General features: G+C 37.3%; 4 protein-coding genes and 1 pseudogene across 6 annotated transcripts; all 5 read right to left on the bottom strand.

Moving 5' to 3' along the window:
* Nucleotides 1-28,381: 28,381 nt before the first annotated feature.
* LOC112500175 (arginine decarboxylase-like) lies at nt 28,382-33,334 on the bottom strand. The gene is made up of 5 exons (XM_025103516.1): nt 31,869-33,334; nt 31,638-31,765; nt 31,152-31,563; nt 30,197-30,742; nt 28,382-29,549 (listed from the first exon to the last, which is right to left on the bottom strand). The coding sequence occupies exons 3-5, from the start codon at nt 31,161-31,163 to the stop codon at nt 28,530-28,532; spliced, it is 1,578 nt and encodes a 525-aa protein (XP_024959284.1). The 5' UTR covers nt 31,164-31,563; nt 31,638-31,765; nt 31,869-33,334; the 3' UTR covers nt 28,382-28,529.
* On the bottom strand, nt 32,061-33,233 carry LOC112499996 (pentatricopeptide repeat-containing protein At3g18020-like). The gene is made up of 3 exons (XM_025103253.1): nt 32,898-33,233; nt 32,713-32,796; nt 32,061-32,405 (listed from the first exon to the last, which is right to left on the bottom strand). The coding sequence occupies exons 1-3, from the start codon at nt 33,231-33,233 to the stop codon at nt 32,061-32,063; spliced, it is 765 nt and encodes a 254-aa protein (XP_024959021.1).
* A 442-nt stretch (nt 33,335-33,776) lies between the features above and the next one.
* Nucleotides 33,777-37,495, bottom strand: LOC112500177 (growth-regulating factor 2-like). Of its 3 annotated transcripts, XR_003067338.1 has the most exons (5): nt 37,210-37,495; nt 35,826-35,894; nt 34,671-34,827; nt 34,308-34,562; nt 33,777-34,175 (listed from the first exon to the last, which is right to left on the bottom strand). XR_003067338.1 is itself a non-coding variant. In XM_025103517.1 (4 exons), the coding sequence occupies exons 1-4, from the start codon at nt 37,242-37,244 to the stop codon at nt 34,446-34,448; spliced, it is 378 nt and encodes a 125-aa protein (XP_024959285.1). In that variant the 5' UTR covers nt 37,245-37,495; the 3' UTR covers nt 33,777-34,445. The 3 variants fall into 3 exon arrangements, 2 of the variants coding, with proteins under 2 accessions (XP_024959285.1, XP_024959286.1); XM_025103517.1 differs by having other exon boundaries at nt 33,777-34,562; XM_025103518.1 differs by lacking the exon at nt 35,826-35,894 and having other exon boundaries at nt 33,777-34,562.
* A 2,463-nt stretch (nt 37,496-39,958) lies between these two features.
* On the bottom strand, nt 39,959-51,008 carry LOC112500178 (annotated as a pseudogene).
* Nucleotides 51,009-53,537: 2,529 nt separating this feature from the next.
* LOC112500174 (arginine decarboxylase-like) lies at nt 53,538-60,658 on the bottom strand. The gene is made up of 4 exons (XM_025103515.1): nt 60,564-60,658; nt 60,434-60,475; nt 56,043-56,594; nt 53,538-55,136 (listed from the first exon to the last, which is right to left on the bottom strand). The coding sequence occupies exons 1-4, from the start codon at nt 60,585-60,587 to the stop codon at nt 54,117-54,119; spliced, it is 1,638 nt and encodes a 545-aa protein (XP_024959283.1). The 5' UTR covers nt 60,588-60,658; the 3' UTR covers nt 53,538-54,116.
* Nucleotides 60,659-72,089: the final 11,431 nt, after the last annotated feature.

The following is a 72,089-nucleotide window of genomic DNA, read 5'->3' as shown; positions in this document are numbered from 1 at the left end:
AAAACAGTGTAGCGGAAAGGAAGAATGGTACATTGCAAGATATGATTAATGCAATGTTAGTTAACGCTAAGTTGCCTAACAATTTATGGGGTGAAGCGTCGCTTACCACATGTCATGTAAGTAATAGAATTATTTGTAAGAAGGTAAAAGTATCGCCTTATGAACTTTGGAGAGGTAGGAAGCCAAATATCTCCTACTTTTAGAGTTTGGGGATGTTTAGCATATTACAAGATACCAAAATATCAAAGTTAGGACCAAAGGCTTTAAGAAGTATATTTGTGGTTATGCAGAAAACTGAAAGTCCAACCACAAGGGTGGTGTCTGATTGGTTTAAGCTTGACTCCAAAGGTCAAAAGTATCAAGAGGTTCCAGGTTCAAATCCAAGGAGGAATAAAAATCCCCTTGTGGCCACAGAGGTTCAAATGTGGTGATTCTGGGCTATCTGCAAAGCAGGTGGTCGCCCTGGGATTAGTCGGCTCGCATAGCGGGTTGGATATCCAGGTTAATCAAAAAAAAAAAATCAAAGTCCTATCGTCTTTAAATTTGGATTCTAATATAATAGTTGAATCAAGAGACATTGAGTTCTTTGAGAACAAATTTCGCCATGATTCAACAAGTAGCATTGACCCTCAAATTTCACAAAGTATTTCTAGCCCTATTGTAAACTCTAATAATAAAAGAAATATTCCGGAATCTTCTAGTATACCTAGAAGAGGCGAAAGGGTTAGGAAAGAAAAAACATTGGATCCCGATTTTATAGATTCTCAAGCTATTACTTTTCTTGTTGAAGGTGATAGAGAGAATAATATATTAAATAAAATACCGATTATACTTAATGTATAAGATACACCCAAAACATACCAAGAAACAATTACTTCTAGAAATTTGACGTTTTGGAAAGAGGCAATTGATGACGAGATGGATTCTTTGATTTCCAATACTACTTGGGAAATCTCAGATTTACCTCTGGGCTCCAAAGCAATTGGGTGTAGATGGTATTTCGAATAAGATGCAATATTGATAGATCCATACAAACTTTTAAAGCTAGGTTGGTCATTCGAGGTTTTAAACAAAGGCAAGGTGTAGATTACTTTGATACTTATGCACCGGTAGCCAGGATTACATCGATAAGAGTACTTTTTGTCTTAGATTCTATTTACAATTGGCCTATACATCAAATGGATGTAAAAACGATCTTCTTGAATGGTGACATAAATGAAGAGATATACATGAAACAACCTAAAGGGTTTGTGTTGCCCGAAAATGAAAGCAAAGTTTGTAAACTAAAAAAGTCATTATATGGGTTAAAACAAGCATGAAAACAGCGGCATGAGAAATTTGATTCGACGATTCTATCAAATGGTTTTACCCTTTGCCGATACATGTATCTATTCTAAGTTTACTAAGGATTACGGTGTCATACTATGCTTATATGTAGTTGATATTCTTATTGTTGGAACTAATAAGAAAGGTATTTATGGAACTAAATAATTCTTGGCTTCTTGTTTTAAAATGAAAGATTTAAATGAAGTTGATACTATACTAGGCACTAAAGTTAAAAGACATAGTGGGGCTTATTCTTTAAATCAATGTCATTACATTGATAAAGTTATGAATAAATTTGAGCATCTAAATATTAAAGAAGCTAATACCTCGTATGATTCTTCATGTAAACTTGTTGACTATAGCAGTAGAGCTATTGCTCAAATAGAATATGCTAGTGCAATAAGGTGTTTGATGTATGCTACACATTGCACTAGACCGCATGTAGCATATGCGCTATGTAAGTTATCAAGATACACAAGTAATCCAAATAATGAACATTGGAAAGAGATTGGAAGGGTTCTTGGATATCTCAAAAGAACTAGAAAACTAGCTTTGCATTATGATCGTTTTTAGGCGGTACTTGAATGTTACTCGGATGCTAGTTAGATTACCAATGGTAATGATAATAAATCCACAACGAGTTGGATTGTTACACTTGGTGTAGGGGTTGTTTCTTGGGCTTCAAAGAAACAAACACGTATTACTCATTCCACCATGGAAGCCGAGTTCTTATCCTCGGCAGCGACAGGTAAGGAGGTTGAATGATTAAGAAATATGTTGTTAGGCATAGAGTAGTGGCCACAAACGATGCCAACCATCCCCTTGCATTGTGATATTGAGACTACATTGTCTAGAGCTTATAACAATATATAAAATGAAAAATCTAGACATATTGGCCTAATACATGCTTATGGACAACAATTAATTACGGATAGGTGACAAGTGTCGAGTCCGACAAATAATAAAGTTTATAAAATAAGCCTATTACCTCTAAAGCAAAACAACTTGTGATAATGATAAGTAGGGTCGTCTCCTCAGGGACTTGGTGTTAATCGTGAGTCCAAGACCTAATTACGTGCAAAATCATTAAAAACATTATAAAAATAAGGGGGGCTGGAAGTTATCAACCAATCTAAGCATAAAAATTAAATTAATACTTTAAACAATAGAAGATGAAATCTAGTAATGAGCAACAATCAATTAATCATTGGATTGCATATCATCAACTCATTCAAATAAATATTTTTTTCTAAATAGAATTCAATTGGCTTGAACTGCAACATGCGCCCATGCCTCGTTTGTTACAAAAACACAATTAGTATGAAATGCTTTAACAAATAATCTCTAATTAGATAATTTAGTCCAGTCAAGGACTTGGAATTCAAGTAACTACATTAAGATCAAGCAAACACCAAACCTAACCAACAGTCAAAGCCGATTGTTTGAGTTAGATTGTCCAACCTTACGACACTTGCAACTAACACACTCGTCAACTGAGTGTCGCTTGCTACTTGAAGAAATCTAAGAACAATTATATATTCAAAAATCCCTCTAGCATAACGAGTTCAAATCAGAAATGCAAGGGATCCAACTCACAAAATTCCAACTTAAAACGAATAAGATTGAAGCATAACGAGTTCAAATCAGAACATTTGATCTATAAATGGAAAGGGAAAGTGATCTTTTATAGATGATGAATTAAGCTTACGATAGTCCATACATACCCTCCACCCATTTTGAGCACGGGTGGGCACTAACTCACCTCTGGCATTCTCTATCATAGTAATGCCAGTTTTCTTAAGGACTACCTAGATCGGGCTTACCCAATTGATGTCGGAGATTGGGTAGATCATGTTGACATCCAAAAGCCTTAATATCTTCTTCTTGACAACTTCTATCATTGGTGGGTTCAACCGCCGTTGCGCCTCCCAAAAGGGCTTGTACTCCTCCTTGAGTAGAATCTTATGCTGGCATAATGAGAGGCTAAGACCCTTGATGTCGGCGATAGTCCATCCAATTTCCCTTTTGTGCTCCTTCAAAACGTTGATGAAATCTTCATCTTTTTTGGGTGACAAAGTAGCGGAAAGGGTCTCCTTATCTTCTAAATAGGCATATTTTAGGTGATCTAGCAATGGCTTCAACTATAGCTCTGGTGCCTGTTCAATATAAGGTAGAAGTCTAGTGTGAGATAAAGGCAAATAAATTATAAAAACTTCATACCTTGGCTTTGGTGCTCCCCCTTTTTCCATCCAAGACACCAATTCTGCAAAATGATCATCACGCTTATACTCTTGGGCAAGCTTTTTCAAGCTTCCATTCATCAAATCCATGTCTAAAATCACTTCTAACACATCATCATTAGATAGATCAAACATAGTGTCAGATAATGACTCAATAATATCAATAAAATATAAAGAGGAAACAGCACTTGGATATCGCATGGCATCATATATATTGAGCTTAATTATCTTGCCATGGAACTCCATGGTTAAATTACCATCATGAACATTTATCTTGTTCTTAGAGGTCTTTGAAATGGTCTTCCTAGGAAAATCATACCGGCCTTGGAGGTATGATTCTCCTCCATATGTATAACATAAAAATCTGTCAGAAAGACCAACTCATTCACTTGAACAAGTACATCCCCTAGTACCTCTTTAGGATATACTGTCGACCTATCCGATAGTTAGATTACCACACCGGTTGGCTTTAGGGGCCCTACATCCAAGCATGAGTATATGGCATAGAGCATTACATTGTTTGAATCCCCCAAGTCCAACATGGCTTGATTAACCAAGACATTTCCTACCTTACATGGTACGGTGAACATGTTTGGGTCATTACACTTTGTTGGTAACCACTTTTCTAAAACAACAGACATGTTTTGACTCATGCTTATCTTTTCATTTCCTTTTAGTTTTCTGTTATTAGTGCAAAGCTCTTTAAGAAATTTAGCATATCTAGGCACCTGTTTTATAACATCTAATAAAGGGATGTATACATGAACTATCCGAAATGTGTCAAGGATCTCCTTCTCTTTGCACTCTCGCCTAGCCTTCTCGAATTGGCTCAAGAATGGTGGTGCTTAAACTATCATTTCAGATGTCTTCTTCTTTGTCTCTTCTTCTTTGACATATTTTATCCCGAAGTAGATGCCTTGACCTCTAACTCATCCTCTTCATCATGAATCTTGAATTTCTTCTTCTTTCCACTATCTTGAAGTTCCTTTCCACTCCTCAAAGTGATGGCATTTACATTGGCCTTCAGGCTGGTCGCTATTTGAGAAGGCAACTTGCCTTTGTTCACTAATTGGCCAACAATAGCCTGAAGGTCTTGAATACTCGCCTGAGTATCCTATTGAAATTTAGGCATGTTAGCAGCCATAGACTTAACTACATCTTCTAATGACATACCTAAGATACTAGAAGCTTGAGGTGGAACTTGATGTTGTTGCTGGGCACTCGGCTGAAATGGTACCCTTGGTTGGAATAGTAGTTGATATTGTAGCTAAAATTCGGGTGGTACTTGGAATTGTTGGGGCTGGTAGAATGGAGATTTTTGTAGAAACTATTGGCTTTGACTTTATCCTTGCCTTGGGGCATAGCTCAGGTTTGGATGTTGCCTCCACCCGGGGTTGTATGTGCTCGAAAAGGGATCATGAACCCGATTGTATGAATTATGAAAGTTGCCACCCCCTATGCTATCCACTTTCTCCTCTTCCTCATGTAGTGTCGGACATGCGTCGCTAGGGTGTGCCACTGAAGACCAAGATCCACATGCCTTGACTTGAGACACATTCCCCATGGCAAGTTGTTTCATCAAATTAGTTAAGTCAATAATTTTTATTTCTAAAGATTTAACATGTACCTTACTAGCACCTCAACCGATGTCACTCCAAGCTCCGAATTGTTTGGACTTTTTCGCCATGGTGTCTATCAAAGCCTTCGCTCGAGTCTGTGTCTTGTTCACTGTTGCCCTCCACTAGCGACATCCATCATTTTCCTCTCTATTGGTAGCAATCCTTCATAAAAAATAGTGAATTAGTAATTGATCAGAAATACCGTGTTAAGGAAAACTTACACAAAGGCACTTGAAGCGCTCCAAGTACTCATATAACGACTTCATGTTCTTGATCCCACATATTTATATCCTAAGCCCGACGACTTTTGATGCAAGAAAGAACTTGTTTAGGAATGCTCTCGCCATTTGTGCTCAAGTGGTGATGGAACCCGATGGTAGATAGAAAAGCCACTCCCTAGATGCATCAACTAGGCAGGATGGGAATGCTTTCAACTTGAGATTCTCCACCGTCGTGCCTTGTGTATTCATCCCCAAGCATACCATGTGGACCACGGTCATATGCTTGTATGGGTCTTCACTAGCTAAACCATGAAAACGAGGTAATAAGTGTATTAAACCAGTCTTAAGTTCAGCAATTACCTTTTCTGCCAGATATGTGATGCACAGAGGTTGCTCGTCGACATTGGGTTTTGTCCATTGCCTCAAAGTGCGCTCGGGAGGTGGTTATGCCATATCCTCTTCCTCGTTGGTCCCGGTGACTGGTTCTTCTTTTTTAGAATAAGGCTTCTCTTCATCAGAATTTCTCTCACTCTCCGAATCGGTAGACAACTCTGTCTTTTCAAATATTTAGCGACCGTGAAGAAATCGACTTGCCTTGCTTCTTTCTAAGCCTAACTTGCTTTATTAACTTCTTTGCAGTCTTCTCAATCATCGGATTAATAGGTATGGGTGAACATGCACGAAACGATCTTGGCATAAAATAGTTAAATCCTCCCCTTCCCCCGACAGTAGCGCCAAAATTTTGACGGGTGTCGTGTCCAACAAATAATTAAATTTTATAAAATAAGCCTATTACCTCTAAAACACAACAACTTGTGATGGTGATTAGTAGAGTCGTCTTCTCAGGGACTCGGTATTAACCGTGAGTCCAAGACATAATTACATGCAAATTATTTAAAAACAATATATAAAAAACATGGGGGGGGGGGGGAGGTTGGAAGGTTGTCACTTAATCTAAGCATAAAAATTAGATTAAAAGTTTAAACAATAGAAGATGAAATATAGTATTGAGCAACAATCAATTAATTTTTTGGATTGCATATCATCGACTCATTCAAATAAATATTTTCTCAATAGAATTCAATTGGCTTGAACATTAACATGCATCCATGCCTTGTTTTTATTACAAAAGCATGATTAGTATGAAACACTTTAACAACTAATCTCTAATTAGCTAATCTAGTCCAGTCAAGGACTTGGAATTCAATTGCTAACTGCATTAAGATCAAGCAAACACCAAACCTAACCAACAGTTGGTGACGATTTTTTGAGTTAGATTGTCCAACCTTACAACACTTGCAACTAACACACTCATCAACTAAGTGTTGCTTGCTACTTGAAGAAATCTAAGAACAATTATATATTCAAAAATTCTTCTAGCATAATGAGTTCAAAGAAGAAAAAGCAAGGGATCCAACTCACAAAATTCCAACTTAAAACGAATAAGATTGAAGCATAAAGAATGTACAAATGAAATCAATCGATTCTGGAACAAAATTGAGTCTCAACTCATCCAAATTTCAAGTTAATCATCTACCCATTGCTAGAAATTAAAAGATTAGGTACTCATGTCTAAAATAGATAAACTTATGTACTGATTGAAATGGAGAAATTGATGAAGAACCTTAGAAATCGTCTCCAAAAAATGCTCCTCAAATATGGAAATTAGTCCTTGTGTTCTCCTCCAAAAAAATCGATCGAAACCCAAAAATTGCCTCCCAAAAATATGAGAATTGGAACTTGGATGTTTTATTTAAAAATCTCGATCCTTCCTCTAATCGTTCTCTTTCTTCTCTTTGATTTATGTCTTGATCGATCTCCCCCATGAGCGACAGTTAGCAAGCTCTTTTATACCCCAATCAAAATAAAACCGCATGAAGGAGAAGGTGGTTGTCCGGTTTTGGAAGCTCGCGACTTAGGTGCAGCTAAAACCTGCTAGAAAACTAGCCCGAATAGAATTTGAGCAACAAAAACCACGACTAACATGATTTGTGGGACGAGTTTTGACGCAGGAAAGTCGCCCGATGCTGGAATCGGACACGGGTCCAGAACTGTGTAGGGATTCTAATCATTTTCTTTTTCCTTTCTGGGCTTCGACTGCTCTCAACAATCTCCCTGTGATGTGGGCTTCAAACCAAAGACCCACAAAAATAAAATTGTTCTCCTTTTTTTTCTTTCTTTTCTTGATTAATAAAACAAAATGGAAACACAAACCACATTTAAAGGGTAATATTTAATCTAGAAACTCGTAAATCTAAAGATAATTTGATGTTAAAATAAAATAAATAAAGCATTTATCAAATACCCACACACTTAGATCATTGTCCATCCCGACAATGACTTAAGTTAGCATGTAGTCATAAGAACGAATCAAACGAGAACGTCAACACGTATAGAATGTCATGAACTTAAGATTTGCAAATTTACATTAGTTATAGAGCGTACTCAATCAAAAAAGGCACAATTTAATCTCGAGAACTCTCATAAATGGGATTAACAAAGCAACACTCAATTCACTCCTTGGGCTAAAATGTGTCGCTCAAACCGTTACTACACTAGCATGTACCTACCATAAGCTTGCAACATTTCTTACCCTCCACTACTTGGATAAAATATATGCGAAAAAAATCAAAAGGTCTTTTATAGTTGTAACGTAAAATAAGGCTTGGGTAAGGTAGGGATTAGTGGTGAACACGGGTTAGGTTGGGCGGTTTATGACATTTTTACAACCCAACTCAATTATGGCAGTTTGAGAAATCTCAACTCAACCCAACTCATTCAAAAGTATAACCCAACCCAACCCTTGTGGGTTAGGGTGGGTTGTGTTGGGTTGGGTTACTAAAATTCATAAAATTGGCAAATGAAATATGATAAATAATACTAAAAATATACCCAACAAAGTCATTAGTTATTACTATCATCCAAAAATATATCTAAATCCTCAAGTCTTGAAATCAAATTTCAAAAGTTTGATACGGCAACAGACTTCCCATTTCCATATGTCAAAGTATGTGTCCTTGGGAAGATGGTCATAGTTCTTCTTGAACATTGAGAGCTGCAGAAAGCAGAAACATAACTTTTAGTTTCTGCAACATGCCATCCTTTCAACCCCCTATAAGTAACACAAAAACAGGTCCTAAATCTTGATTACAAATATCACATTATGACTATTAGCTTTCTAATCTTATTAAATTTATGGACAATTTAATAATTCATGGTATTTCAAAACCATAAGGGGCTAACTGGCTAAGGTCGTAAGGGATGGACCGATGGAGGGTTTGTCGTGGAATGAAAGAATCTTTGAAAATTGAAATTGTGAATTTTGAATTTGTGATGGAGAAGAAACTTAGAAAGACGTAACTTGAAGCAGGGACGTAGGGACTAGGGTTAGTGTTTCTAATTTCTATTTCTGTTAGGTTAACACTTAAGAGGTTAAGGGCTTAAAAGGCTAAGGCCTTAAGGGTTATTGGGCTAAGGGCTTAAGACCTTAATAAAGGTTATAAGCAATCCATATTCCCAAACACCTCCTTAAATTTTGTATATATATATATATATATATATACATACACATAATTTTATAATAAAAAATATACATTAGCGGCGGGTTGGCAGTTTGGGTTGGGTTAAGTTATGCCAACCCAATTTCAACCCTCCTAATTAGCGATTTGGCGGTTTAGCAGTTTGACGGGTTGAGTTTAATTGGGTTGTTAGCGAGTTGGGTTGGGCGGGTTTCGCGGTTCGACAATTTTTTGTTCACCCCTAGTAGGGATGTATTTTGGGGAAAAGTGACAAAGGACCTTACACCAAATGGACAACCCGGTTACTCAACCATGAAAATTTATTTCCACAAGGGACTTTATGTATCTGTTTGAAGTACATTTCCCTTTGGTTGATAGGAAATAGAGATGAAACATGTATATTCAACCTTATCATCATTTCTGTCGCCTACTTTATTTCTTTCTTGATGACACTTTTTTCTCATAGATTTTTTTCTTTTAGAATTTTACTCTTTAGTTTTTCTTTCCTTTAATTTCCCAACATATAAATACTACCTTTTGAGCATATACGAAGACCGGAACAGCTCCATTGGTGATTGGTCGCGTGAGTCGTGTGTGGATTGGTTCAAGATATGGTTGACAAAAGAAATAGACTAAGGCTTAAAGAGGTGTGCAAAAGAGGTATTCACAACATAAAGGGTAGGCTTAAGGCTAATGGGTAACATAGAAATGAGCAAACGGTGACCTTTATCATATTTATTAGCATGTACATATTATGTAATCTTAAGGAGAGATAAGTCAAGGTCTAGAGATGCATACCTAGGCATGAGGTAATCACACAAGAAATAAATATTAGACTAATAACAAGTGTATAGTCTAGTAAGCTCAAAGTCTCATGGTGTTCAAGGCTAGTTAAAGAGATTAGCAAAAGTCTAATTTTGACCGAAATACTACCACTAATTGACTCTTAAGTGCTATCAATCAAGATCAATCACGTTGTACATGCATCCAAAATCATCATCATCAACAATATAAGCCTATATAAGCATGCTAACACATTGTCAAAACGGACAAAGACCCACATTTAAGCACAAAATTTGCAAAAAGCAAAAATTTTACCCCTAAAACCATTTATATACCAAAATCATGCAAATAACCCCCACCCCCACACTTAATCCATACATGGTCCTCAACGTATTCAATATATAGAGGACACTCTATGCATAAAAGAAAGAGGGAACATAAAACTCCCTTGATTTGGTGAGTGACCTCCCAATGTAAGAATCTGTGAATATGGGTGCGTCTCTTTTGAGCTTCTAATATTTGGGGTGGAACCTGAGAACACAGATAAAGAAGTAGGAGTGAATTAGAGAATCTAACAAAAGCAAACTAAATAACATAAAGCAAAAAAAACAAGAATTTGAAATCTCGTGGGTTCCCCCCCCCCCACGCAATACCTTTCTTTTAGGTCTTTGGCTAGACCATACTCGGCTCAATATGGGTAGCTTGGCGTGTCCAAGGCTACCCTATCTAAGTACCCTCTATTAAATACCTCATAGAACGAATTCAGTCTATCGCCATTAACTTTAAAAAATTTCCCAGTAGAAAAACTTTAGATCTCGACTGCACCATGCTCAAAAACATTAATAACCATAAAAGGTCCTATCTATCTGGACCTTAACTTACTAGGTAATAACTTTAATCTAGAGTGATAGAGAAGAACTTTCTGATCTTTAGTAAAAGACTTACGTGATATGCACGAGTCATGGAACGCCTTTGCATTTTCCTTGTAAATATGAGCATTTTTTAAGGCATCGTTCCTTATCTCCTACAACTCTTGAATTTGAAGCTTCTTATGTGATAATGCTTCATCCAAATCTATATTGTACGTCTTCATCGCTGTAATATTTGGTTTCCAGTTATAGTTGATGAGGTATTAAAGTAGTTTGGTAATGGAAAGTTCGGGGTTAGTTTTTGACATTCAAGGGTTGGAGAGGAATCGTTCTATGGTTCTTTTCTTTAATTATGTTTGAGTAATAAAGTTATATATATATATATGGATATATATATATATGTGTGTGTGTGTGTGTGTGTGTGTGTGTATGTGTGTATGAATTAATATGGTATTGGAGGATGCATGGTAGGTAGGGGTGCTCAAAAACCCGATGAATCCGATGAACCCGACCAACCCAACCCGAATTTTTAAAAAAAAACCCAACCCGAGGTAACCCGATGCATGATCGATAAAAAAATTAGCCAACCCGACCTTATTGGGTTGGAATCGGGTCAGGCCCAAAAAAAACCCGACCAACCCGACAACCCGATGAACCCGAACTTAACTTTAGCTTTGAATTGTAGATGACAATCATGACATGACCAACCTCAACGTCAAGAAAGCGAATGCATCGAGGTTGGAAACGTCTAAAACTATTGTTGTTGATTGATGTATTATCATTTGGTTTAAACATTTTTATTGTAATATCTAAATATTTGATGAACTTGCATATTATCTTGAATGGTCGGTCGTATTTCAAAGGAAAGTTTCCTTTATTTTTATGTGATTTTACATTGTTTAAACACAACCCGATCAACCCGAACGGGTTGGGTTGGGTTGAACTTTTGTTTGGGTTGGGTTGGGTTGAAAATTTTCAAACCGCCAACATTGGGTTGGGTTGTTAAAATGGCTCCAAACCGATCAACTCAGGCCGTGAGCACCCCTAATGGTAGGCACCCCTTGTGTCGGTTGTGTACTTGCTATTTATAACAAGTACATGTGAAGGGGGAAAGGTTTACACATCTGAGAATTTTCTCTAAATATTTCTCTAGAAAAACTTGGGAGATCATAGAGTAGAAAGAAGCAGATTTCAATGTTGATTCTTAAGGCAAAAGTGAGTTCCCTATTGCTTTGGATATATCTGGATGTTATAACTTCACTGTATATTTTGATAAGATTTTACCATATGTTGTTTGGTTGGAATGTAATTTGTATTACTTCTACTGTATGCTTCATCGGCCATTAAACCTCCCAAGAACAACTCTCATCAGACAACCGATGAGGTATCTCATTGGTTTACGTAGTGACCGATAAGGCCACTTCAACGTACATCAGATCAATCGGTTAGGACCCTCACCATTCAAAGCTTGTCCATATACCAAGTGTTGCCCGATAACCCTTCACCGGACATTGTGTTGTCCGGACAGGATATAGTGTTGTTCGAACAGGACATAGTATTGTCCGATGACCCTTCAACGGACAGAGTGTTGTCCAGATAAGATTGTAGTGTTGTTCGGTAACCTCCTCTCCAGACATAGCATTGTTCGGACACGACAAAGTGGTACCATAATATCTTCAATAATTAAGTATTATCTAGTTGATTAGCGATAGATGAAATGGCGGTGTAATAGCGATAGATGAAATAGCTGTGTAACCACGATAAATGGATTGGCAGTGTAACCGCGATAGATGGATTGGCAGGATAACCAAGATATAAATTTTACATTGAGGTTCAGGTCGGATCTATCTTGGGATTTGCAGTAAATTATGTTTATAGGAAGGCATTATGCTTACTAGACCTTTTGGTCTAACCCTCAATTATTGTACTAAATTGTTTTGTAGGCCATCCATCATTTCAGGATAAAGGCAAGGGAAAGATGTAAAGAAGAAATATCTGGAAGGTGTTATTATGACAAAATTTTGTTAACCCATATTGTTAAATTTTCATATGTAAATATACCTGGAATGTTTGTATAACATTCCAGGTACTTGATATGTGGAGATGTATGATATTGTTGATTATTAGTATTGTTTAGTGCATGGTGGGTTGTTTCAACCGCCCAGTAAGCCTTATGCTCCAATTCTACCGGAAGGTGGCAAGGCTTACCGTATACTAATCAAAAGGGTGACATTCCTATGGGTGTCTTGTAGGCCGAGCGGTAAGCCCACAAGGACGTTATTGAGCTGTAGACTCCAATCATTCCGATTAGGATTCACAGTCTTCTCTAAAATGAACTTGATCTCTCTATTTGACACATATGCTTGTCCGTTAGACTGTGGATGGTAGGCGGTAGAGATGTGGTGGATAACCCCATACTTCTTGAAAAGAACGCCAATGACGTTGTTGCATAAATGGGTGCCTTGATCATTGATGATGGCATTAGGCGTCCCGAACCTAGAAAATATATGAGATTTGACAACTACACGAGAATCATCAGTTCGTGTGGCCTTTGCCTCAACCATTCTGAGACATAGTCAACGACCAATATGATATAAAGATTACCACAAGATGCGGGAAAGGTCCCATGAAATCCATGCCCCATATATCAAAAATCTCATAAACTAACATGGAAATCGAGGTATTTGATTCTAGGAATTTGTGTTTTCCATCATTTGCATCTAGTACAACTCTTACAAAAGCGGTAACTATCTCGCATAATGGTTGGCAAATACAACCCACATTCAAGGACCTTTCTATATGTTCGCTTATGGCCGAGGTGGCCCCCATAAGCATGGGAGTAGTGATGGTAAAAAATCAGTCCTGAGCCGGTCCCAATCGGGCCTAATCTACCTTGCAACCGGTGGTGACCGGTCCCGATCCTGGTCGAGAATGTGATGACCGGTCAAGGTTAAGTGTAACTGGTTATGGGCGTACCGGTCCAGGTCCCAGTCCCATCCATAAAAAAATTATTTTTTTAATTTTTTTTAAATGATATATATTTTAATATGTTCTTAAATTTGTCATACGGGTCACTCAAATACACTTTAAAAATACGTTTTATAATTAAAATTACATTGTTTTACAAAACTTTATTATAAAATTATATGAAAAGACATTTATTCATCAATCTTCATCGGTATCTCATGTTGAATTGATTTGAAGAGTTCTGGTCTCTTGAACTCTTCTAATAGTCTCTTGATCATCAAGGTCATCAATGTCAAGTTCCTCATCATCGTCATATTGTGAGTATGTGACGTCGGTATCGGTAGTTGGCGGCGTGCTTAGACCCATTGAGATTTCATTTTCTTCCACCGCTTCAATCTCCTTCTCTAACGATGTCGTGTGTTGAATCCTATCAACGCTATCCAAATAATCCTTCAAGAAGATGCAACACTCCATGGACTCCGGGCTTAGTCTTGTCTGTCGTATGGAAATGATCTTGCCACTAAGAGAAAAGGCGGACTCCGAAGTTACGGTACTAGCTTGGATTGTTAGTATATCACATGCAATGCACGCCAAAATCGGGAATTAAGGTTGTTTTTGTTTCCAAAAACCTAATAAATCAATTTTTCAAAATCTTCTACATCATTTGCAGGGCATGCGGCTGTAAAGTTAGTATGCACATACATATTTATTTCACCCAAATCGTTATCATATCGACTTTTTTTACTTGATTCATTTAAAACCTCGTTCATTAAATTAGTCATCAACTCTTTACGACTTTGTCGATGACCACTAGAAGAAGAACTAGGACCCGCAAACCCACGAATTGAAGAGCTTTGTTGTTGGTTTCCTCCTCCGTAAAAATGTTTGTGATGATCAAATAAATCTTGGAAATTACGATTAAACAAACGTTTTTGTTCCATTGAAAAAGAAATATTTGTGGCGGTATCTAAACCAAAAGTCACATATATTTGTGTAGATAAATCTTCAACACTGAACCACAAGGGTTGTTCCTGATTGGTTTGAGCTTGGCTCCAAAGGTCAAAAGTACCAGGAGGTCCTAGGTTCAAATCCAAGGAGGAACAAAAATCCCCTTGTGGCCATGGAGGTTTAAATGCGGTGACTCCGGGTTATCTGCAAAGTAGGTGGTCGTCTTGGGATTAGTCGGCTATCCTCTTACCTAACAGGCAAAGTTTCATGCTTTTCCCCGAGGTTTGGAGAAAGCTGAAATCAATAGGATCCTCACGGACATGCAGTCAGTTTGATAAGGATCGAGTTCTTCGCCACCTGGGGCTGTAGTATGTTCCAAGGGTTGGGCGCTCATAGCGTGTTGGATATCCAGGTTAATCAAAAAAAAACTTCAACACCAATAATATTTAAATACGGGTTTAACGCCGCAACATAAAGAAAAGCAAATGAGATGCTCATAAAATATTTTAACAATTTTTTTTTCATTGAAGACAACAACTTTCCCCAATCGTGATGGTCTTCGTATTGGGCAATCTTCCTTGCCAAAATATAGATTTGGTTTAAAACTAAAGGGCTTGTTGGATAATAAATACTAGATATAAGTGTTGTCGCATTTTTAAAATTGCCTAATATATCTTACAATCCTTCAAGCACGGCCCAATCAAGATTTCCAATAGAATTTTGCGGGTAATGGTGTTTATAAAAAGCAAAAAAAAAATTGTTTTGTCAAATTTTCAATCATAAAATAAGTCGAATTCCAACAAACGGGCATATCGAACCTCGGGAAAGGGTCTCGTGAAATCCATGCCTCATACATCAAAAATCTCATAAACTAACATGGGAAATCGGGGCATTTGATTCCGGGAATTTATAATTTCCATCATCTGGCATCTAGTACAACTCTTACAAAATCGGTAACTATCTCGCATAATGGTTGGCAAATACAACCCACACTCAAGGACCTTTCTATATGTTCGCTTATGGCCGAAGTGGCCCCCATAAGCATGGGAGTGACAAAACTATAAAACAGATAGAAACTCCCCTTGGGGCACGCATCGCCTGATAACTTAGTCTAGACAGTATTTCCAAAGGTATGACTAGTCTTACAAGTAAAAACGAGCCTCTCTCTTAACCTATTCTCTATCGGATCTAGATAACTTACCTGGGAAGGTCTTTGATACCAAGTAATTAACAATGTCGGCATACCAGGGGGTTTCTCCTAAAATGGAGAAAAGGTGCTCATCTTGAAACTCATTAGTGAGTGGGGTTGGCTCTCCATCCAATACTAGCCGGCTAAGGTGGTCGATAACAAGATGCTTGGCTCCTTTTTTGTCTCGTATCTCCAAATCAAACTCTTGGAGCAAGAAAATCCACCGGATAAGTCGTGACTTTGCACTTTCTTCTTGAGCAGGTACTTCAATGCAGCATGATCTGAAAAGACAATCACTTTAGTGCCAAGCAGATAAGATCTAAACTTTTTAAGGCAAAAACAATTGCTAGAAACTCTTTCTCGATGGTCAAGTAGTTGCATTATGCACTATCAAGTGATCGTGATGCATAGTAAATAACATGAAAGCTCTTACCATCTTTCTGTCCTAATACCGCTCCAACCGTGTGATTGCTAGCATCACATATGATCTCAAATGTCCATTGCCAATTCGGAGGTTGGATGATAGGGGCAGAAGTAAGCATATCATTTAATAAGTTAAAAGAACTCTTACATACCTAATTGAAGTCAAAATCTACCTCTTTTTGTAGAAGCTCACATAGGGGTCGAGTGATCTTGGAAAAGTCTCTAATGAAACGCCTGTAAAAACCTACATGACCAAGAAAGAACATACCTCTCTAATACTCGAGGGGTAAGGCAAGGATTTTATAACATTGATTTTCTCCTTGTCAACCTCTATACCCCTTTCCGTGATAACATGATCAAGTATCATACCTTGGTTGACCATAAAGTAGCATTTCTCATAATTTAAAACCAAATTAGTTTCAATGCACCTTTTTAAAATCTTAGTCAAGTTATCTAAGCATGAAGTAAACGAATCACCATGAACTGTAAAGTCGTCCATAAAAACTTCGAGGATATTCTCAACATAATTGGAAATATGCTTACCATACATCTTTGGAAGGTTGTAGGTGCGTTATATACACCGAAAGGCATCCTCCGATATGCAAAGGTGCTTGAAGGGGCAGGTGAACGTGATCTTCTCTTGGTCTTCTCTCACCACCGGTATTTGATGAAAACCTAAATAACCATAAATAAATAAAAACAACGATGAGTGCGACCGGTTAATCTTTCTAACATTTGATCTATAAATGGAAAGGGAGAGTGATCTCTTATAGATGATGAATTAAGATTACGATAGTCACCTTCCACCCGTTTTGAACACGGGTGGGCACTAACTCACTTCTGGCATTATCTACCACAGTAATGATAGTTTTCTTAGGGACTACCTAGATCGGGCTTACCCACTTGATGTTGAAGATTGGGTATATCATGTTGACATCCAAAAGATTTAATATCCACTTCTTGACAACTTCTATCATCGGTGGGTTCAACCATCGTTATGCCTCTGAAAAGGGCTTGTACTCCTCCTCGAGTAGAATCTTGTGCTGGCATAATGAGGGGCTAAGACCCTTGATGTCAGCGATGGTTCATCCAATTTCCCTTTTGTGCTCTTTCAAAATGTCGACGAAATCTTCTTCCATTTTGGGTGACAAAATAACGGATATGATAACGGGAAGGGTCTCCTTATCTCCTAAATAGGCATATTTTAGGTGATCCGGCAATGGCTTCAACTATAGCTCGGGTGCCTATTCAATAGAAGGTAGAAGTCTAGTGTGAGATAAAGGCAAATAAATTTTAGAAAGTTCATACCTTGGCTTTGGTGCTCACCCTTTTTCCATCTAAGACACCAATTTTGCAAAATCATCATCAAGCTTCTACTCTTGGGCAAGCTTTTTCAAGCTTCCATTCGTCAAATCCCTGTATAAAATCACTTCTAACACATCATCATTAGATAGATCAAACATAGTCTCAAATAATGACTCAATAATATCAACAAAACATAAAGAAGAAACAACGCTTGGATATCACATGGCATCATATATATTGAACTTAATTATCTTGTCATGGAACTCCATGGTTAAATTACCATCATGAATATTTATCTTGTTCTTAGAGGTCTTTGAAATGGTCTTCCTAGCAAAATCATACCGGCCTTGGAGGTATTATTCTCCTCCATATGCATAACATAAAATTCTAGCAGAAAGACCAACTCATTCACTTTAACAAGTACATCCTCTAGTACCCCTTTAGGATATACTGTCGACCTATCTGATAGTTAGATTACCACACCAGTTGGCTTTAGGGGCCCTACATCCAAGCATGAGTAAATGTCATAGGCCATTACATTGTTTGATGCCCCCAAGTCCAACATGGCTTGATTGACCGAGACTTTGCCTACTTTACATGGTATGTTGAACATGTTTGGGTCATTACACTTTGTTTGTAACCACTTCTCTGAAACAACATATATGTTTTGACTCATGCTTATCTTTTCATTCCCTTTTAGTTTCCTCTTATTAGTGCAAAGCTCTTTAAGAAATTTAGCATATCTAGGAACCTGTGTTATAACATCTAATAGAGGGATGTATACCTGAACTATCCGAAATGTGTCAAAGATCTATTTCTCTTCGCTCTCTCGCCTAGCCTTCTCGAATCGGCTCAAGAATGGTGGTGCTTAAACTATCATTTCAGATGTCTTCTTCTTTGTCTCTTCATCTTTGACATCTTTTTCACTCGAAGTAGATGCCTTGACCTCTAAATCCTCCTCTTCATCATGAATCTTAAATTTCTTCTTCTTGCCACAATCTTGAAGTTCCTTTTCACTCCTAAAAGTGATGGCATTCACATTGGCCTTCAGGTTGGTCTCCGTTTGAGAAGACAACTTACCTTTGTTCGCTATTTGTCCAACAATGGCCTGAAGGTCTTGAATACTCGCCTGAGTTTCCTATTGAAATTTAGGCATGTTAGCAGCCATGGACTTAAGTACATCTTCTAATGACATACCTAAGCTACTAGAAGCTTGAGGTGGAACTTGATGCTGCTGCTAGGCACTCTGCTGAAATGGTGCCCTTGGTTGGAATAGTAGCAGATATTGTAGATGAGATTCGGGTGGTACTTGGAATTGTTGGGGCTGCTAGAATGGAGCTTTTTGTTGAAACTATTAGCTTTGACTTTGTCCTTTCCTTGGGGCATAGCTCAGGTTTGGATGCTGCCACCAACCGGGGTTGTATGTGCTTGAAAAGGGATCGTGAACTCGATTGTATGAATTCTGAAAGCTGGCACACCCTATGCTATCCACTTTCTTATCTTCCTCATGTAGTGTCGGGCATGTGTCGCTAGGGTGAGCCATTGAAGACCAAAATCCACATCCTTGACTTGAGGCACATTTCTCATGACAAGATGTTTCACCAAAATAGTTAAGTCAATAATTTAGATTTCTAATGATTTAACATGTACCTCATTAGCACCTCGACCGATGTCACTCCAAGCTCCAAATTGCTTGGAGTTTTTCGCCATGGTGTCTATCAAAGCCTTTGCTTGAGTCTGCGTCTTGTTCACTATTGCCCCTTCACTAGCGACATCCATCATTTTCCTCTCTATTGGTAGCAATCCTTCATAAAAATAGTGAATTAGTAATTGATCAGAAATACCGTGTTCAGAACAACTTACACAAAGGCGCTTGAAGCGCTCCAAGTACTCATATAACGACTTCATGTTCTTGATCCCACATATTTATATCCTAAGCCCGACGACTTTTGATGCTGGAAAGAACTTGTTTAGGAATGCTCTCGCCATTTTTTGCCCAAGTGGGGATGGAACCCGACGATAGATAAAAAAGCCACTCCGTAGATGCATCAACTAGGGAGGATAGGAATGCTTTGAACTTGAGATTCTCCACCGTCGTGCCTTGCGTCTTCATCCCTAAGCATATGTGGAACTCGGTCATATGCTTGTATGGGTCTTCACTAGCTAAACCATGAAAACGAGGAAGTAAGTGTATAAAAACCAGTCTTAAGTTCAACACTTACCTCTTCTGCCAGATATGTGATGCACAGAGGTTGCTCGTCGACATTCGGTGTTGTCCATTGCCTCAAAGTGCGCTCGGGAGGTGGTTCTACCATATCCTCTTCCTCATTGGTCCTGGTGACAGGTTCTTCTTTTTCATAATAAGGCTTCTTTTTCTCATAATTACTCTCGCTCTTCGAAGTGGTAGACAACTCTGTCTTTTCAAATATTTAGCACCGATGAAGAAATCGACTTGCCTTGCTTCTTTCTAAGCTTATCTTGCTTTCTAAACTTCTTTGCGATATTCTCAATCTTCGGATTAATACGTATGGGTGAACATGCACGAAACTATCTTGGCATAAAACAGTTAAATCCTTTCCAGGTCCCCGATAGTAGCGCCAAAATTTTGACGGGTGTCGAGTCCGGCAAATAATTAAATTTTATAAAATAAGCCTATTACCTCTAAAACACAACAACCAGTGCTGGTGATAAGTAGGGTCGTCTCCTCAGGGACTCGGTGTTAACCGTGAGTCCAAGACATAATTACATGCAAATTCTTTAAAAACAATATTGTTGGTCCCAACCGGATCTACAAGAGTGTAGAGGTGATCAGTTTGTAGAGGGGGGGGATGAATACAAACACAATAACTTTCACTTTTAAAAATATATATTGATAAAGAAGGACCAATATAGATTTTTACAGATTGTTTGTGAAATAGAAAAGGTAAAGAAAACATATCTAAAACAATCTAGAAATACACACAAATACACTTAACAAATNAACAGGCAAAGTTTCATGCTTTTCCCCGAGGTTTGGAGAAAGCTGAAATCAATAGGATCCTCACGGACATGCAGTCAGTTTGATAAGGATCGAGTTCTTCGCCACCTGGGGCTGTAGTATGTTCCAAGGGTTGGGCGCTCATAGCGTGTTGGATATCCAGGTTAATCAAAAAAAAACTTCAACACCAATAATATTTAAATACGGGTTTAACGCCGCAACATAAAGAAAAGCAAATGAGATGCTCATAAAATATTTTAACAATTTTTTTTTCATTGAAGACAACAACTTTCCCCAATCGTGATGGTCTTCGTATTGGGCAATCTTCCTTGCCAAAATATAGATTTGGTTTAAAACTAAAGGGCTTGTTGGATAATAAATACTAGATATAAGTGTTGTCGCATTTTTAAAATTGCCTAATATATCTTACAATCCTTCAAGCACGGCCCAATCAAGATTTCCAATAGAATTTTGCGGGTAATGGTGTTTATAAAAAGCAAAAAAAAAATTGTTTTGTCAAATTTTCAATCATAAAATAAGTCGAATTCCAACAAACGGGCATATCGAACCTCGGGAAAGGGTCTCGTGAAATCCATGCCTCATACATCAAAAATCTCATAAACTAACATGGGAAATCGGGGCATTTGATTCCGGGAATTTATAATTTCCATCATCTGGCATCTAGTACAACTCTTACAAAATCGGTAACTATCTCGCATAATGGTTGGCAAATACAACCCACACTCAAGGACCTTTCTATATGTTCGCTTATGGCCGAAGTGGCCCCCATAAGCATGGGAGTGACAAAACTATAAAACAGATAGAAACTCCCCTTGGGGCACGCATCGCCTGATAACTTAGTCTAGACAGTATTTCCAAAGGTATGACTAGTCTTACAAGTAAAAACGAGCCTCTCTCTTAACCTATTCTCTATCGGATCTAGATAACTTACCTGGGAAGGTCTTTGATACCAAGTAATTAACAATGTCGGCATACCAGGGGGTTTCTCCTAAAATGGAGAAAAGGTGCTCATCTTGAAACTCATTAGTGAGTGGGGTTGGCTCTCCATCCAATACTAGCCGGCTAAGGTGGTCGATAACAAGATGCTTGGCTCCTTTTTTGTCTCGTATCTCCAAATCAAACTCTTGGAGCAAGAAAATCCACCGGATAAGTCGTGACTTTGCACTTTCTTCTTGAGCAGGTACTTCAATGCAGCATGATCTGAAAAGACAATCACTTTAGTGCCAAGCAGATAAGATCTAAACTTTTTAAGGCAAAAACAATTGCTAGAAACTCTTTCTCGATGGTCAAGTAGTTGCATTATGCACTATCAAGTGATCGTGATGCATAGTAAATAACATGAAAGCTCTTACCATCTTTCTGTCCTAATACCGCTCCAACCGTGTGATTGCTAGCATCACATATGATCTCAAATGTCCATTGCCAATTCGGAGGTTGGATGATAGGGGCAGAAGTAAGCATATCATTTAATAAGTTAAAAGAACTCTTACATACCTAATTGAAGTCAAAATCTACCTCTTTTTGTAGAAGCTCACATAGGGGTCGAGTGATCTTGGAAAAGTCTCTAATGAAACGCCTGTAAAAACCTACATGACCAAGAAAGAACATACCTCTCTAATACTCGAGGGGTAAGGCAAGGATTTTATAACATTGATTTTCTCCTTGTCAACCTCTATACCCCTTTCCGTGATAACATGATCAAGTATCATACCTTGGTTGACCATAAAGTAGCATTTCTCATAATTTAAAACCAAATTAGTTTCAATGCACCTTTTTAAAATCTTAGTCAAGTTATCTAAGCATGAAGTAAACGAATCACCATGAACTGTAAAGTCGTCCATAAAAACTTCGAGGATATTCTCAACATAATTGGAAATATGCTTACCATACATCTTTGGAAGGTTGTAGGTGCGTTATATACACCGAAAGGCATCCTCCGATATGCAAAGGTGCTTGAAGGGGCAGGTGAACGTGATCTTCTCTTGGTCTTCTCTCACCACCGGTATTTGATGAAAACCTAAATAACCATAAATAAATAAAAACAACGATGAGTGCGACCGGTTAATCTTTCTAACATTTGATCTATAAATGGAAAGGGAGAGTGATCTCTTATAGATGATGAATTAAGATTACGATAGTCACCTTCCACCCGTTTTGAACACGGGTGGGCACTAACTCACTTCTGGCATTATCTACCACAGTAATGATAGTTTTCTTAGGGACTACCTAGATCGGGCTTACCCACTTGATGTTGAAGATTGGGTATATCATGTTGACATCCAAAAGATTTAATATCCACTTCTTGACAACTTCTATCATCGGTGGGTTCAACCATCGTTATGCCTCTGAAAAGGGCTTGTACTCCTCCTCGAGTAGAATCTTGTGCTGGCATAATGAGGGGCTAAGACCCTTGATGTCAGCGATGGTTCATCCAATTTCCCTTTTGTGCTCTTTCAAAATGTCGACGAAATCTTCTTCCATTTTGGGTGACAAAATAACGGATATGATAACGGGAAGGGTCTCCTTATCTCCTAAATAGGCATATTTTAGGTGATCCGGCAATGGCTTCAACTATAGCTCGGGTGCCTATTCAATAGAAGGTAGAAGTCTAGTGTGAGATAAAGGCAAATAAATTTTAGAAAGTTCATACCTTGGCTTTGGTGCTCACCCTTTTTCCATCTAAGACACCAATTTTGCAAAATCATCATCAAGCTTCTACTCTTGGGCAAGCTTTTTCAAGCTTCCATTCGTCAAATCCCTGTATAAAATCACTTCTAACACATCATCATTAGATAGATCAAACATAGTCTCAAATAATGACTCAATAATATCAACAAAACATAAAGAAGAAACAACGCTTGGATATCACATGGCATCATATATATTGAACTTAATTATCTTGTCATGGAACTCCATGGTTAAATTACCATCATGAATATTTATCTTGTTCTTAGAGGTCTTTGAAATGGTCTTCCTAGCAAAATCATACCGGCCTTGGAGGTATTATTCTCCTCCATATGCATAACATAAAATTCTAGCAGAAAGACCAACTCATTCACTTTAACAAGTACATCCTCTAGTACCCCTTTAGGATATACTGTCGACCTATCTGATAGTTAGATTACCACACCAGTTGGCTTTAGGGGCCCTACATCCAAGCATGAGTAAATGTCATAGGCCATTACATTGTTTGATGCCCCCAAGTCCAACATGGCTTGATTGACCGAGACTTTGCCTACTTTACATGGTATGTTGAACATGTTTGGGTCATTACACTTTGTTTGTAACCACTTCTCTGAAACAACATATATGTTTTGACTCATGCTTATCTTTTCATTCCCTTTTAGTTTCCTCTTATTAGTGCAAAGCTCTTTAAGAAATTTAGCATATCTAGGAACCTGTGTTATAACATCTAATAGAGGGATGTATACCTGAACTATCCGAAATGTGTCAAAGATCTATTTCTCTTCGCTCTCTCGCCTAGCCTTCTCGAATCGGCTCAAGAATGGTGGTGCTTAAACTATCATTTCAGATGTCTTCTTCTTTGTCTCTTCATCTTTGACATCTTTTTCACTCGAAGTAGATGCCTTGACCTCTAAATCCTCCTCTTCATCATGAATCTTAAATTTCTTCTTCTTGCCACAATCTTGAAGTTCCTTTTCACTCCTAAAAGTGATGGCATTCACATTGGCCTTCAGGTTGGTCTCCGTTTGAGAAGACAACTTACCTTTGTTCGCTATTTGTCCAACAATGGCCTGAAGGTCTTGAATACTCGCCTGAGTTTCCTATTGAAATTTAGGCATGTTAGCAGCCATGGACTTAAGTACATCTTCTAATGACATACCTAAGCTACTAGAAGCTTGAGGTGGAACTTGATGCTGCTGCTAGGCACTCTGCTGAAATGGTGCCCTTGGTTGGAATAGTAGCAGATATTGTAGATGAGATTCGGGTGGTACTTGGAATTGTTGGGGCTGCTAGAATGGAGCTTTTTGTTGAAACTATTAGCTTTGACTTTGTCCTTTCCTTGGGGCATAGCTCAGGTTTGGATGCTGCCACCAACCGGGGTTGTATGTGCTTGAAAAGGGATCGTGAACTCGATTGTATGAATTCTGAAAGCTGGCACACCCTATGCTATCCACTTTCTTATCTTCCTCATGTAGTGTCGGGCATGTGTCGCTAGGGTGAGCCATTGAAGACCAAAATCCACATCCTTGACTTGAGGCACATTTCTCATGACAAGATGTTTCACCAAAATAGTTAAGTCAATAATTTAGATTTCTAATGATTTAACATGTACCTCATTAGCACCTCGACCGATGTCACTCCAAGCTCCAAATTGCTTGGAGTTTTTCGCCATGGTGTCTATCAAAGCCTTTGCTTGAGTCTGCGTCTTGTTCACTATTGCCCCTTCACTAGCGACATCCATCATTTTCCTCTCTATTGGTAGCAATCCTTCATAAAAATAGTGAATTAGTAATTGATCAGAAATACCGTGTTCAGAACAACTTACACAAAGGCGCTTGAAGCGCTCCAAGTACTCATATAATGACTTCATGTCCTTCTTGATCCTACATATTTATATCCTAAGCCCGACGACTTTTGATGCTGGAAAGAACTTGTTTAGGAATGCTCTCGCCATTTTTTGCCCAAGTGGGGATGGAACCCGACGATAGATAAAAAAGCCACTCCGTAGATGCATCAACTAGGGAGGATAGGAATGCTTTGAACTTGAGATTCTCCACCGTCGTGCCTTGCGTCTTCATCCCTAAGCATATGTGGAACTCGGTCATATGCTTGTATGGGTCTTCACTAGCTAAACCATGAAAACGAGGAAGTAAGTGTATAAAAACCAGTCTTAAGTTCAACACTTACCTCTTCTGCCAGATATGTGATGCACAGAGGTTGCTCGTCGACATTCGGTGTTGTCCATTGCCTCAAAGTGCGCTCGGGAGGTGGTTCTACCATATCCTCTTCCTCATTGGTCCTGGTGACAGGTTCTTCTTTTTCATAATAAGGCTTCTTTTTCTCATAATTACTCTCGCTCTTCGAAGTGGTAGACAACTCTGTCTTTTCAAATATTTAGCACCGATGAAGAAATCGACTTGCCTTGCTTCTTTCTAAGCTTATCTTGCTTTCTAAACTTCTTTGCGATATTCTCAATCTTCGGATTAATACGTATGGGTGAACATGCACGAAACTATCTTGGCATAAAACAGTTAAATCCTTTCCAGGTCCCCGATAGTAGCGCCAAAATTTTGACGGGTGTCGAGTCCGGCAAATAATTAAATTTTATAAAATAAGCCTATTACCTCTAAAACACAACAACCAGTGCTGGTGATAAGTAGGGTCGTCTCCTCAGGGACTCGGTGTTAACCGTGAGTCCAAGACATAATTACATGCAAATTCTTTAAAAACAATATTGTTGGTCCCAACCGGATCTACAAGAGTGTAGAGGTGATCAGGGGGGGGGGGGGAGGGACAAATACAAACACAGTAACTTTCACTTTTAAAAATATATATTGATAAAGAATGATCAATATAGATTTTTACAGATTGTTTGTGAAATAGAAAAGGTAAAGAAAACATATCTAAAACAATCTAGAAATACACACAAATACACTTAACAAATATAAGAGATTTTGCGAATGAAAAAAAGTAGAGATGTGTTCTTCTTGGGTATGTGTCTTAGAATTTTAGAGAAAAATTATAACTTGCTTTTAAGATAGCGTTTTTTGTGTGTGTGAGTGAAGAGAACACTCAGCTATTTATACTCATTGCATTAAATGCAATTCAGAAGAGGTAGAACACGTGTCAAGCTTTTAGAAGAAAGTTTGTCTTTTGCTACAGTGAATAGTATTATTGTCTATTCAAGAGCAGACATCCTTTCATGGAGTCTGTACAGTACAATACTCTTAAGAGAGTATGGGTTTGTCCTTTGTGTGTGGAAGGACAAGACAAAAACAATCGTGCATGGCAAGCTTCATTTGATCACTGAATGCTGGAATAACGCTGGAGGTTTCTTCAGCATTCATTGAGGCTTGTGCAGTCTTCACACATATGTTGACCAGGTTGTAATCACTGAATACCGCTTCAGATCACGAATGCACTAGTCACTAATTTTCAGTTTCAGTCTTCGATATTCACTGAAGGTTCTTGGGTGTGAGTTTTGTCTTCTTGAAGTATCGTTGTCGCTATAGGATCACAATAATGTTTCAGCGATCACTGAACAAACTGAGTGATGATCGTTGGAACTGAATAGCAGAAAAACATAATACTTCAATAGGTTATATGGATTATCATCAAATCAATGAGAAAGATAATCAACAAATATATAAAAAACGTGGGGTTGGGGAGGGGGGTTGGGAAGTTGTCAATTAATTTAGGCATAAAAATTAAATTAAAAGTTTAAACAATAGAAGATGAAATCTAGTAATGAGCAACAATCAACTAATTTTTTAGATTGCATATCATCAACTCATTCAAATAAATATTTTCACAATATAATTCAATTGGCTTGAACATTAACATGCGTCCATGCCTCCTTTACTACAAAAGCATGAATAGTATGAAACGCTTTAACAACTAATCTCTAAGTAGCTAATTTAGTCCAGTCAAGGACTTGGAATTCAATTGCTAATTGCATTAAGATCAAGCAAACACCAAACCTAACCAACAATCGGTACCCATTTTTTGAGTTAGATTGTCCAACCTTACAACACTTGCAACTAACACACTCATCAACTGAGTGTCGCTTGCTACTCAAAAAAATCCAAGAACAATCATGTATTAAAAAATTCTTCTAGCATAACGAGTTCAAATAAGAAAAAAGCAAGGGATCCAACTCACAAAATTTCAACTTAAAACGAATAAGACTGAAGTATAAAGAATGTAAAAATGAAATCAATCGATTGTGGAACAAAATTGAGTCTCAACTCATCCAAATTTCAATTAATTATCTATCCATTGCTAGAAATTAAAAGATTAGCTACTCATGTCTAAAATATATAAACTTGTGTACTGATTGAAATGGAGAAATTGATGGAGAACCTTAGAAATCGTCTACAAAATATGCTCCTCAAATCTGGAAATTAGTCCTTGTGTTCTCCTCCAAAAAAATCGATCGAAACCCAAAAACTGCCTTCCAAAAATCTGAAAATCGGACCTTGGATGTTCTCTTTAAAAATCTCAATCCTTCCTCTAATCGTTCTCTTTCTTCTCTTCGATTTTTGTCATGATCGATCTTCCCCATGATTGAAAGTTAGCAAGCTCTTTTATACCCCAATAAAAATAAAACTGCATGAAGGAGAATGTGGATGTCCGGCTTTTTACGTTCGTGACTTGGGTGCGGCTAAAACCGGCTAGAAAACTCGCCCAGATACAATTTGAGCAACGAAAATAGCGACTAATGTAAGTTATGGGACAAGTTTTGCCGCAGAAAAGTCACCCAATGCTGGAAACCTGGAATCGAGTGAGACACTGGTCCAATTCTATGCAGGGCTTCTAATCATTTTCTTTTTCCTTTCTGGGCTTCGACTGCTCTCAACAATTAGGCCTATGACATGGGCTTGTTGCTGCCATCAAACCAAAGACCCACAAAAATAAAATTGTTTTTTTTTTCTTTCTTTTCTTGATTAATAAAATAAAATGGAAACACAAACCACGTTTAAAATTGTAATATTTTTCCTAGAAACTCGTAAATCTAAGAATAATTTAATGTTAAAATAAAATAAAGTAAAGCATTTATAAATAGGAATACGTTCTTGTTGTAATCTTGTGGATCCATTTACAAAAGGCCTTTCAAGGGATTTAATTGTTAAGACTACAAGAGAGATGGGTTTGAAACGTCTTGAATAAAGCGGCAATGATAGCCATAGGTACTCAACCTCTACTTAGACTAAAATCTATTTTAGAGGTTCAATGTGGTAAAAACAAATCATTGATCACCACTTGGACGCTTTCATGGATTATCGAACCATGGTATTTCACTTGATTCTCAGTATATCATAAATATATAAATCAATTAATTAAACATTTCGTTTGTTTGCAATCATCAAAACGGAAATCCTCATTACCCGTTAGGGAGACATTCTGCAGCATATTATCCGTCGTAAATTTATGAATGTTTAACTGCAAACAACAATTGAGAAGAGACTGGTATCAGAAGCTAGACTAACAAAACCACCTTTCTTCTTCACCTCAACCAAATAACTTGTTGCTTCCTCTGTAATCACTTCCCCATGTATAAGTAATGGGATTCCTGGTGGGTATGGACATATCAACTCCCCACAAATTCTCCCAATACTCTCTTTAAAACTCACTTTCTTTTTACTCGCAAAAAAGGCATCTCGAGGGCTCAATCTCATGCTACCACTGGTTTGGATATATGGCTGTACACCATTTGGTTTTTCCTCCTTCAAACCAATTGAGTTGGGTGTTTGTGATAGATGGTTTAACCCTGATACAAGCCTCAGAACATCGTCTCTACTGGTTCCTAGATTTAATGCAAGTGTTATAGAACGGGTCCCAATGAGTTCTGAAGCGACTCCATAATCCTTGTATAAGATATCATCAGCTTCTGAACCAGATATACCAAGCTTCCACACCCCTACTGTAATTCGTAAATGATCAATACCAAGAACATCAGAAAATGTACTAGAATTCAGGACTGTAACTCCAGGAATATTTTCTATAAGGGATTTTGCTTCCAAGGCTATTCCAACAGCTTCATTGAAAACGGTTTCTGGATGTTGGCTTAATTGAGCCCTTGCAGCGTCTAAGGAAGCTAAAAGCAGATAACTAGGACTGGTGCTTTGAAGGGTTTGAAGGCATCGACATATTCTTTCTCTATCCACAAWCTTTCCTGCCATATGTAACATGGATGATTGCGTGAGTGAGCATAATACCTTATGGGTCGACTGTATGGAAAGATCAGCCCCTTGACAAAGAGCAGAAAGAGGCAAATCTTCGTGAAAGCTGAAGTGGGCCCCATGAGCCTCGTCAACGATCATAGGAATGTTGTGGGAATGACACAACCGGGAAATCTCTTCCAGATTGCTGCAGATACCATGATAAGTAGGTGAGGTGACAAAAACTGCTGATGCTTTTCGACCTTCGCTATCCAATTCTCTGATTGCCTTCTCTACCTGCCATTCATACAGCAAACTAAGAGCATCTCCAACAGTATCCCACCAAGATTGCTTTGTAGGAATTAAGTTTAGAGGACCAAACAATCGTGTGTCCAGTGTAATAATGTTGCAATAAGCTGATGTTTTTGGGTGTCCTAACAAATTTTTAGGACACTTTTGTACTATTTCCTTTTTATATGACACTTCTATGAAGACATCTTTTTTTTGGAAGTACATAATATTTAAATACGGCAAATAGAACAAATAAACTCAACACACCCTCCTCACCGTTGGTGAGGTTTGAACCCCTCACCTCCTAGGAGGCCAAAGACTCGCATACAGCTAGGCCAAAGGCCCTTTGGTTCTATGAACACATCTTACTTGTTATTACAAGACATTTTCAAATAATGTCATATAATTTCAACAATGTCCTAAAGAACTTGTTAGGCGTCCTATCAACTTATTGCAACACCTTTGTACTTTATACACAGAGGAGGCATAATTGTTTGACCCTATAAGCTTAAAACCTATGAAACAATCAATTAGGACACTTGGACATATTTGGAATCCAACAAAACTGATTTGTTGTAGTCAATATCTTCAGGAATAGAAAAGGACACAAACATAGCAAGCAGATGCATCAAAAAATAAAAAACCTCACTTGCCTGTGAAGGAGTGATGCTGCAAGCAATATCCCAGTCAAAATCATATTCTGGAGTGATGTACTTGGGTATTGTGCCAGACAAAACCATAGAAGAAAAGGCTGATATGTGAGCATTCCGTGGAAGAATTAGCGTATCACCTGGTGAACAAGTAGCCATAACTGATGCTTGAATCCCACATGTTGTACCCCCAACTAGAAACCATGTCTCTGTAGCTCYGAACAATTTAGCTGCTTGCTGTTGTGCATCCAAAATGGGGCCTTGGGGTGCAAATAGGTTGTCGAGTTCTGGAAWCSCAGAMAAGTCATGAAGGAATGGAMGTACTCCAATGAGACTAGACAATGAAGTTGGAGCTGCCCGACCCCTGTTATGTCCTGGAAACTGAAAACTGACAATGTTTTGCTCAGCTGAAGCCTTTAGTGCGGTAACAAGGGGAGGGTGTTTATGGTGTTCCGAGTCTCGAGAGTCAGAAACGACCATATGATCCTTGAAGGTTTTTCTGTTGTCTAAGATCCCTCCTTTTTCTTGCTTCTTCCCCTGGTTTATTTCCTAAAAATGATATGATGAAGACAACATTCACATGTTAGTCATTTCAAACTTTTGTGATAAAACCTCAAATCAAGGCTCTGATGGAAGAAATGAATTTGTCCAACTTAACTCATGAAAAAGGGTCATATATACATAGGGTTTCTCCCAATGTTGGTGCAAGTAACACATGATTCCTTTGTCTCTATAAGAGAAGTCTTGATTTGTTTCATGGATTTGGCTATTTGCATGTGATGTTCAAGAATTGAATAAAAATAAAATATCATATAATTCATGTAATGACCTCAACGAAGCTCACAACTTACAAGACAACCCTATTTTTATCGTAAGCTATCATAACTGTTTATGATTTTACACAAGTCCCATTAATGGGCAAGCCGGCAATTTTATAGGGAAGGTAAAGGCAACTTACCAAAGCCCGCATAAAAAGGTTTTTGAAACTTTTCTGGATCTGCCTCCATTATGTTGTTGCTAGCAAGTGCCGCTATTTTTGGTTTTGGTTCTTCCAAATCATTCCTACAGGAAATCCACACCTTTTTTTTCTTCTGATCCTTCAATGAAAAAATCCGTTCTCTTCATAAAAATAAGAAGTAGAACCAATGAAGATGTCGTTTTCCATTCATATTTGGAATTGAATACCCCATTCAAGGACTTCAATCCATATGAATCAATAGAAAAAACAATTCTAACTCTAATTCATAATTTCTTCTTCCAACATCAATCTCTTCATCGAAACAGAAGATTTAAACTAAAATCAATACAAAAAGATAGTTTACCTTAGAAATACAAGCTCTTGATGTCATACTACACCTGAGGTTGAGGCTCTGCAACCAGCAAAACTCAGAAATACTTTAAACATAGCAAGAAGTGATCAATAAAACGAGTATGAATTACCTACCAAATTTAGAAAAGCAAATGCCATTGTTGATGTAGCATAAAAATGTAGAGGATCTTCACTCTTCAGGCTCCAAGAACAAAATCTATGGATTTCAGTTTGCCAATTTGTTCTCTTGCCTTATCCATTAGCTGTAAAAGAGAAATATCGGTTGAAAGTTCTCAAATACCTGACCAGTTAGACATTTTGAAAATATCCAACCCAAAGTCAATAATTCTAATAAGAGTGAATTACATTTTTGGTCCCTTGTCTATGGTTATTTTCTGGTTTTCATCCCTCCCATTCGTAAAGTCCACTTCTTCTTGTTTTTCTTTTCTTCCTTTGAATAGTCCATTTATCTTTCTTCATTGTCACTGATTGTGGATTAGCAGAACAAAGATGATTCACAGAAAACTAAAAATAACAATTAAACAAAACAAACCTGTTTTACATGTTGATTTTGTCTTCAGGACCCCACTGTTTTGTTTCCTTGTGTAATTTGTCAATGACCCTCCATGTAACTGCATCAGGGGCTACTCCATTCTTCCTCGTTTCTCCTACAATCTGGTAGGCTTCTTTCTTTAGATCCAATTTGCAAGCACCTTCGATCAAAATGTTGTAATTTACAGTGTTTGGTCTAATCCCACAATCTACCAATTCATATAGAAAATCACAAGCCTCATCAAACTTCGGCAAACAACAAAGTCCTTTGATGATGGCTGAATATACAAAATGGTCATGAACCCCTGATGGCCAAAAAATATCATCCCAGGACACCTTTGCTTCTTCTATCTGATTACATTTACATAATCCATCAATCATTATAGCAAGTGGTACTTTCAGCAACAACACCACCACCAGCCATGGAGTTAAAACACACCCATCGCTTAATTTGCAAGATGGGGCTTAAACAAACCACGAAGAACCACATTATAAGTTATGGTACCAGGGTGAAAACCCTTTTCAGGCATAATTTTATGTAGCACATCAAGAGTTCTCTTGTCCTTCCAACATTCAATAATCCACTTATAATCGTAGTAAAGGTCACACTATCAGGAGTGCAGATTTTAAACTTTCCCATCACCATATCATCTAGTACCTGGATCCCCTCTTCCACTTTGCCCATCTTACAAAAGCCATTAATAACTGTGTTCAGAGTAACTACGTCAGGATGACATTTTATCTAAGCATGATGACAAGCATATTCAGAATCTCGGTTGAAGACTCCTTATTCATTCAACATAGAGCTCCTAAATAAATATTGTAAATTCTAGCCTTGTCTACCCCTTCCTTGTTCAACATGATGTCAAACAGTTTCTTTGCTTTGCCAAGATCATTTTCTTCTAAAGAAAGGCATTCTATCAGAACCTTGTAAGTAGTTTCAGAAGGGGAGTAGCCAATTTCAAACCCTTGTTTCAAGAACTGATACGCCCTCAAATAGCCACCATTTTTGGCATGTCCATGCACAATAGAATTGTATGAAACTAAGCTCGGGGAACACCTTCGCTTCATCATCATATAAACAATCCTGGAGGCCCCATGATGCCTTCCATATCGACAAAGAGAATCTATCATTTGCCCATAAGCAAAAGCATCGCTCACGCTCTTCTCTTGAGGCATCTTTTCAGCAATATCAAAAACTCGTTTAAACAATCCCTCTTGGTATAAAGTATAAATTAGATTCGAAAAGGCAGATCTTGATAAATCCCACAACCACTAACCATCCATAAATTTGAACACTTTGCTTCTCCACCCCCCCCCCCCAAAAAAAATAGTCATTTGCATTTCAATTCAGTCAAAAAGTGTTCTTCAAAGCATACAACATAAGCAAACAGATTAGAGGTACAAGATTTTATTAAAAAATATTGGGTTTAGGTTTACATTAAAGGCAAGGGGGAAGTGATAAGTGTTGCCGATCCTGTTCTTTTGCAGCACCTCAGTTGGAGACATGGACATCTATTGGATACTTTCCCAACCATCTGTCATCGGACTGTAGGGCCGTCTACCCAAATGCTTACCCGGTAAACTCTTACTAGTAATACTAAACATTGTCACTTACCTTACCGGTTAAGATTCTAGTCCATCAAAACGGCATCATATGCAACAATTTACCAGATAAGCACTTACTTGGTAAGAGTCGTCACCCTCACTTACCGGGTAAAATTCTCAGTCCTTGCCCTGCGGGTAAGCGTTTGGTAAACAACCCTTAGAGTCTAGGGGCTGTTGTTTAACACTTTTGCCTAACGGCCCACCCATTGAACTTTCCCAACAAACCGGGATCCATTGTGACCTTTCGCTATTATCACCCACTCCTATCCCCATTCTTAGAGGTGAAAAGTTGAGTCTTTCGTTGATGCGGGATGAAGATGAAGACATGAAGTCTGAGCGGGAAATGAAATTGAGATATAGAGAGTTGTGTGCTGTCGGATTTTGGCCAATCATCTATGAACAGGCGAAGCAAATTTGGGGATTTTTGACCCCATCCTCATATTTCTGCAATGGGTTCAGCAAGCAAAGAAGCCCGATTGCATCTTCCATTTTCTCCTTTCCTTGTTTAAGCAACTTGTGGACAAGAATCATAAATCAAGGCTTGTACCGCCAAATATCAGAGAAAAGAGAAAAAGAACCCACTGGCAACATCTACATTTCCTTTAGCAAAACTCAACATTAAAAGAGATTCACTGTTTTTTATACCTGTCATCATGGGAATATGCTGCAGGCTGCATTCTGTTGCTGCTGCTAAGTTGGTGCAAGTGGCTGACAATGGTGGACATAGTGGTCACCACTGCAGCTGATGGCAACAGCGGTAGACACAGGCATTCTTGAACGATGTCAACCTCTGTCCATATGGTGCTCGCAGTACTTTTGATCTGCTACCGCGTCCCTAGAGCACCACCACTTCTTCCCATCTGGATCGGAGTTGTTGGATAGAAAACACCTCCCATCCATCTACTCAAAACATGAATTCATCAAATTGTTATACCATCAAAAAGCTGAATTTTAATTTTATTATTTCGTTTGAAGAGAATAACAAGAAAGTAATTAGAAATAACTTACAAGTAGTGTTTCTGAGATGGGTTCCTGAAAAGGCAGCAGTTTCAAGGGCCTTTCCGATGGGGATAAGGAGATTAGAGGAATAGGTGCATTCACGGTGATGTATTTGTAGATAAATGTTGGTGTTTTAACATACTCCCTCCAGAACCACAACCATAACCTTCAATTAATTCAAAAAAAAAAAAAAGAATTTAGTCCGTCCACAAATGCCATATTATTATTTCAAAACATACATAAATTCTTCTTTCTAATCAGGCCTCAAAAAATTTAACAAAGAAAGAATCTCTTGATGCATCAAGAAAACATTACATCAAAAAACACATTTATGATTCTTTACCATTTCTCCCTAAACTTGCAGAAAGAACCTGTAAGCAAGTTAAGCAACGCCACATCAGCATTCAGAAAAAAGAAATTCAAAACACACACACAGAAATTAAAGATTTGAACACAATGTCTACCACGGACTACGAAAAAGATGGGTTTTTTACGAGTAAAAACAAAAATAAGCATAGAGTACCAGTAGTATATGAAGCATAGTAAGGTAATGTCAGATTGTGTATTTGGTAAGAAAAGCTAAGCATATTCTGAGTAGCAGAATAAGCAAGCTAGTGTTAGATCTCTGCATTTGTAGTCGCAATTGCCTTTGAGATATCTTGTTGTAATAGCTAGTACAATTATTAGATTTGTACGTTGAAAACAAGGAATAACGATGAACACAAAAGGGTTAATACAATTCAATAATGCATATAAGATTGCATCATGTAACAAACTTGGGTAAATTATGTTCCAAACCATCTTAAAAGAGAAATCCAAAGCTAAAATTACAGTTTTCAGAACCCATGAATTATCATAGAATAGAAGATAAGGCAAAATGAGACCTTAAACTATACAAATATGTCAAAGTCTCAATTAGAAGTCTGTCTTTAGTTTCAAATCTGAAGAGAAATTTGTTATAGTTTTTGTGTAGTGTGCTTCTTAAGATGAAAATCCATCCATTTTAATAAGTCGTTTACGGTGATGATGCCATGACCCATGAGCTCCTCAACATCCTATAAAACAATGTACAATTACATTCACATACAAGGGTATGGAGGGTGTATGTAGAAACTACAAGTTGAATATCCTTGTACAACGACAAAGAAAAAGTTTAAGAATAACCTTGTCATCCTCCACCAATTCAATAAGCTGAGGTTTCTTTCTAAGATTGAGATTTGGCAGGAGTTGGATCTACAAGTACCATCATCAAAAGCATGAGTTTTTGACAATCTGAAGAGATGAAATGTTCAAATGAACCACCTATGGTATCATTACATGGGCATCGCATCTATGTATAATTCTTTTGCTGATGCGGTAAGAGTTTGAAGAGGCAATGTTAAATTTACTTATGAATACACCCCTCCCATTCGTGAATCAAATGGTAAGAATATAATGTTACTTTCTGAAGATGTTATTTTAGAAGGCAAAGAAGAATTTACTTATATGATTTTTTGTTGGAAATGGATTACAGTACAATATCCTTTTTGGAATTAAGAAGAATGTGGCGAAATTTTGATTTACTTGAAGTTGAAATTTTGATTTACAAAACTACTTGTTAGTTTTAAGTGCAGGTCAAGTTCTCTCAGCAAATACTGATGATGGTGGCTTTGTTCAGTGTCTTATCTTTAACTCTGATGACTCAAATTTGATCTCTAAATTCGTTTACATCCCGAATACCTCTTCATACATATCAGTCTTACAATTCTCTATAAACAACCTGTGATTCACATTACTTCTATCCCAAGATGATCATGTGAAATCTTCTCCCACTATGTTAACTCCATATCTATCATATAACTTGAAGGAGCTTCCTAGAATTGTTTAGATGTTTTAAGTTTTTGACATGTAATTTACAGTTTAACATATGAACAGTATCAAATGCTCTTTTAACTTTCTTATATATATATATTGACAGTAATGCATCAAGAGCAGATAGTATCTAGTGATTCTTTACATAGCAAAGTACAAATAATATCAAGGGTTTGGTTTTAGCATTCTCTTCAAGTTTGTTTATTGGTTCCAACTTCATTACTTTATAATGTAAAACCCATCACATTTTCATGGTTTTAGGAGGAAGAGAAGGAACGATCAGATAGGTGGAAGGACTTTCTAGAACAGCAGGTAGAGTGTGCACAACTGCCTGTAAATGGCTCATCTGCAGAGAAAGGTAGGGCAGCTTCACTTTCCCTTGCTTCTGGGAAGGAAGCTAATGGTGGCTCTGATAAGGCCCAGAAGGAGATGACTTGAGTGGTGAGAAGACTGATCATGATAAGTTATACGAATTTGAAGCTCAAGAGGATGAAGTTTCTGAAAACAACCAAGAGTAAAACTCATCGGCTCCAAATATGGACTCGGATTAGGCCATCACTTTGAGCCATTGAGGATGTGATGAATGACCGAGTTAAGAAAAAGATTAGTTTGACAAGAACAGAGGAAGAGAATGGAGCTGAAATCTTGGTTTAAACCTACAAAAGCAGGAGTAGAATAAGACCGTGAGGATGGGTACCTTAGATTTTGATGAAGTATCTGTGGGTCAGTCATAGCTTTCACAAGAAGAAAAATCCATTCAACTGATTCCTTATTATAGTATCACTTCGAACAGTGTGGTTGAGTTTCTCGACCTTTGCCGGCATGCTTAACACATGCAAGTCGGACGGAAAGTGGTCACTACTTCAGGGAAACAAATGAAAACCATTCAGGCAATTCAACAAACACATATACAGCTTCGTATAATTTCAGGCAATCAACTGTTCAGAAAAAACCGTTGCTCCAACGACGCTTGATTATAGCTTAAAGTTCACCTCTTTGGTGGGGAATGTGGAGAGGAGAAGGATCGAGTGTAACGTGGGAAAGGAAATTGAAGGGATAATTCAAGGTATGGGAAATTGTGAAAGGATAATTCAACGTGTAACATGTTGTACCACTTGCTTACAAAATTGGACCTTAAAATTTTCAAGATCACCATTAACTTGTTTTTTTATCAAGAGTATGGGTGAGGCCTAAAGGTATTAAAACCAATAGACATTTTTTAGGTATTAGCTATACTGATGGTCAAAAACCGGTCCCGAGCCGGACTCAATCCGGGTGGTAACCGGTTCCGGTTGAGAATGTGATGACCAGCCAAGGTTAAGCGTTATGGGTACCGGTCCCGGATTCAACCGGTCCCATCCATAAAAATTATATTTTTTAAAAAATTTTAAATGACGTATATTTTTAATATGTTATTAAATTTGTAGTACGGTCCACTCAAATACATTTAAAAAATATGTTTTATTATAATTAAAGTTACATTGTTTTACAAAAATTTATTATAAAATTATTCAAAAATACATTTATTCATCAAACTTTATCAGTATCTCATGTCGGATTGATTTGAGAGTTCCGATCTCTTGAATTCTTCTAATAGCCTCTTGGTTATCAAGGTCATCAATGTCGAGTTTCTCATCATCGTCATATTGTGAGTAAGTGTCATCGGTGTCGGTAGTTGGTGGCGTGCTTAGTCCCATGCAGTGGCGGATCTAGAAACTATTATGGTTGGGGGCACACTTAGGAGGGTCTAAAAAATTTTGAAACCGAATAATTCGTCCGAACCAAAAAAGGTTTCGGGTTCTCATTTTCAGCTTAAATTGTTCGGTTAACCGAATAAAGATAACTGACGCGGTTGAAGTAAGCTAGGCACTGACCCTACAATTTATATTTGTTGAGTGAATATGACTTGTATATTTACCTTTATATGTGTGGTACTGAGTATCATGTTTACTGAAATGTAATGATGTGGTGGAGAGTGACTTTTAAGGCTTATGTTTTAATCTTTTAATACTCTTCTTAAGATGAGCACCCAAGGAGACCTACCACCTAGGAATTATTCCTTCTGCCTGATCATATAATTCACAAATAATACTTGAATCTTTAATTGTCTTGCATACTGCTTTTCAACACAAAATTGCAAAATTAACCTAACATTTCCATTTTCCTACAAAATTAACCTAACATTTCCATTTGCAAAATTAACCTAACATTTCCATTTTCCTACAAAATTGTAAAATTAACCTAACATTTTCATTTGTCTATAAAATTGCAAAATTAACCTAACATAAAGCATTTACCAAATCATCAATTGTGAAGCAAACAACAAAATTAAATCAAAGTCATTCAGAATTAAATATTGGAATTTGGAAATCAAAATTTTTACCCAAATCAAATTAGAGACAGGAAGCAAGCAGTAGGGAAGAAGCAACCAAAAATTTTACCCAAATCAAATTAGAGGCCTCGCAGGGAAGAAGCAGCCAGGAGCCAGCGCTAAGTGGCCCAGCCGACGGCAGAAGAAGAAGAAGAAGCAGGCAAGCTGCAAGCAGCTTAGCAGCCAGCCGCACGATGCACCGCCTATGCATGCAGGGAAGAAGCAGGCAACTGGGTAAGCAGCGATGTACGTCGGACGTCAACACAGTAGACTCGTAGCAGTGGCCAGTGGGTGAAGTCGTTCGTCAATCGTGAGTTCGTGACCGTGAAGCGTGACTGTGATTGTGATTTGTGAAGGAGGGAAATGGAATGGGTGGGGCCTTCATAGTAATCTTGTTGGGGGCCAACCCAAATTAAGTTAAAAACTACAAACAAAAAAAATTGGGCTTTCTACACTTCATTTTGTTGGGGGCCTAGGACCCCAATGAAGTCTATATGAATCCGCCCCTGCCTGGTTCCAAACACTATTATCGTAACCGGTCCTGCCTGGTCAAAAACCCGGTATTTGTATAACCGGCCACGGTCCATGTCCTAGGCCGCTAAAATTCCTAAAAATTGTAACTGGTTAAGGACTGTCGGGCTGGTCTTGATCCCGGTCTTCCTCGTCGGTCCCAGCCCTATTTGGCCATCCCTACTTGTAACGATGATCTAGTGGTGGTGTAATAAATCAAATCATAAACTTTAAGAACACGAGATATTTTAGAAGAAGATTTGAGAGAGATCTGAATTTTAGTTCCCAAATAGTTATTTTGAAAGCCGGAGAATTATCTTTAAACAACAATTTTGAAATTTCGAGTATAATTGGGCGTCTGTATGGAGCAATTCGACATTCGTTTTGCCACTTTTCAGAAAAAGTTGCTTTTCGACCGTTAAGAGTACCAGGATGTCAATGAAGTGGACGTCTACATTTACGAAGTGGACGTGTGCATGATTATGTCCAACTAAGAGCATTTAGTATCGAACCATAGTATTTCACGGACTCTCAATGGATTATCGAACCATGGTATTTCACGGACTCTCAATATATCATAAATATATAAATCAAGTAGAAGTGCTAATTAATTAAACATTTCATTTGTTTGTAATCATCAAAACGAAAATCCGCATTACCCGTTTAGTGAGACGTTCTGCAGCGTATTATCGGCTTAATCCGATCTTTCACACCCCTACCGTACATTGATGAATGTTTAACTGCAAACAACAATTGAGAAGAGACTGGTATCAGAAGCTCCACTAACAAAACCACCTTTCTTCTTCACCTCAACCAAATAACTTGCTGCTTCCTCTGTAATAACTTCCCCAGGTATAAGCAATGGGATTCCTGGTGGGTATGGACATATCAACTCCCCACAAATTCTCCCAATACTCTCTTTAAAACTCACTTTCTCTTTACTCGCAAAAAAGGCATCTCGAGGGCTCAATCTCATGCTAACACTGGTTTCGACAAATGGCTGTATACCATTTGGTTTTTCCTCCTTTAAACCAATTGAGTTGTGTGTTTGTGATAGATGGTTTAACCCTGATACAAGCCTCAGAACATCGTCTCTACTGGTTCCTAGATTTAATGCAAATGTTATAGAACGGGTCCCAGTGAGTTCTGAAACGACTCCATAATCCTCGTATAAGATATCATCAGCTTCGAAACCAGATATACCAAGCTTCCATACCCCTACTGTAATTCGTAAATGATCAATACCAAGAACATCAGAAAAAGTATTAGAATTCATGACTGTAATTCCTGGAATATTTTCTATAAGGGCTTTTGCTTCCAAGGCTATTACAACAGCTTCATTGAAAACGGTTTCTGGGTGTTGGCTTAATTGAGCCCTTGCAGCGTCTAAGGAAGCTAAAAGCAGATAACTAGGACTGGTGCTTTGAAGGGTTTGAAGGCATCGACATATTCTTTCTCTATCCACAATCTTTCCTGCCATATGTAACATGGATGATTGCGTGAGTGAGCATAATACCTTRTGGGTCGACTGTATGGAAAGATCAGCCCCTTGACAAAGAGCAGAAAGAGGCAAATCTTCGTGAAAGCCTAAGTGGCGCCATGAGCCTCRTCAACGATCATAGGAATGTTGTGAGAATGACACAACCGCGAAATCTCTTCCAGATTGCTGCAAATACCATGATAAGTAGGTGAGGTGACAAAAATTGCTGATGCTTTTTGACCTTCCGTATCCAATTCTCTGATTGCCTTCTCTACCTGCCATTCATACAGCAAACTAAGAGCATCTCCAACAGTATCCCACCAAGATTGCTTTGTAGGAATTAAGTTTAGAGGACCAAACAATCGTGTGTCCGGTGTAATAATGTTGCAATAAGCTGATGTTTTTGGGTGTCCTAACAAGTTTTTAGGACACTTTTGTACTATTTCCTTTTTATATGACACTTCTATGAAGACATCTTTTTTTTGGAAGTACATAATATTTAAATACGGCAAATAGAACAAATAAACTCAACACACCCTCCTCACCGTTGGTGAGGTTTGAACCCCTCACCTCCTAGGAGGCCAAAGACTCGCATACAGCTAGGCCAAAGGCCCTTTGGTTCTATGAACACATCTTACTTGTTATTACAAGACATTTTCAAATAATGTCATATAATTTCAACAATGTCCTAAAGAACTTGTTAGGCGTCCTATCAACTTATTGCAACACCTTTGTACTTTATACACAGAGGAGGCATAATTGTTTGACCCTATAAGCTTAAAACCTATGAAACAATCAATTAGGACACTTGGACATATTTGGAATCCAACAAAACTGATTTGTTGTAGTCAATATCTTCAGGAATAGAAAAGGACACAAACATAGCAAGCAGATGCATCAAATAATAAAAAAAACCTCACTTGCCTGTGAAGGAGTGATGCTGCAAGGAATATCCCAATCAAAATCATATTCTGGAGTGATGTACTTGGGTATTGTGCCAGACAAAACCATAGAAGAAAAGGCTGATATGTGAGCATTCCGTGGAAGAATTAGCGTATCACCTGGTGAACAAGTAGCCATAACTGATGCTTGAATCCCACATGTTGTACCCCCAACTAGAAACCATGTCTCTGTAGCTCTGAACAATTTAGCTGCTTGCTGTTGTGCATCCAAAATGGGGCCTTGGGGTGCAAATAGGTTGTCGAGTTCTGGAAWCSCAGAMAAGTCATGAAGGAATGGAMGTACTCCAATGAGACTAGACAATGAAGTTGGAGCTGCCCGACCCCTGTTATGTCCTGGAAACTGAAAACTGGCAACGTTTTGCTCAGCTGAAGCCTTTAGTGAGCTAACAAGTGGAGGTTGTTTATGGTGTTCCGAGTCTTGAGAGTCAGAAACGACCATATGATCCTTGAAGGTTTTTCTGTTGTCTAATAGCCCCACTTTTTCTTGCTTCTTCCCCTGGTTTATTTCCTACAAAATGATATGATAAAGACAACATTCACATGTTATTTGTTTCAAACTTTTGTGTTAAAACCTCAAATCAAGGCTCTGATGGAAGAAATTAATTTGTCCAACTTAACTCATGAAAAACGGTCATATATACATAGGATTTCTCCCAATGTTGGTGCAAGTAACACATGATTCCTTTGTCTCTATAATAGAAGTCTTGATTTGTTTCATGGATTTGGCTATTGGCCAAATAATCATTTGCATGTGATGTTCAAGAATTACATACAAAATCATATAATTGACGTAATGACCTCATCGAAGCTCACAACTTACAAGACTACCCTATTTTCATCTTAAGCTATCATAACTGTTTATGATTTTACATAAGTCCCATTAATGGGCAAGCCGGCAATTTTATAGGGAAGGTAAAGGCAACTTATCAAAGCCTGCATAAAAAGGTTTGGTTTTGCTATAGTACAACTGTTGGAGCAAAAACTAGGTTTGGACTGCGGCAGGAGTGGACCTACCCTTTGGGGTATCGTAGCCCATGAAACCATAAAAATGTAGAGCCTAAGTGTAAAATTTTTAAGGTATATAAGTTTTAAGCTGTATGTTTTTTGAGATGAAAGCATAATATTCTTTGGGTTGAAACCATAAACATTAAAATCTTTAGGAAGTTTAAATGAAAAGGTAAGAAATAAAAGGTTCCACGGTGCCAAAGTTGACGATGGTGTTAGAAATCAGTTATGGTTTTAACTCTTCAAATGCTTTGGTGTTCAATTTAATTCCCTTTCTTTTCCAATTTTTACTTCATACCCTTATTATATTAATTAATTATTAGCTAAAATACAGTAAAGAATACGTATTTTTTTTTTACAAACGGTTAGAAAGGTCTTGTGTATACCATCAAAATGAGCCCAATATTAAATATTTTTAAAATTAATTATATTTTCAACGTTAACACAAATAAAAAATAACATTTTTAACATTAATTGTATGCGTGTATGATAAAACCGTACTTTATTTCATTTTTATTTTATATTACGATACCAACCACTTTTAAAATTTTCTGGATCCGCCTCTAGGACTGCCTCCATTATGTTGTTGCTAGCAAGTGCCGCTATTTTTGGTTTGTGTTCTTCCAAATCATTCCTACAGGAAATCCGCACCTTTTTTCTGATCCTTCAATGAAAAGATCCGTTCTCTTCATAAAAATAAGAAGTAGAACCAATAAAGATGTCGTTTTCCATCCATATTTGGAATTGAATACCCATTCAAGGATTTCAATCCATAGGAATCAATAGAAAAGGCAATTCATTCGAATTCTAACTCTAATTTGTAATATCTTCTTCCAACATCAATCTCTTCATTGAAAGAGAAGATTTAAAGTAAATCAATACAAAATAATAGTTTACCTTAGAAATACAAGCTCTTGATGTCATGCTACACCTGAGGCTCTGCAACAACCAAAACTCATAAATACTTTAAACATAGCAAGAAGTGATCATGAAAAGAGTATGAATTACCTACCACATTTAGAAAAGCAAATGCCATCGTTGATGTAGCATAAAAGTAGAGGATCTTCACTCTTCAGGCTCCAAGAACAAAATCTATAGATTTCAGTTTGCCCATTTGTTCTCTTGCCTTATCCACCAGCTGTAAGAGAAATATAAATTTTAAAATACCTAACCAGTTAGACATTTTGAAAAAATAATTCTAGTAAGAGTGAATTACATTTTTGGTCCCTCGTCTATGGTTATTTTTTGGTTTTCGTCCCTCCCATTCGTAAAGTACACTTCTTTTTATTGTTTTTCTTTTCTTTCTTTGAATAGTCCATGTATCTTTCATCACTGATTGCGGATTAGCAGAACAAAGATGATTCACAGAAAACTAAAAATAACAATTAAACAAAACAAACCTGTTTTACATGTTGATTTTGTCTTCAGGACCCCATTGTTTCCTTTCCTTGTGTAATTTGTCAATGATCCTCCATGTAACTACATCAGAGGCTAGTCCATTCTTCCTCATTTCTCCTACAATCGGGTAGGCTTCTTTCTTTAAATCCAATTTGCAAGCACCTTCAATCAAAATGTTGTAATTTACAATGTTCGGTCTAATCCCACAATCTACCAATTCATATAGAAAATCAGAAGCCTCATCAAACTTTGGCAAACAACAAAGTCCTTTGATGATGGCTAAATATACAAAATGGTCATGAACCCCTGATGGCCAAATAAAATCATCCCAGAACACCTTTGCTTCTTCTATCCGATTACATTTACATAATCCATCAATCATTATCGCATGTGTGGTACTATCAGCAACCACACCACCACCAGCCATGGAGTTAAACACATCCACCGCTTCATTTACTGGGCCTAGAGGTAAGACATAAAACTCCAAAGTTAAATACAAATATCGTATATATCTATGTGAAGTCATCATCAACTTCATAATCAACATATATTCTGTGTAGGATGGTCAAATTTAAACTAAATTAATAAACTATGTACATATCAAAAATTAATTACATGTCTAATTTCCGATTCCATTTTGTCTGTCTTTAAGGACTTCTATCCCAAGAGACATGTGAAGTCTAGTCCCACTATGTTAATTCCATATCTATCATATAACTTAAAGAGCTTCCTAGAATTGTTGAGATGTTTTAAGTTTTTGACATGTAATTTACAGTTCAACATATGAATAGCATCAAATGCTCTTTTACCTTTCTTATATATATTGACAGTAATGCATCAAGCGTAGATAGTATCTAGTGATTCTTTACATAACAAAGTACTCATAATATCAAGGGTTTGGTTTTAGCATTCTCTTCAAGTTTGTTTATTGGTTCCAACTTCATTATTTTATAATGTAAAACCTATCACATTTTCATGGTTTTAGGAGGAATGATCAGATAGGTGGAAGGACTTTCTAGAACGGCAAGTTTGAAGAAGAGACTACAGTGGATGGAACTACAACATTTGATGATGAAGTAGCAGTTGTTGTCTTCACTGTGCCTGAAGAGGAGGCTCCAGTGGCTTTCTATACATTGGATGCCTTTGCAGCCTTAGTGGATGATTTCGCTTTGGTTGATTTTTCAGCCTTAGCTACTTTCTTGCCCTTAGCTGGTGGACCAGCCTTGGCGGCAGAAGGACACTTGCTGGCAATGTGTGTATTTTCACCACAGTGTTTACACTTGTTATAGCTGAAGATAGCTTTAGGGCCAGGAAGTATCAGATTAGAAGAGGTACCAGCTCCAAGGATTCCCTTCTCATTAGTTCTTGGAGGAACCTTTGAGGCTTTGGAGTCCTTAGGTGAAGCATTCACCTTGAGCTGAGACTTAGACTTCTAAGAGGATTCATATTTTCTAGTCCCTGAAGAAGAAGAAGGTTTACAAGCTGAAGGAATAGACCTAGATCTATTATACTTGTTAGACTTCTTAGGAAGAGGTGCTATGACAATAGATTTACCATTGTCTTTGCAACCAGAACTCAAAAGAGTTCCATCAATATGACTCTCAGTTAAAGAAGGCTGAGAGGAAGAAGTGTCAGGAATGGAAGAGACAAAGGTACTAAACTTAAACATGGACCTGTCAGTGACACATTCTTCCTGATCATAGGAAAATCCTAGACCAATCATTTATCTTGCCCAGGATCTGAGTGTTGATGATCTTAGATGCTTTGACAGAGGCTTTGCACCACCCTTCAATGGTAGCCTTCTCAGCCGTGAGTTCGGCGATTGCTCGCTCACGCTCAGCGATAGCCTGTTCGCATTCAACAGTGATGACTTGGTTTACAATGACCTGATCCTTTAGGTTTTCTTCAACCTTGGTCAGCTCCTTGATCTTAAAATGGCAAATCTTCAATTGTTCTTGAAGATCAAGATTAAGCATTTCTGCTTTTGATTTGCCATTGAAGGCATTATAAAGATCTATCGTCAACGTGTCTAGTGCAGAAATGCTAGAAGAAGAAGGAGGAGGAGGAGGAGGAGGTTCATTCATGATACATACCTGAGCAGGAGAAGTGGATAAGGGATCATTTGAAGTAGATGTCTTTGAAGCTTCTTCTTTGACATCCTTGGCCATTAAGCAAAGATAGGCCGTATCTTCCTCATCAGATGAATCAGCCCAATCATGCTATTCAGCATTAAGACTCGTGGCCTTTCGCTGGTGATTCTTCATCTTCTTGTACTTCTCCTTCAGCTTTGGGTATTTGTCATCCCTGGACCTGAAGGAGGATGGGGTTTTGGAAGATGGCGTCACARACTTTTTTGATCTGCATTCATCTGCAAAGTGTCYAGTGCAGTGACAATTGTAGCAGATCGTTGAAGCCTTGTCTATTTTATCARACTTTGGCTTTTCCTTTAAGGTCAGCAAGGGAGATCTGCGGAAGTTGCTTTTGTTGGGGAATCTCCTAAAAGATTTAGTCAAAAGTGCCAGGGATTCATCAAAATCTGCAAGATCAGATTCTGGTATATCCTCAKAGTTAGTAGATTCTAACTCTRTAATTACAACAGGAGGAAGAGACGAAGAAAAAKAAGAATAAGGGGTTTCAGCTGAAGCATCTTCAGAGATCAAAGCTAACGAAGAGCTTTTCATTTCTCTGGAATCTTTGATTAGATTCCTTTTCAGCTGACGAGATTGCTCATGATTAAGCAGGATTCCGTAGAGAGTAGAAAGAGAAAGAAAGGACATGTCATTGGACATCTTAAGACATATGGTAAAAGTGTCCCAACATTCAGGAAGACATTCTAGAAACTTAGTTAAAGTTTCAGAATTAGAATATTCCCTACCTACAATCCGAAGATCAATAAGAAGACAATTAAAATGTTGATGTACTTCAGACAGTGTCTCAGTCTTTCCATAGAGAAAGCTTTCATATTGCCTTACTAAATTAATCTTCCTTGATTCTTGAACCTGAGAGGTTCCTTCATATTGAACACACAGAGTGCCTCACATGGATTTGGAGGTTCTGAGTTTCATCATTGAGTGATAAACCTCGTCAGGAAGAGACATAGCTATTATAGACCTAGCACGAGTGTCTATAGCTATTTTCTTCTTGTCTTCATCGCTCCACTGGTGAGGGAGCTTTGGAATCTGTCGTTCAGTAATCGCGGCAGTCGTAGCTGTTTCAGGAACAGCCGGAGAAATAACACATGGTATATATGGTCCATTTTCTATGTGGTGTGGAATTTCAGGATCCACGCCTTCTAGAAAGAGGGACATCCGATTCTTCCAGAGACTAAAGTTGTCTCAGATAAATTGGGAAGGTTTGGCAAGAGAGCCATTATCTTGAAAGTGTGCGTTTGTGTTTTGTAAAGCCATTTTAAAAGCAATAAAATTATCTAAAGAATGAGATAATATAATGCAGAAAAGCAACCAAACAACTAGAGAAGATAGAACACTGCTATGATACCACTTGTTGGTCCCATTAGGGTCTACAAGATGTGTACAACAGTTTGTAGAAGGGGGGGATGGATACAAACACAGAATTTTCAAATTTAAAATATATATTGACAAGAGAAGATCAATACAGATTTTACAAGATTGTTTGCGGAAAGATAAGGTAAGAAAAACCTATCTAAACAATCTAAAGTTTACACACTAAATCTTAGCAAATAAGAAAAGATTTGTTGTTAAAGAAATAGAAGAAAGTAAGTTCTATCTAGGAGATAACTTGTTTAGAATACAATAAAAGAGATTCTAACTTGCTCTTGAAGATGAGTGTGTTTGTTCTTAGATGTGTGTGTTCTTTTACTAAAGCGTAAGAAAGCTCAGAGTAAGGTTAAGAGTATCTCTACACGAAGATAGAACACATCTATTTATACCCGTTGCATTAAATGCACATTTAATGCAACGTGGTAGGGTTAGAACGTGTGTCAAGCCTTAAGGGGAAGGCTTGTCCTTTGCTACAGTGAATAGTACAAAAGCCTATTTATGAGCAGACATCATTTCATAGAGTTGGTGGATAATAGAGTCAATTAATCGGCTCCGTACCATACTAACGTTTAGAAAGGGTATGGGTTTGTTCTTTGTGTGTATAAGGACAAGACAACAACAATCGTGCTCGACAAGCTTATTTTGATCGCTGAATGTTGGAATAACCTGAAGATCTCATCAACATTCGCTAAGGCTTGGGCAGTCTTCACACATATGTAGACAAGCTTGTAATCACTAAATATCGCTTCAGATCATGTACTCGCCAGTCTCTAATCTTCAGTTTCATTCTTCGACTTTCTCTGAATGTTCTTTGGTGTGAGTGTTGTCTTCTTGAAGTATTGTTGTAGCTGATTGGATTTACAATACAAGTTCTTCAACGATCACTGAACAGACTCAGTGATGATCGCTGGAACTGAAAAACAGAAACATAAATACTTCGCATAGGGTACAAGGGATTATCATCAAATCAAATGAGAGAGAGGATCAACAGTTATTTAAATGGTCAAGGAATGTCTCGAAATTGTTAATGTTGATTGAGAGAGAATCTGTTCACATATATGAGACTATTATTATAACATCCCCACTTCCATAATTGCATACAACACAGAATTCTTATACAAAGAGATACATGTTTTCCCCACATAGGTCCATAATACAAGAGACTATGTTATAAAATGTACAACTCAAAAATTCAAAATACATGCTCTTGTATAATATCCATTCTCCAAAACTCATTCAGATATGATCTTCATAATTCTAAGCACATAGGGAAGTAATAATAGAATATTTTTTCCCTACTATCATTATCTGCACACATATTTGAAAACACAAAATGAGGGTTAGACATAATGTCTAGTGAGGTTCCCTTTTTTATGTAATGCAGGGTGAGAATCACTAAATCATTCAAACCATTTCACATAAAGAGAAATAAAATCACATTCTGTTTGAATCCATCGGACCTCTGGTTCCAAAGAACACACTCAGAACATATTATGTTTGAGTCCATCGGACCTCTGGTTCCAAAGACCACACTTAGAAAATATTTCAACTCATAAGAGGACCAGAGCCCCTCTGGTTCCTCTACCAGAGCTTCTAGTTCCTCGAACTGAGCCTCTTGCTCAGGTAATTTCTCATAATGTTCCTTGACTAACTTTATAAGTAATAAAATAGCCTTTTTCATAACTAAAAATGATTAAAAAGAGTTCATGTATAACCAGAGCTTCTGGTTGTACTAACCAGAGCTTATGGTTCAAAAGACAAGACCAACCAGAGCTTCTGGTTCAACGTGTAAGCCAACCAGATCCCCTTTGGTCTGTTTTTCATAAAAAGATTCTAAGTATAAAAATCTTTGAATTATCTTTCAAAATGTAAATTTGACACAGAGCTCGTTTCTTATGAATACAGAGCCTCTGGTTTTAACTAAAACTTTGTAAAAGACTTGTATAATTTTCAAACCATCATCCAGAATCCTCTAGTTCTATATTGAGGTCCAACCAGAGCCCCTCTGGTTCCTTACAAGGAACAACCAGAGCCCCTCTGATTCCTCATAAAATGAACATTATGTTCCAAAACACTTTTAACCAAAACCAATGGCCATAGGCCAAATTTTCCCTTCTCAATAACATCAATATTATCATTTCTAATAAGAACAACATCTTTGAGTTCTCAAATCACAAAGAAGTAAGGACTCAAATCTATTGTAATCTTAAAAGATATAATAGCAAGAGCTATAGTATCTACACACAATTGCCACCCTTTTATCCAAAGGTACACCTCTCCTTGATATGTCACCCTTATATTCGAAGGTACAACTCTCCTTGATATGTCATCCTTATCCCAAAAGACACCTCTCCTTGATATGTCACCCTTATTTCTTTTCAAAATCTATGAACTAGTTCGGATGAAGGACCGCAGTCATAACCATCTTATCGAATCCTCATTCATAGTTTTATCCATAAAATCTATAGATTAATCCCAAACGAAGACAGACCGAAATCACAACCGTCTTGCTGAGATGTCCTCCATAGTTTTCAACCAGTAATGATTTCCAAAACAGTTTTATCATTAAAACCTTCAAACTCAAGAACAACTTGTTCTTTCCATTGAGAATATGCCATTGAGAATATGATGAATGACCGAGTTAAAAAAAAAAATTAGTTTGACAAGAACAGAGGAAGAAAATGGAGCTGAAAATCTTGGTTCTGTCGGAGATGCTAAACCTACAAAAGCAGGAGTAGAAGAAGACTCTGAGGATGGGTACCTTAGATTTTGAGGAAGTATCTAGGGGTCATAGCTTTCACAAGAAGAAAAATCCATTCAAGCAAGCCAATTCAACTAATTCCTTATTACAGTGTCACTTCGCACTACTTCAGGGAAACAAATGAAAACCATTCAGGCAATTCAAYAAACACCTATCGTATAACTACAAGTTCCTATAATTTCAGGCAATCAAACATAAACCCATTCAGGAAAAGAGAAAGAGGGCACATACCTTGACAGTTGCTCCAACGATGCTTGATTATGGTTCAAAGTTCACCTCTTTGGTAATACACCTGAGAAACCATGATTTCAGAGTTCAGCATACTGACCTCAATGGGAAAAGAGGAAATAAAATTGAAGCAGAGCAGTGAGAACAGAAATGAAACAGAGCAGTAGACAGGGAAAGAGGGCATATACCTTGACCGTTGCTCGAACAAGATGTGATTCATCAGACGAGGAGGGAAGTGATCTTCTACCAATTGTTGCGGTTTAGAAGAAAATATGTGATTTCATGAACGTGGAGGGGAGAAGGATTGAGTGGAACGTGGGGAAGGAAATTGAAAGGATAATTCAAAGTATGTGCATCAACATGTTGTACCAGTTGCTTAAAAAATTGTACCTTTAAAATTCTCAAGATAACAGTAACCCAATTTTTTTATCAGAGAGTATATATATATATATATATATATATATATATATATATATAGGGTTGGGTTCACGTGAGACCATGGTTTTTTCGTGAGACCCGCAAGATCAATTTATGTTTATTGATCAACTTTATAAACTAATGATCTAATAGTCTAAAGTTGCAAGGCGACAATTTTGTAATTATTGAGAAGTCTCATGGCGTTTATGAATGTTCAGATCTGACGATTGTAAATCTAATCCAAGGGTTGAGAATTGGTCTTACGGGTCTCATGAAAAACCATTGGTCACACATGATCCCAAGTCTATATATATATATATATATATATATGGGCATAATCAAATGAGAACTGAATAGTTTGTGGTAACTGTGAGATCCAATTTCAACCACAAATCAATGAATAAATTAGAAAAATAATAATTATGGTATTTTGAGTTAAAATTATAATTAGAGGGCATATTAGGTATTTTAAAAAAACCCCTTTCTCATCTCTCCGATCTCCAATCTCCGGCCTCTGGTGAAATCAGTATCATAGTATATCACAATGGGTATCACATTGAGTATCTTTGTTTTTAAGGTTTGAGTTGGTATCATAGTTGGTATCACAATGTTATCACAGTATATCACAATGAGTATCACATTGTGTATCTTTGTGATTACTTGGTACCTGCCGAATTAATGTTTACCGGAGGCCGGAAATTGGAGGTCGAAGAGATGAGAAAGGAGAGAGAAGGGAGAATTTTTTTAAAAATACCTAAAATGCCCTCTAATTATTAAAAAAATTATAATTTTAACTCAAACTACCATAATTATTAATTTCCTAATTTATCTGTTGATTTGTGGTTGATACTGGATCTCACAGTTACCATAAACTAATCAGTTCTTCTTTGAATAGGCCCATATATATATATATATATATATATATATATATATAAGAGATACAGAAGAAAACCCTAAAAAATGGAAAACAAGAGATTAAAACCGATGGACATAGACTATATCATGAGAGTCTCTTAATCATTCGCACCAAATCATTCAGCAACTGTCAAACAACCCTTAGTTATTCCCATAAAGTTGACAACCTAAAAAGCTTTGTTGATTAAGGAGTCACCAAACACTTACCGGTAAGTGCTTAGCAGTAAAATTTAACACTATTATTTACTTATTGGTAAGATTTTAGTCCACCAAAACGACATCGTATGCAACAATTTACCCGGTAAGCGCTTACCGTAGTAAGAGTCGTCGTCCTCACCTACCGGGTAAGACTCATGGTCCTTGTCCCGTTCTTACTGGGAAAAAATTTTGGTTCTCACATATTCATCCAATGAGCTAACATGACTTGATAAGCATTTACCCGGGTAAGTGTTTGGTAAACGGCCCGGTCCTTAGTTGGGGTAAGAGGGTGAAAGAATGAAAACTGAATCTACTAATGATATATGTCTTGATGTAATAAACTGTTTTCATTCCTGTTTCCAGAAACAAACCAAACGCCCATATTTGTTTTACAACTTAGGGGTTGTTTGGAAGTTGCTGAATGGTTTGGTGTAAAATGATTAAGTGGTCAGAATGATTAAGTGCAAAATGAAATATAACTGTTTGGTAATTATTTAAAATGAAATTAGGGTGCTTAATGATTAAGGGAGGCTCATGATACAAAATCATTCAGAGGGTTTTAGAACCATTAAGAGGCAGATTTTGTTTTTGTCAAACAAGATTCACCTCTTAACAATTCAGAAGCTGTCTCTTAATGAAACTATTAAGAGGTAAACAAACAACCTTTTTAACCTATGTTTACGGTGATTTTAGAAAGACATCTTAATAAAATGTAAATGCATTTGTTCATTTATTTTTTCAAAATAAAAAACTAAAACCGACCATGTTTTGCAACATAATTGCTTTTCCTAGATTTTATTCTATATTTGACCAGCAATCGTTTCAAAAAACCAGTTCAGCCAAAAGCAATACCGTATTCTAGTACATTGAGCACAAGATCTGAAATTGACAAACATTACAATTAAATCACTCTTATTTCTTTTTTGAAATCTCAGATAAATTGCAACCTTTTTCCTTCTTAACATTTTTTAAACTAAGATCTAGTTTCCGTGCGAGCATAACATTTTTATTAAGCGAATGCCCTTTTAATGGTAGAAACGGGATAATGCAAAAGGGTTTGTAACCAGTCGTCCCATATGGCCGGTGCCTCAAGAGCATCATGTGAGAGTGAGACTAAAATCAGATACACAACACAAACGTCCACTAGGTAACGGACTTAAAGAGTCCGGTGCCCATAAGGAGTTCAATCCGCAAAGGAAGAGTATCGAAGCCAGCTCTCAAATAAGTATACCACCCTGCCCTACACACAGATGAGATCATAGTTGAAGTCTTATGTCCATTGAATCCTATGGAGAAAACAAAACATAACCATAATCTTCCTTACATCAAAGATAGTTCCATTAAATTACTCTCATGATCTCTAGCAATCTGACCTTGCATCTCCTAAGCAGCTTAAAGTAATAGCAGTGACCTGGCATCAAGGCTTCTGTTTTGCAAATCTTATTCCAGCCATAAAGGATCTAATCAAATATGGATTGCTTATAGTTGAATAATAATGTAAAAAAACAACTACAAACCATTTTGTTCTTACGGCTCTAGCGTAGCAGGTAAGGAGATGGACATCCCTGCAGAACGTGTTCAAACTTCTTGTTCGGACTTTGGAAGCAATAACAGCTCTTTCTAATGCTCGGTAAGCCCCCATAGGGCTAAATCTCATGCTAATGGGGACTTTATGGAGTATATGAACCCTAAACCCTATTTGGCCATTTATTCAAACTGATTAGGTTTCTTCAGATACAAGCCGGACAACATCTTCTTTACCGGTTCCTGATACGTTCCGCAGTTGTTATTGGCTTTATACCATTCTTTCACACCCCAGCCATAAATTTATGAATGTTTTAACTGCAAACAACAATGGAGAAGAGACTCGAATCAGAAGCTCCACTAACAAAACCACCTTTCTTCTTCACCTCAACCAAATAACTTGCTGCTTCCTCTGTAATCACTTCCCCAGGTATAAGTAACGGGATTCCTGGTGGGTATGGACATATTAACTCCCCACAAACTCTCCCAATACTCTCTTTAAAGCTCACTTTCTCTTTATTCGCAAAAAAGGCATCTCGAGGGCTCAATCTCATGCTACCACTGGTTTCGATAAATGGTTGTATACCATTTGGTTTTTCCTCCTTCAAACCAATTGAGTTGAATGTTTGTGATAGATGGTTTAACCCTGATACAAGCCTCAGAACATCGTCTCCACTGGTTCCTAGATTTAATGCAAATGTTATAGAACGGCTCCCAATAAGTTCTGAAACGACTCCATAATCCTCATATAAGATATCATCAGCTTCGAAACCAGATATACCAAGCTTCCATACCCCTACTGTAATTCGTAAAGGATCAATACCAGGAAAATCAGAAAATGTACTATAATTGAGGACTGTAATTCCTGGAATCTTTTCTATAAGGGCTTTTGCTTCCAAGGCTATTTCAACTGCTTTATTGAACACGGTTTCTGGGTGTTCGCTTATTTGAGCCCTTGAAGCGTCTAAGGAAGCTAAAAGCAGATAACTAGGACTGGTGCTTTGAAGGGTTTGAAGGCATCGACATATTCTTTCTCTATCCACAATCTTTCCTGCCATATGTAACATGGATGATTGCGTGAGTGAGCATAATACCTTATGGGTCGACTGTATGGAAAGATCAGCCCCTTGACAAAGAGCAGAAAGAGGCAAATCTTCGTGAAAGCCTAAGTGGGCCCCATGAGCCTCGTCAACGATCATAGGAATGTTGTGAGAATGACACAACCGGGAAATCTCTTTCAGATTACTACAGATACCGTGATAAGTAGGTGAGGTGACAAGAACTGCTGATGCTTTTCGACCCTCGCTATCCAATTCTCTCATTGCCTTCTCCACCTGCCATTCATACATTCAAAGTAAGAGCATCTCCAACAGTATCCCACCAGCCAGAGATAGAAAATGAACCCTTTAAAAGCAACACCAATCTTTGCTTATACTCCCTTGTTTTCACATTTTTTGTTTCAGATTTCTAAATATATCAGATTTATTAATTTGCATTTCACTTTTTGGTTTCCCAAATTTGTTATTTCACTAATTATCGTTTTCTCTATCCCCAGTCACTACAACAAAATCAGTTTTATAAGACACCAAATATACCTTAATGAAGCCTTGAGGGCTAGCTCAACCGGCAATAGAAGGCTAAGCCTTCGGGTCCCCCGAGCTCCTCCCCTAGGTTGCTAATTCGAGTCTTCTCAAGGCCACGGAGAATTTTACGTGGGTGATATCTTCAGGATCCCATGGGATTAGTCAAGGTGCACGCAAGATGGCGCGAACACCCACAGTTAACCAAAAAATGTCTAAATGCCCTAATAGATTGCTTCATAGAAATCAAGTTTAGAGAAACCAAACAATTGTACGTTCTATGTAATAGTGTTGCAATAAGTTGACAAGATGTTTTTTTGTTTCCTAACTAGTTTTTAGGACACTTCTGTGAACACATCTTTTTGAAAAAACACTTGTTTTTACAAGACGTTTTCAAATAATGTCATATAAAAGGACATTAATAAGACACTTTATTTAAAAAATGTCCTAATGAACTTGTTAGGCGTCCTATCAACTTATTGTAACACCATTACACAGGACGCATAATTGTTTGACCCTATAAGCTTAAAAGCTATAAAGCAATCTATTTAAACATTTGGCATCCTACAAAACTGATTTTCTTGTAGTCAATATCTTCAGGAATAGGAAAGAGCACAAACATTGCAAGCAGGTGCACCAAATAATAAAAACCTCACTTGCCTGCGAAGGAGTGATGCCGCAAGCAATGTCCCAGTCAAAATCATATTCTGGAGTGATGTACTTGGGTAGTGTGCCACACAAAACCATAGAAGAAAAGGCTGATATGTGAGAATTCCGTGGAAGAATTAGCGTATCACCTGGTGAACAAGTAGCCATAACTGACGCTTGAATCCCACATGTTGTACCCCCAACTAGAAACCATGTCTCTGTAGCTCCAAACAATTTAGCTGCTTGTTTTTGTGCATCCAAAATGGGGCCTTCAGGTGCAAATAGGTTGTCTAGCTCTGGAAGCTCAGGCAAGTCATGAAGGAATGGTTGTACTCCGATGAGACTAGACAGTGAAGATGGAGCTGCCCGACCCCTGTTGTGTCCTGGAAAGTGAAAACTGGCAACGTTTTGTTCAGCTGAAGCCTTTAGTGCGCTAACAAGTGGAGGGTGATTATGGTGTTCTGAGTCTTGAAAGTCAGAAACGACGGTATTATCCTTGACGATTTTTCTGTTGTTTAAGAGTCCCACCTTTTCTTGCTTCTTCCCTGGCATCTGGTTTCTTTCCTACAAAATGATATAATAAAGGCAACATTTGCATATAACTTATTTCAATTTTTTGTGATAAAACCTTAAATCAAGGCTCTGAGGGAAGAAATATAAGCGAGTGACATCATTTGTTCTAAGTTAACTCATGAAAAACAGTCATACATACAGTTTCTTTCAATGTTGGTGCAAGTAACAATGATTCCTTTGTCTCTATAATAGAAGTCTTGATTAGTTATGGATTTGGCTATTGGCCAAATAATCATTTGCATGTGATGTTCAAGAATCATCATCTTAAGTCATTGTTCCTCTTACTTTATGAAAAAACCATACAAAACGTGGTCAAGCTTAGGATAAAATTTGATTTTAAACGAAAAGAAGCCAAACCTAACAAATCAAATAAATCCCACTTAGATGTAGGGTTGGGGAGGGTATAGGATATATGCAGACCTCCTTTCCTCCACCCAAAGAGCAGGGAGGCTGTTTTCATGAAGACCCTCAAGTTGCAAAACATAAAAAAGAAACAAGAGTGCAAACTAGAGGTGTAAGTGTGTGCAAACAAGCAATGTGAGCACACAGTAAGAGAGAAGGCATCAGGGACAAATGTGAGGAAAATAGGGGAAGATAAAGAGAAAACACAAAGTGTGGTACCAACGAATAGATACAATAGTAATAGAATAGTAGGCATGAAAAGTAAGAAACACTAAGACAACCCTCTAATCCACTATCTAACCTAAGACCCTCTAACCCTCTAATCCTCTCCCTTTGTCTCACCCTATCTTCCCCAATGCTCCCCTCCTCCTGTCCATGATAATTGTTCGGCCTGCCCATAGTCCACTACCCTAGTGGTGTGTCTCCAATTGCTCCTATCAGAGATCATGTCCTCAGAAATGTTTAAGGACACCATTTAAATGAAAAGAAAAGTGTAATGTTAAATTAGAGTTGTTCACGAATAGGACGACCTGCTAACCCCGGCCTAGCCCACCCGCTAGAAAAATGGGCTTGGAAAACTATTCTCGAGAAATTAGATACGCCCGGACTGGCCCTTTAAGATTGATGGGTGGGCAAGGAAGATGCAAAAATCTTTATGGACCTTCCCATCCCATTTATATTTTTTCACAAAAATATAATTAATATTTTCATTATATAAAAACTAATTAACTTAGCAGAAGCCCACATTGACGTTGGCTCTGAGCTCCCCCTACATCCTCAAAGATTTATATAAAATTAAAATATCATATAATGACCTAATGACCTCATTGAAGCTCACAACTTACAAGACTATACTATTCTTTTCTTTAGCTATCATAATTGTTTATGATTTTTGTAGAAATGTACATATTATAAATTAGGAGGAATCCCTATAATTATAGAATATAGTTTCTATAATCATGGGATATTGTTACCTTCTTTATCGTTATCATTTCTATATCTTTTCCTTGATTTCCTTGATTTAGTTTCCCTTTATCTCTTGTAAGTACCCTATATATAGGGCCTTGTATAATCAAAGGAGAAATAGCAAATCATTATTCGATTCATCTTTCTTGTCATGGTATCAGAGCTTTAGGTTTCTCTCAGAAATCTAAAACCCTTGTTCTATTTTATTTCAGCCTTAATTGCTCTTCCCAGTGCGCAACCTTCATCGTTGCAAGCGCTTCTAATTGAACAGCCTTAATTGTTTTTTTTCCTTTGATTGAACAACCTTCTTTTTATTCTCTTTTGCAATTCCCTCTCCTTCATCATGACAAAACCCACAAATAATGATACCACCATTGTTAAATCCTCCAATGAGTCCAATTCTGTCTAAAAACTTTGTGATCTGCAGAATATTCGGGCACCCTATAGACTCAATGACAAAAACTATCTAAGTGGTATCAATTTGTCCGAACATACCTAAAGGGCAAAGGGAGACTCAAACACCTCATTGAAGCAGGTCCTGCTGTAGATGATCCAACATTTGGAACTTGGGACGTGGAAGATTTCATGATAATGTCATGGCTATGGGAATCTATGGACCCAATGATCAGTGACACATGCATGCTTTTCTCCACTGCAAAAGACATATGGGAGTTTGTTTGCCGCACTTATTTGAAGGCTCGTGATGCAGCTCAAGTATACCAGATCAAGTTTAAAACCTCAGCCACAAAGCAAGGAAACGAATCTGTCCCTGAATATGCAAATATATTGCAAAATCTGTGGCAGGAACTTGATCATTATCGAGTTTTCGAGATGAAGTGCCCTACAGATGCAACTATCTTAAAAAGTTTCATTGAAAAAGACCAGTCCTATGATTGTTTGGTTGGTTTAAATCCTGAATTTGATCAAGTCAGGATTCAAATACTTGGCAAAGAAGACACATCGTAACTTGAAGAAGTGATCTCTTTGATCAGAATAGAAGAAAGCAAGAGGAGTGTCATGCTTAAACCACAAGCTACGGACGGATCAGCCCTAGCAACAAGGACCAATCCAAAAAAGGAGAGGAGAGATCTGTCCAAATTCGGGGGTAAAGAAACTCGGGAGAACAGAGATAGTCTTTGATGCACTTACTGCAATAAACCAAGACACTCAAAAGAACAATGCTGGAAATTAAATGGGAAACCACCCAGCAGAGAGTGGGGAAACCGTGGTGGACAACAGACCCGTGAGTGGGGAACCCATGGGGCGCCACAAAAGCCTCAATGGAGGCAGCGGAGATCTCAAGCACACATTATTGAGCAATCCAAATCGGAGGAGAATTCAGCAAGAGAAGAGTTCAGCAACGAAGACATTGATAGATTAAAGTATTTTTTGGGTTCTCTCGAAAAGTCATCGGAAACTTGCTCTTTAACTCTTTCAGGTAAACCACCTTTTCCTTATGTCTGAATGCCCTCAAGTAATCCTGTCAACTCATAGATTCTGGTGCCAGTGATCATATGACACCTTCTTCCCATTTTTTTCATAATTACACTCCATGCCCTAGCAACCGAAAGATTACAGTAGCTAATGGCTCATTAGCAACTGTTGCAGGCTTTAGAGATATACATATCACACCCAACCTTGTCTTAAAAAATGTCTTACATGTACCAAAACTGTCAGCCTGTCTTTCAATCCAAAAACTCACCCATGATCTTTAATGGTGTGCTATTTTTTCCTCGTCATATTGTGTTCTTCAGGGACAGGACTCGAGGAAGAGGATTAGACTTGCTGATATAATAAATGGCCTTTATCATCTTGAATCTTCCCAGAAAAGCAGCATTCCACCTTCATCCTTTTTCAGTTCATCTAATAGAGATATAACCTGCATCTAGTCACCCATCCTTTAGAGTTTTAAATGTCATGTTTCCTCATCTATTTCAAGAATTAGCTATTTCTGAGTTTCATTGTGATATTTGCGAATTGGCCAAACGTACTCTGTCAATTAAGCAGAGAATCTTACTAGGAGGTATAACAAGGGCCGAAAACCTTACCCAGTAAGTGAGGGAGAAGACACTTCCTGGGCAAGATTACCAACAATCCATTTTAATGGCATATTATCCAATAAGGTAAATGAGGGTGAAGACTAAGCTTTTGGTAAACGGCCCTTGGTGAAGAAGCTCGATTATAAATTGAACCATTTAAAGTGATTACAGAACTGACAAATTTCGGCAAAAAATAGAACAATTTTGAAATTTGAAATAGCCCGCGCTAACTAAGAAACCTTAACCTAAATCTCACAGAATTTTTCCTGTTTCAGCACAAAAATCACATCATTCGAGTTCTAACTCTAATTCAAAATTTCTTCTCCCAACATCAATCTCTTCACCGAAACAAAAGATTTAAACTAAAATCAATACGAAAAGAATACAGAGCGACGAAAACGAATTAAAAAAAATATAGTATACCTCATAAATACAAGATGGTGCTCTGCTACTACACCTGAGGGTCTGCAACAACCATTAATTCAGAAACAACATACTCGATTGATGATGAAAAAGAAAGAAGTGATCAGTTAAACGAGTATGAATTACCTACCAAATTTAGAAAAGCAGACGCCATTGTTGATGTAGCAATAAAGCAGAGGATCTTCAGGCTCCAAAAACGAAATCCATGGATAGCAGTTTGGCCGGTTGCTCTCTTGGTCTATCCACCAATAGTTCCAGTTCCAGAAATGTAAGACCGGCCTTAAAAAATTTAGGCCCGTTTAGTCTAAACGGGTTGGGTTGATTTGTTTTCCAGTATTTTTAAATTTAATAAAATATAATATAATAGAGAGTAAACTACAAATCTGGTCCCTGTGTTTTGTCACAAAACACTTTTCTTCCCCGTCGTTTCAAAATTACATGATAGTCATCATGATTTATAAAAACATTCAGATTTAGTTCCTCCTTCTAACGGTGTTAAAAATTATGTCAAGGGACATTTCTGTCCTTTTCTCAATTTGTTCTTGTATCAAATCAAAAACCAAAGGGACAGAAATATAGGATATGTGGATTTTGTAAAAGACAAAAAATTGATTAAGAAAAATGAAAATACCCCTTATTTAACGGAATTTTTAATGCCCGTTAGAGGGAATGACCAAATCCAGACATTTTTACAAACTATGATGGTCATCTTGTAGTTTAGAAACTGCAGAAACAAAAATATTATTTTTGCAAACCAAATATGTAGTTTACTATATATATATATATATATATATATATATATATATATATATATAGAGAGAGAGAGAGAGAGATGGGGGCAAGGAGGTTTAAATTAGGGATGGTGATTTGCCCTGACTCGATGGGAAACCCGGTTTACCGGACCCGAAAGGGGATGGGGATTCCCCGCTAAAATGGGTCCCGGGGATAAGGGATGTTATTCAAACCGGGGTCGGGGTCGGGGATCCTCGGTAGAATCAAACTAACGGATATTCTTCTTGGGGTTTGACCAGGGATTGATAGAGGTTTGATCGGGTACGGGATGTTAATCCCCGTACTTGCCGAGGACCGCGGGATGTTACTACAAATCGGGGCCGAGGATTACAAAACCCGTTCTATCCCCGCCCTGTTGCCATGCCTAGTTTAAATCAGAATAGTAACTAAATAAGAGAACATAAAAACGAGCAAATCACGTATAAAATCGCATGTGATTTTACACTAACAGTCAACGTAAGGGTATAGAAGCGACATGTAGTCATGGCTAAAACGGCATGCATCACACGTGATTTTAGTGTAAAATCACACGTGGTTCGACTGTTTTCTTATTATTTTTATTTGATTATTGTTCCCGCATGAACCTGACTATCTATATGTGCGTGTATATGTGTATGTATGATTACAAAAATATTATAATAATATATTAATGTTTAAAACAATTTGTAAAGATTATAAATGTTTGATTATGTTTTGAACTATCTTTAAACCGTGATACTCATTTACCTTCTTTTTAGTTAGGTTTCTTAATTATGTTTGATTGATTTGCTATGAATAAGATATAACACCAATTTCATATACATGGATTAAAATTGCCACAACTATTTTATTAAAGACATGTATACCAATAATTTAATAATCAAGTTGACTATATAAGATAAATAAAAGGTGATTTGATGGTTTCGATAGATTATTCAAAATAATTTATCTTCTATATTCATAAATATATAAAAATATCAGTGTAATTTTGTACACTTTTAATTTAATGTATGAAAAAACGACCCATTATGATATGTTGTTAGATCATTATGTAAGCAAGTTATACGATAGTTATACATTAATGATCATGTAACATAAAGAATGAGGAATTTTGATGCTAATATGGCTGAAAAGCCTATAATATGCATATGTGATGCTGAAGTCGCATATGACGGCATGAAGACATTGTGTCGAGCAAGCTCGAATGCAAGCTATAAGTTGCATGCAAAGTTGCATAGTGTATGCAAGATCGAAATAGAGCACAAGTTCGCATGGCAAGTTGTGATAACCGGGTTTTCGGTTATATAAGTTTGGGGTGATTTTTGAAAAAGTATTGATAAGTGGATGGATTTAAATTGTGTATGTGCTTAATTGTTTAAATAATTCCACCGCTTTAATGTTTCATGCATGAGATATTTGTTATATCTCATGAGAGAATGTGAAAGTATGATTTTAAAACTATTAAACTTCCACCGTCTATGAGTTAATTATGGTGGCATAAAAGTAATAGATAAGATTGGTTTTATTTTATTGTTTTCGGAGAGAAAGAAAACTTCACTGTGTGCTTTTTTGTGTGAAATCTTACGTGATTCTGTAAGAAGAAGAAGTTGATTATGTGGTTATATTTGGAAATTGATGATGTGTGTATACATCTTCGTATACGTGAATATAAGGTGAGTTTATGTTATCAATTTTCTTTATTTTTGGTGTTTGAAAATATTGAACCGTATGGTTCATACTTAGAAAGGTGATAAAATTGTTCTTGAAGCTATTTTGAGTTTGATGGTGAAACTAGGTATAGAACCGTAAGGTTCTTTATATAGGTTTCTGTTATGAAACTATTTTGATGTCATTATTATGATTATATCTTTTATGGAAATAAGGATGACATATAAAGGAGAGATGTACATTGGGATAAGGATGACATATCAAGGAGAGGTGTATCTTGAGATAAGGGTGACATATCAAGTAGAGGTGTATATTGGGATAAGGGTGTCAATTATGAAATATGGGCTTTGATCATATGCTTTGTTTTCACATCCTTGGGATGCAATGATCTTGAGTTATCACATATGTGTGATGCAAGGACTTGAGTTGTCGCTTCCAATTGATGTGATAATGACGTTATTATGATGAGGAGGAAAATGTTTATAACAAGAAAGGTTTTGAATGATAGTACTTTTGAATTAACCATGTTAAGTTTGGCTTTGCTCTGGTTGGTAGACCAGAGGAGCTCTAGGTGGTCTCACACAGAGTGATGCAAGGAATTGAGAATCTCACACAGTGTAATGCGAGGAACTGGGTGGTCTCGTTCTATGTGATGCGAGGAAGTTTTATAAATCCTTACTTGATGCAATAAGTTTTAATATGGGATAGGTTTCAAGATATTGAGTATTTGAATACGATACTTGAGTTATGTTATGTAGAAAGGTTATATATATTTGTTATAATTACAAATATGATTTCATATCATGTTTTGGTGATTTTCACTCTATAATTGCAATAAAAAGGATTTCTCACTAGACCTCATGGTCTGACCTCATGTGCATTACAAGTCAGACACTATCAAGGAATAAGGGAAAGGGGGAAATGTGATATTCTCTATATGCTTACATGGAATATGGAGAAGAACATGTTATTTGTTGATCTTGAATACTTGTTATATAAGCAAGTGATGTACTAGAATGTTATGGATAAATTTGTTAGCTACTTTTGTAATGTAGCTTGTTGTATCTTTTCGGGACCGAATGTATACTCTTGTGTTTCTTGTTATATGAAATACATGGTTATATGCAAATGTGGATCTTGGGGTGTTACAAAGTTGGTATCAGAGCCTGAGTTTAAGGGATTTAGGTATTCAGCATGATGTATGGACTTAAACTGTACTATTTGCATATTAGGGGTCCCTACCATAAGTACAATCATTGGAATAAATATGATGGGTTAAGAGAACGATATGTAAGATAAATTCAAATTACAACTAGCCAATGTAATTATGAATTTACAGGTACATATTTGTGCTTGAATACCTTATTATATTTGAGAATCTGATTATGTGAATATTAATATTGAAAATCTGCAGATGGCCAGTCATTCACGAAGGTTTGAAAGGATCTCCCTCACTAGCCCGAATGAAAGAGAGAATTCGCTTGAAAATATTCCTACCGGTTTATCAACGGGCAGAAGTAGAGGAAGAAGTCGGGGGGTGGAGGCTGTGAAAGAAGTCGTGGGAGAGGAAGGAGCAGTCAGTCAGATAATCATCCAGACCAGTGTGAACCAATTTCTGGGAATATGAATCAAGAACTAGTGCAAACCGCCTGAGCATATTACTCGGGATGTATTAGCAGAAGAAATGAGTAAATTAAGAAACACTCTGACATCTATTGTCGGGTTACCAGCCAGGATTGAAACAGAGAGGGTCGAGGTAAATCCATATATTCAAGCTACAAACAACAGAGGGGATGATATTAAAATATTTTTAACTTGTAAACCCCCAACGTTTTCTAGAGAAAGAGAACCAGTGAAAGCAATGTGCTGGTTGAAAGAGATAGAATCTGTATTCAACACCAGTAAGTGTTCAGATAAAAATAAATTCAGATTTGCGGTACCAATGTCGAAATCAAACGCCTTGTATTGGTGGGATGTGGAATCACTAGCAAAACCTGATATTCTGCGAACAATGTCCTGGTACAACGAGAAACTACATGTTGAACAACGAGAAAGAAAAAGTTCAAGAATTACCTTGTCATCCTCCACCAATTCAATAAGCTGAGGTGTCTTTCTAAGGTTGAGATTTGGCAGGAGTTGGATCTACAAGTACCATCATCAAAAGCACGAGTTTTTGACAATCTGAAGAGATAAAATGTCCAAATGAACCACCTATGGTATCATTACATGGGCATCCCGTCTATGTATAATTCTTTTGCTGATGCGCTAAGAGTTCGAAGAGGCAATGTTGAATTTACTTATGAATACACCCCTCCCATTATCGAATCAAATAGTAAGAATATAGTGTTACTTTTTTGAAGATGTTATTTTAGAAGGCAAAGAAGATTTTCATTAGGCTTATATGGTTTTTTGTTGAAAATGGATTACCGTACAATATCCTTGTTCGGAATTAAGAGGGATGTGGCGAAATTTTGATTTACTTGAAGTTGAAATTTTGATTTACAAATCTACTTGTTAGTTTTAAGTGCAGGTCAAGTTCTCTTAGCAAATACCGATGATGGTGGCTTTGTTCAGTCTCTTATCTTTAACTCTGATGACTCAAATTTGATCTCTAAATTCGTTTACATCCCGAATACTTCTTCATACATATCAGTCTTACAATTCTCTATAAACAACCTGTGATTCACATTACTTTCAACTCCAAAACCCTAGAGACAGAGACAATATAACTTCATATCTCACACCTAAACCTTTGTGATGCTTTAAAGCTTACATGTAGGTTGACAGTTATAATGAAACCACGTGACAAGCAAAGACCAACAACAGAAGTGGAGGTGGGAGACTCGCAATCAAATGTGAGACAAATGCATGTGCAATATACAGGTCACCAACAAGAAATAGAGAGAATCACGCGATGAAAAGAATAAGCATCATAGAACTATGGTTCCTTCTTTTTCTCTCATTACATGTAAAAATTACGAAACCAAGCGATTGCATCACTGTAGAGAAAAAAAGGTATAGTATATAGATTACCTACTGGGTCTAGAGGTAAGACATAAAACTCCAAAATTAAATACAAATACCTATATATCTATGTGAAGTCATCATCAACTGCATAATCAACATATATTCTGTGTAGGATGGTCAAATTTAAACTAAATTAATAAACTATGTACATATCAAAAACTAATTACATGTCTAATTTCTAATTCCATTTTGTCTGTCTTTAAGGACTTCTATCCCAAGAGATCATGTGAAGTCTAGTCCCACTATGTTAATTCCATATATATCATATAACTTAAGGAGCTTCCTAGAATTGTTGAGATGTTTTAAGTTTTTGTCATATAATTTACAATTTAACATATGAATAGTATCAAATGCTCTTTTACCTTTCTTATATATATTGACAGTAATGCATCAAGCGTAGATAGTATCTAGTGATTCTTTACATAGCAAAGTACTCATAATATCAAGGGTTTGGTTTTAGCATTCTCTTCAAGTTTGTTTATTGGTTCCAACTTCATTATTTTATAATGTAAAACCTATCACATTTTCATGGTTTTAGGAGAAAGAGGAGGAATGATCAGATAGGTGGAAGGACTTTCTAGAACGACAGTTAGAGTGTGCATTACTGGTCTACAGCCTGTAAATGGCTCATCCGTAGAGAAAGGTACGGCAGCTTCACTTTCCCTTGCTTCTGGGAAGGAAGCTAATGGTGGCTCTGATAAGGCCCAGAAGGAGATGACTTGAGTGGTGAGAAGACTGGTCATGATAAATAATAAGAATCTGAAGCTCAAGATGATGAAGTTTCTAAAATGACCAAGAGTAAAACTCATTAGGTCCATATATGGACTTCGATTAGGCCATCACTTTGATCCATTGAGGACATGATGAATGACCGAGTTAAGAAAAATATTAGTTTGACAAGATGTATAAACTCATTTAGAACTTGTACCATCAATTGTTTTGTGCCTGAAGATCGGCATTCAGAAGTTGAGCTGCTGGCTGGGTTTCACAAGCCACCACGGATGTTAGAGACAAAAGGTCTTGGCATATTTTTGCTTGGTCATCAGTATGAACAGACGTGTCTAGATAACAAACTTCTACTAGAGCTTCAGAGTCTAGATACACTAGTAAGCTCGTGTCTGTAGTATATTCTGCATTTCTGCTGCTTTAAAAGTGTTTTAGATTAGTTTATGGAGCTTTCAAAGTGGAACGGTAAGTATGACTGATAGAAATTTCTCTAGCTAGAGTGACATTAGCATCAAGTAGAACAGTTTTCAACCTCTGGTGCTTTGTCTTAACTCTCTTCTTTTCTCTGTATGACAGCCTGACTTGGTTGACAAGGAAAATGGAACGATCTTGCATGAAGTTGATAAGCTTAAAGGAAGGCTTCAACAATAGGTTAATTGTCTTCTCTTTCAATAGAACCTCAATTGAACATTTTATTTCACTTCAAGCCCTTGAGAATATGATGAATGACCGAGTTAAGAAGAAGATTAGTTTGACAAGAACAGAGGAAGAAAATGGAGCTGAAAATCTTGGTTCTATCGAAGATGTTAAACCTACAAAAGCAGGAGTAGAAGAAGACTCTGAGGATGGGTACCTTAGACTTTGAGGAAGTATCTAGGGGTCATAGCTTTCACAAGAAGAAAAATCCATTCAAGCAAGTCAATTCAACTAATTCCTTATTACAGTGTCACTTTGCACTAGTTCTGGGAAACAAATGAAAACCATTCAGGCAATTCAATAAACACCTATCGTATAACTACAAGTTCCTATAATTTCAGGCAATCAAACATAAACCCATTCAGGAAAAGAGAAAGAGGGCACATACCTTGACAGTTGCTCCAACGATGCTTGATTATGGTTTAAAGTTCACCTCTTTGGTAATCCACCTGAGAAACCATGATTTCAGAGTTCGGCATACTGACCTCAATGGGAAATGAGGAAATAAAATTGAAGCAAATTAGTGAGAACAGAAATGAAACAGAGTAGTAGAAAGGGAAAGAGGGCATACACCTTGACCGTTGCTCAAAACGTTTGAACAAGATGTGGTTCATCAGACGAGGAGGGAAGTGATCTTCTCCCAATTGTTGCGGTTTAGAAGAAATATATATGTGATTTCATGGAGTAGAACGTGGAGGGGAGAAGGATTGAGTGGAATGTGGGGAAGGAAATTGGAGAAGGAAATGCAATGGATAATTCAAAGTATGTGCTTCAACATGTTGTACCAGTTGCTTAAAAAATTGTACCTTTAAAATTTTCAAGATAACTATAACTCGTTTTTATTTATCAAAGAGTATTATAAAATAGAGGTTTAGAAGAAAACCCTAAAAAATGAAAAACGAGCGATTAAAATCGATGGACATGGACATTTTTTAGCTAGCTAACATGTATCATACATGTTTAATTTAGTTGTTCCTGTAAAGTTGACAACTTAAAAAGCGTTGTTGATTAAGGAGCCATTTATCAAACACGGTAAATGCTTAACAGTAAAATTTAACACTATTATATACTTATTGGTAAGATTTTAGTCCACCAAAACGAAATCATATGCAACAATTTACCCAGTAAGCACTTACCGTAGTAAGAGTCGTCGTCCTCACTTACCGGGTAAGACTCATGGTTCTTGTCTTGCTCTTACCGAGTAAGATTCTTGGTCCTTACATATTCATCCGGTGAAGTAACATGACTTGATAAGCGCTTACCAGAGTATGTGTTTGGTAAACGGCCTGGTCCTTGGTTGGGGTAAGAGGGTGAGAGAATGAAAACTGAATCTACTAATGATATATGTCTTGACGTAATAAACATTTCTAAATAAACTATTTTTATTTTCATTCCTGTTTCATGAAACAAACCAAACGCCCATATTTGTTTTACAACTTAGGGATTGTTTGCAAGTTGCTGAATGGTTTGATGGAGAATGATTAAGTGGTCATAATGATTAAGAGGCTCTCATGATATAATGCAAAATGAAATATAATTGTTTGGTAATTGTTAAGGGAGGCTCATGATACAAAATCATTTAGAGGGTTTTAGAACCATTAAGAGGCAGATTTTGTTTTTGCCAAACAAGATTCACTTCTTAACAATTCATAAACTATTTCTTAATGAAACCATTAAGTGGTAAACAAACAACCTTTTAAGCTATGTTTACGGTGATTTTAGAAACACATCTTAATAAAATGTAAATGCATTTGTTCATTTCTGTTTTCAAAATACAAAACTAAAACCTAACATGTTTTGCAACGCGATTGCTTTTCCTAGATTTTACTTTGTATTTGACTAGCAATCGTTTCAAAAAACCAGTTCAGCCAAAAACAATACCGTATTCTAGTACATCGAGTGCAAGATCTGAAATTGACCAACATTACAATTAAATCAATCTCAATTCTTTTTTGAAATTTCAGATAAATTGCAACTTTTTTCCTTCTTCACATTTTCTAAACTAAGATCTAGTTTCCGTGAGAGCATAACATTTTTATGAAGCCAATGCCCTTTTGATGGTAGAGACGGGATAATGCAAAAGGGTTTGTAACCAGTAACCTCCAAGTCCTCCCATATGGTCGGTGCCTCAAGAGCAACATATGAGAGTGAGAGTAAAATTAGATACATAACACAACGGTCCACTAGGTAACGGACTTAACAGAGTCTAGTGCCCATAAGGAGTTCAATCCGCAAAGGAAGAGTATCAAAGCAAACTCTCAAATAAGTATACTGTTAGTCCCGGATGGTCTACAAGAAGAGAAACAGTTTGTAGAAGGAGGGATGAATACAAACACAATATTTTTAAATTTAAAATATATATTGATAAAGAAGATCAATACAGATTTTATAATATTGTTTGCGGAAAGATAAGGTAGAGAAAAACCTATCTAAACAATCTTTAGATACACACTAAGTCTTAGCAAATACAAGAAAAGAAATGTTGTAGAGAAGATCCTTTACTTAAGTTAGAAAATGCTTGAAGTAAGAATTAGGGTTAGATAGTGAGTTGCACGCACTCTGCATGGAGAAGAAACATTTCTATTTATACCCAGTGCATTAAATGGACATTTAATGCAATATGGTAGGGTTAGAGTGCGTGTCAAGCCTTAAGAGGAAGACTTGTCCTTTGCTATAGTGAATAGTACAAAAAGCACTATTCATGAGCAGACATCCTTACCTAAAGTTGGTGGACAATAGAGTCGACTAGTCGGCTCCGTACTGTACCAACTTTCATAAGGGTATGGGTTTTGTCCTTTGTGTGCATAAGGACAAGACAACATCAATCGTGCTAAGCAAGCTTCCTTTGATCGTTGAATGCTGAAATGACCTGAAGGTCTCATCATCATTCGTTGAAGCTTGAGCAGTCTTCACACATATGTAGACAGACTTGTAATCACTGAATACCGCTTCAGATCACGTACTCGTCAGTCTCTAATCTTCAGYTTCARTCTTCGACGTTTGCTGAAGGTTCTTTGGTGTGAGTGTTGTCTTCTTGAAGTATTGTTGTCTCTGATAGAATTACAATGCAAGTTCTTCAGCGATCACTGAACATACTCAGTGAAGATCGCTGGAACTGAAAAGACAGAAACATAAATACGACGTATAAGTGAAAAAGGGATTATCATCAAATCACTGAGAGAGAGGATCAACAATCTCCCCCTATTTGATGATAACAAGATAACATAAAGAAGGTTATCTTATCAAATAATAGTAAGGAAAAGTTACATATAAAGTACATGTCCTTTTTTACTATTTTGGGATCTTTTTCAGTTAGCAGTCTCAGCTTGAAAATTTTCATAAGTTATATCTAAGAAAATTGCAAGTACTGAAACTGAAAGCTTATTCACTGACTTATAGATTGTCAGCGAATGTGAAAAGTAACATCAGAACTCATAAACTTGTGTCCCTATTATTTTTTTCAGGGATCTTTTTCAGCGAAGTACATGGAATACTCATTTTATTAATCATGGAAAATATTACAAGTATTACAGTACATGTCTAGAACTTACAGAATATAAGTACAATTACTGAAAGTAGACATAGTACATGAAGTTACAAGGAAAAGTGGATTGTTGTTACAAAGAGAAACTATTCTAGAGCTCTTAGATCTATGTACCCAGGTACACTAAGTTTTCTTCGACGTAGGAATTCTTTTCGTATCTTCAGATCTACGACTTTTCCAGGCATGCTATCATCTATCCAGAGAAAAAGATAAACCAAATGATCCATTGCACATAGATGTAGCTCTGATATTCTATGAAATCTGACTTCACTTTCATAGTCAAGGAATATGTAACACTTGAGATTTTTCCCCATATTCCCTGTTCCAGGCGCGTCAAGGATTTCAGTGACGTTTAAGTTTATTTTATAAGTTTTAAATCTCTTTGTTTATTGTTTGTATTTTCTTATGGTTAGGAAAAAAAATAAAGAAAAGGAAAAGGGGGGGTCTACAGTCATAGTACCCTACCATGTCCCATCCCCTTAAGCAAAAGAAAAAGGAAAGGGGTGGAGGTTAGACCTCATGATTATTTTACAGCATCTTTGAGAAAGAAAAGAAAAAGAGGAAGAAAAGAAGGGAAAGGGAGGTTAGACCTCATGMTTATTTTGCAGCATCTTCGAGAAAGAAAAGARAAAGAGGATGAATGAAGGGTTATAATTGGGAGAAAAGAGTCCATTTTCTTTTGGGCATCATCTTTGGGAGAGAAAAAGTTCCAGGTGAGAGGCTGCCATTCGAGAGTGAAGAGAAGAGGGGTAGTCTCACCTGCAAGAAAACTAAACCCCCTTCTTGGAAGCGTATGCATCTGCCGGCGTCGACCATCCCAACACCGGCCACGACCATATCTCCTCCAACCGTGGCTGTTCCGTTCCTCCGTCTTCTTTGCTATTTCTTGAGTTCCCTTTCGTCTACCTTTTAATTCAAAGACTTGGGATTTCTCCTAAGTCGTACAATGTGAGTTCATTCTACCTTAATATTGGAACCTTACACAAATGAAACTTTACAATATTTGGTATGTTGCATTAGGCTTATCTAGAACTTTAGGTAGATGAAGTCACTTGCTTGATTGGAAATGGAGACCTCTTTAAAATGAAGAACTAACTTAAGGATCCCGCCCATATTGAAAAGATGAATTGGGGAAAAGGTATAATCGTTTGGTAAAACACCCAATTCAAATATTGTTGGCCATAAGACACTAACACCCATACGTTCTATATTCGAAATGGCATT

Source organism: Cynara cardunculus (genome assembly GCF_001531365.2).
Source record: "Cynara cardunculus var. scolymus isolate 2C chromosome LG 17, CcrdV1, whole genome shotgun sequence".
NCBI classification, from domain to species: Eukaryota; Viridiplantae; Streptophyta; class Magnoliopsida; order Asterales; family Asteraceae; genus Cynara; species Cynara cardunculus.
The sequence above is the reverse complement of the archived record's forward strand: the minus strand, read 5'-3'. Positions and strand labels throughout refer to the sequence as shown.

Coding starts and splice junctions, on each gene's coding strand:
- LOC112499996 (XM_025103253.1), bottom strand. CDS start 33,233: ATGCCTCAAGAGAAGAGCGTGAGCGATGCTTTTGCTTATGGGCAAATG. Junction 32,797..32,897: donor TCATGTTGAACAAGGAAGGG/GTAGACAAGGCT, acceptor CATCATGCTTAG/ATAAAATGTCATCCTGACGT. Junction 32,406..32,712: donor AAGTGGAAGAGGGGATCCAG/GTACTAGATGAT, acceptor AAATGTAATCAG/ATAGAAGAAGCAAAGGTGTC.
- LOC112500177 (XM_025103517.1), bottom strand. CDS start 37,244: ATGACTGACCCACAGATACTTCATCAAAATCTAAG. Junction 34,828..35,825: donor AATTGGTGGAGGATGACAAG/GTTATTCTTAAA, acceptor AATTAATTGAAG/GTTATGGTTGTGGTTCTGGA. Junction 34,563..34,670: donor CCATCTCAGAAACACTACTT/GTAAGTTATTTC, acceptor TGTTTTGAGTAG/ATGGATGGGAGGTGTTTTCT.
- LOC112500174 (XM_025103515.1), bottom strand. CDS start 60,587: ATGGCGTCTGCTTTTCTAAATTTG. Junction 60,476..60,563: donor CGTCTGCTTTTCTAAATTTG/GTAGGTAATTCA, acceptor TGGTTGTTGCAG/ACCCTCAGGTGTAGTAGCAG. Junction 56,595..60,433: donor CACCATCTTGTATTTATGAG/GTATACTATATT, acceptor ATCATTTTGTAG/GAAAGAAACCAGATGCCAGG.